Source organism: Chanos chanos, chromosome 6 (assembly GCF_902362185.1).
Source record: "Chanos chanos chromosome 6, fChaCha1.1, whole genome shotgun sequence".
In the NCBI taxonomy this organism is placed as follows: domain Eukaryota; kingdom Metazoa; phylum Chordata; class Actinopteri; order Gonorynchiformes; family Chanidae; genus Chanos; species Chanos chanos.
Window position 1 is genome coordinate 4,586,518 of NC_044500.1, and position 57,257 is coordinate 4,643,774.

The following is a 57,257-nucleotide window of genomic DNA, read 5'->3' on the forward strand; positions in this document are numbered from 1 at the left end:
GGAGCGGTAGGCTATCAGTTCAGACTACAGGTTCAGCTGCAGTGTGTAGGCCAGTCCAGCAGGGGGCGTGAATGACAGTCTTAGAAAACCAGACTGACCAAAAAGACCAAAACTCATTGTAAAATAAAAATAACGACATGTGACAACTCCGTTTCAGGTGAAATTGAAAATTTATTTTGTTTCATTTATTTATCTATTTATTTATTTTTAAGGAGGAGTCTTCGATTAAGAAAAAAATTCCAAAAGGAAAAAATTGTCCAGTGCACATCACGTTTTCCTACAATTTTTCTTTGACGTTTTAGACTGAAACTGGTGCTGTGAATCTAGAAAATCTCAAAACAGCTCACAATGCAAAGTTTTACTCATACAGAAAACATTTTTTAAAAAGATAATTCCCATGGAAAATGCTGCCAAAAAGACTAATCTTTAATGAATAACATACTGTAGATCTGATGTGTAACATTTACTGTGACGATGATGTTAATTCTCCCATGTCCGGTGTTTTATTGTAATTTTAAAGTATTCTAATGTGGTCTTTTGTGTTTCTTTAGTGTAATTTTAATTTGTGTTTTCCTGTGTTCTTCAATATAGTTTGGTCCATATTTGTCATTTAATAAATGTGTGTGATACAAGTTGGCATGAAGATGAATTGGAATAACCGACATGTAAGGAAACATACACACACAGACACAGACACAGACACACACATGCACACATGCACATACACACACACACACACACACACACACACACAGAGGAGAGGTCCAGCTCACCAATACGCACAGATCAATATAAAGATGAAAACAGTAAAGTCAAACTGGCCTGAGATGTGAAGCTTCAGTCTTCATTTAACTCTCTGTAGAACCACAGTAAGAATGGAAGGTAATCTGAAGGAATTTCAAATTGCCTGATTCTGGACCTCTTCTCTTCTTTTGAAGAGATTTGTGTTTTTCTGAACTTTTTCTAGGGAGCAGTATAGACTCATGGTATCACTCTGATACGATATAAGTTGTTTAAAAACAGATGGTAAATAGGAAATTTAGAGGTAAGAGAAAAATAATGTTTTCAGATGTTTTCAAAGATGTTTTCTTATCAAATAAAACTTAACAAATGAATGAAAAAAGAAAAGTAAAATATTCTTTTTTTTCTGTGACAAGTTTTATTTACTTATTTATTTCTTTAACTGTTTGTTTGTTTGTTGGTTTGTTATCTCTTTTTTTTTAATATAGAATTACATATTATGGAGTACAATACAGCAATGCATCACAGTAACAGAAAGGTACATCATTCTTTGGATATAGTATATAGTACATGTTTACATATAAAGGATATAGATATTCAATAGGATATTTAATAAAATATGACATAATAGTAATATCATAATATAATATTCAAAGAGTGAGTGTCATAATCTAAAAAAACATCCTTATCTGAATTTTCTCTTCAAACAGTTAAGCAAAAATGACACATGAAATGACGTTTATCTGACAGCAGTGATGACCAGTGGAGCTGAGTTTTTACCTGTTTTATGAAGAAAAGGGCTGAAGAATGGATAGAGTTTCTCAGTGAAAGACTGACCAGTGAAAGAGTAGATATGAGAACTGGCCTCCACATCATAAAAGGAGACCAGACCCTTCTCATAATCCACAAACACCCCCACCTTCTGGGGCTTCTGTCTCAGAGAGAGGAGGACGGAGGAAGATTCACAAGCCTTACACTCATTCCCATTCCTCAGCCAGATAGTCCAGTATCCATCTTCAGGGTTCAGTCTAATCAGTCCCTTCCTGTTAATGGACTCTCTGACCACTCCTAAATCCCAGTCAGTCTTCCCCCTGACCTCCACCTCATAGTAAAATCTCCCTGAGGAGAACCCCTCCTTTCCCAGTACATTCACACAATAATCAAACCTCTCTGGTTTGTCAGGGAGATTCTGTTTTGTGCCTCCAGTTTTCACTTGTCTTCCATCATCAGACAGGATGAGATAGGGATTTGCTGTATCAGGATCCAGAGTCACATCCACTGCAGACAATGTAGAGAATTCTTATTTAAGCATGTGTGTGTGTGTGTGTATGTGTGTGTGTGTGTGTGTGTGTGTGTGTGTGTGTGTGTGTGTGTGAGAGAATCAGACACTGTGTGTCCAGGAGAAACATGAATGTCTGTTATTCTCTTCAGTAAAACACTGCAGCTCTGATGACTCTGAGTGAACTGTACAGAGCTGTTGGTGACTCCATGTCTCACACACACATTTACACTCCACATCTCTCATGAGCAGATCAGTAAAAACATGACAGTGTGATCAAAAGTGATCCAGTGATCCTCAGTACTGGATACTGTATACTCACCTGCATGTAGTCTCCTTCTGCTCTCAATCTCTGTAAAAAACACAGACAAGACTTAGAGAAAGATACAGCATTTCATGACTTTGATCATTAATTTTGCTGTTGCTCTAATGAACCTCACTGAACATTGTTGGACAGTTATCAAAAAAAAAAAAAAACGAAATAAAAATCTTCTTTAGACAAAGAGCAAATAGCCTGATAGAGACAGGAAGCAAGTTTGAACGACTTCAGTGAACTTCTATATACTTGAATAATATTGCTGTTGGACAAAGAGAATTTGTTGTTGAATGAAATGTTAAATGTAATTAAATGCATTTAACTTAAATTGAATTACATTCTTTTAAATTTCAATCAATATTTACATACCATTTGGACAAAGAGCAGAGCTTTTGTTTGATGAATTTAAATGGGAATTAAAACGGGTTGTGCAGTGATGATCATAATTGTGCACTGTACTAAGCATCAGCACTGTTTAACCTGGTGTCAGTACACTGGCTTCAACTTGGTCATAGCATTGAATACTCCCATTTCTGGTTTAATCTGAATAAGGCAATGAAAACATTCCATGATTGCTTGTATTATTCAAGGACATGATAGTTCATTTAAAAAAATTTTGAGATGGAGGTAAAAAACAGACATATGTCTTTCATTTCCTCATCTGAAGTAGTCTGAATGACAGTGGATTAATAGCATTACCAATAAGGTTATACTGGATATACTGGTATGAGCATGGATTCAGAATCCAGAGCAGTGCAACAGTGTAAAAGAACATACACAAACACAAAAAAGATAAAAATATTATCCTTTTACTTCTTAATTTTTTGCAAGCATTTAAACTATTTTTTATGTCTAGCATTAGCTCACTGTCTTTAATCTTGTGCCTGTTAGCAATTTCCATCCCTGGCATGTATTCTCTTAATCTACTTCTAATTAATTAATTGATGATTGGAGTGTGTGGTGTGAAATGACCCTGTTCTAATCCTGTTATACCATCTAAGAGATCTATGGGACTTTTTCTTTTTCATTAGCTGAGTATCACACCACTCTCCATATGCAGATTAATATAATACAGCATAATGTTTATATCTCACACACATTAAAGATCACAAGATGATTATAGACCATAAAGCACTGACCCTTCTCACACGCTCTCCCGACTTCCTCACGGAATTTCTTCTCCAGCTGTTCCAGAGTTTTCCTCAGAGTGTCCACACACAGATGAGGGTCAATACTGATGTCAGTGGAGTGTGTGGTGTGTGGAGGGCTGCACAGTGTTGGGTAAACCTACAGTCCAGCAGGAGAGAGGAGAAATCTCTCAGCATGGGGACTCTTGTCCTGTCATGTGCAGAATCATTGTCATTGAACAGAGAGAGGGACACTGACCTGTAGGAGGTGGAGGTGATCTTCAAAGTTGGAGAGCTGCTTCAGCTCAGTGTCTCTCCTCTTCAGCTCAGTGATCTCCTGCTCCAGCTCTTTAATGAGACCTTCAGCCTGCTTCTCTGCTGCTTTCTGTTTCTCCTTCATCAGCCCAATCAGCTCAGCCCGACTTCTCTCAATACAGCCAATCAGAGAACTGAACACCTCCACACTGTCTGCTATCTGTCGCTCTGTGTTTGTCTAACAGGACAGAACAATATACATTCACAATATTCAGATAAACAGCAATATAATTCACTGAATGAATATAGTGAGTAAAGTATGTCACACATACAAAAAAAGACTTTTGTGCACTTATAGCAAACTGTTCAGAACTGACCCTGCTGAGCTGTACTGAGTGTCTGATCTCTTTAATCTTCTTCAGTTTGTCCCGGATCATCTGCGGTACCTCTGCCTGGACAGGGAGAGAAAAACACTCACACATTTCACCAGTTTATTTGGATGTGTACTGTTCACATTGATCTGAAATATTACGCATGTTAAAGTAAGCAGTGTCTCTTACACTAAATAAAACAGGTATTTAAAACAGCTATAGAATGTTTTTAGTGTACAATGTAACATCGTCTAACAATCTAAAAATTCTAATCCTTCCAATTGCAGTGTTCAGTGTAAGGTCTCTCACCTTCCTCTTTTCACTCTCCTCCTCTAGAGGAACAGTGTTGTGAGTCTTGTGGTCTGTTTCAGTACAGAACTGACACACACATGTCTGGTCATCTCTACAGAACAGCTCCAGGGGTCTGTCATGTTTCTGGCATATATAGTCCTCCAGGTTCTCCACAGGATTTATCAGTTTGTGTTTTTTGAGTTTTGCTTTAATTTTATGAGGCTCCAGGTGAGTTTCACAGTAACTCAACCCACAGTCCAGACAGGACTTCACAGCCTTCAGTTTCTGACCAGTACAGACATCACAGGGCACTTCTCCAGGTTTGACAAGATCTCTCCTCCTTTTAATATGATCTACGACTTCTCTAAGTACTATATTAATTTTGAGCCTGGGCCTCATATTAAAATATTTATTACAGAGTGGACACAGGCAGTGTTCACTGCTGTCCCAGTGTTTATTGAGACAGATCATACAGAAGTTGTGACCACATGGGGTAGAGACAGGGTCAGTGAACACATCCAGACAGACAGAACACAGGAACTGATCTTCAGACAGGAGACTGCTGGAGGAAGTCATGTCTGTTTAAAATAATGCAGGGACATCATAAAAAGTTTTTATGATATCAGATGGCCTTTGGACTTCAGGAAAGCAGCTTTATGAAGACCATGTACACGAAACATTTTAGCAATGCTCTCAGACCAACAGGAGCAAAAAAAACATATAAACGAAATAGATTAATTCCACACTCATCTCACACTCATGCTCGCTCTCTTTTTTTTGGTTCTTGCCTTTTCTCTGTCCTCTCTCTCTCTCTCGCATCTCACACACTCACACACACACACACACGCACACACACACACACACACACACACACACACACACACAGACAAAACTTACTCTCTTTTAATAAAAAAAAAGTTCTTGAATCTTGAATCGGTTTGAAAAATAGGAGGAAAAAACATCTTTTTGTTTTTCAAACAGTGTCTCTTGGGCCCTGTTGGATTTTAAAGCTAAAGTACCCATTCACTTGGACAGTAACATAAGGAGAACAGCTGTAAACACCATACTGAGACCATTTATTGCTCACTGGCCTTGATTTAAAAGCATGAAAGTGGAGCACAATGTCTTATGTAACATGTAGCTGCCTACTGTAAAGGGCATTGCCTAGGTGTTGCTATTGTTGATTATAACTGTTGATTACAACTGATTATAATTATGGTCAATTATGTGGTTATTTGATTTGTAATTGTAATTATGGATAATTATGGCCAAATTTCCTCAATAGTACTGTAAGTGAAAGAGTTAAGATCTAAGGGAATGAGTAAAATTAGTAAAGCTTGATTGTGACCAAGAAAAATAAGCAGACAGATATAAAATATAATGAAGTTTCACGATAATGATGTTGAAACACATTGAGACTGTGAACACACACAAATATATACGTGGTAATACTTGCGAGAAACACATATCATAGATGTTAACAAAAGTTACAAATGGATGGGATGGCATGAGCTGTAGTAATTCTCAAAAGCACAAGACGGTTGAGTTTACTGCAAGATATGATTCAGTAATGAGACAATGAGAAGGGAAAGGAGTATTTTGTATCTTTGGTGAAGCAGGTCTCTCAGTTATAACTGTCCAGTGGATCTACTTGAATTACTACTTGAAAGTGATCTTTAGAGAAGCTAACTGAAATACCCTACCAAAAGAGAAATATAGGTAAAGAGCTGTAGTTATGTATCCTTGTATCTCAGTGACCTGGTCAACACATTGAGGAGGGATCTGATTGGCTGCTGCTGGTTGGAAGGTTATTCAGATGAGAGCAGAGGGAAGAAGATTCCCCTGTATGAGATTTGTCAGCAGCATATCCACTGAAGCTGACTGTTAAACATTATGCAGACACTTATTTCTCTTAGTATTAAACCTCCTAATAGAAGAGCCCTGTGGCTTTGTTTTGCTGTGAGAATGAAGCCGGAGGGCTCTTCTATTAGGTTTACTACTTTCTCTGAGGTAATTAACTCAGAGTTTTCACTAAACCAGCTTTCTGAAACACCCCTCTGGACGACCTAAAATATCTGAAGTGACTTGATCCTGAGACCATCTCCTATTGTTCTTTTATCTTTACTTAATATAACTTTAGTGTGTGTTGTTCTTTGTTCTTTTGTGTGCGTTTATCGTAACTTTAAGGTGTTGTCTCCCGCATACATTTCTGTTAGTTTATTGTAACTTTAATGTGTGTTTGGCAGTGAATTTTGATCCAAAGAAGAAGAAGAAGAAGAAGAAGAAGAAGAAGATTAGTCACAGAATGAGTTTAGTGAAACAGAAACTGAATTTTTCATAAGAGATGTCTTTCTTCTTCAGATAACAGAAAAAAAGTAACAATGAAGAAAAACATGTATTATGTATATTGGTAAATTGGCATCAGTCATAACTATCTTAAGAGGCATTTTCACATAATCCATATGTCATATATACGCCAGCTGTACACACTAAACAATGTTCTGAATTTTCTCATACAATACTCCAGAAACAATGACACATGAAAATACATTTAACTGACTGTAGTGATGACCAATGGGGCAGAGTTTTTACCTCCATCGTTAAGACCAGGGCCGAAGAATAAATAGAGTTTCTCAGTGAAAGACTTAATAGTGAAAGAGTAGATATGAGAACTGACCTCCACATCATAAAAGGAGACCAGACCCTCCTCATAATCCACAAACACCCCCACCTTCTGGGGCTTCTGTCTCAGAGAGAGGAGGACAGAAGAAGATTCACAAGCCTTATACTCATCCCCATTTCTCAGATATATAGTCCAGTATCCATCCTCAGGGCTCGCTGTAATCTTTCCCTTCCTGTTAATGGACTCTCTGACCACTCCTAAATCCCAGTCAGTTTTCCCCCTGACCTCCACCTCATAGTAAAATCTCCCTGAGGAGAACCCCTCCTTTCCCAGGACATTCCCACATCTATTAAACCTCTCTGGGTTGTCAGGGAGATTCTGTCGTGTGTCTCCACATGTCACTTGTTTTCCTTCATCAGACAGGATGAGACTGGCGTGTGTGTGTGTGTTTGTGTGTGTAGCAGGCTTTGGTTCATGATAACTGAGGTCGCTGGTTCATATTCTGCGTGAATCATAGGCATCCCAGGCATGTGTTTTCTTAATTGGTTTTTAGTTAATTAATTAATCAACAGAGTGTATGGTGTGAAATGATTCTGTTTTACTCATATTACACCACCTAAGAAATCTATCTAACTTTCTCTTTTTCATTTTCTAAGCATCAAACCACTCTCCTCATACACATTAAAATTATGATGGGAGAAAAGATTAACAGGAAATCTAATCAATATTTCTTTCAAGTACGTTTGCTGTCTGTGCTGGGATGCTTTCAACATTATCTGAATTACTGCACAACCACTGATTCAAAATTGCTTCAATATACAATAAAAAAACACCTTCAACATTATATCAAAGATTACTTAACAATGGGTAAGTGTGGTAAGTGCTGAAACACTGATTCATCTGCCTTTAATTTAAGAAACATGAAGCTGTCAAAGTTCAATTGTTTTCAGTCAAGAGCATTTTAAATATGATCAGCTCCTCATACCAGGGCCTTCAATGGCTGCATGGCTGCTGAAGATCTATGCAGTAACCAAAAAAAAAAAAAAAAACCCACAAGAGGGCACCAACATATTACAAGGATGGAGGAAACCCACACAGACACAGGGATAACTCCACACAGAAAGGACCCTGGCCGCCCAGCTGGATATTGAACCCGAGAGCTTTTTACTGTGAAGCGACAGCACTACCCACTGTGATGCTGTGCCACCCCAGACCAAACCTGTATTACCTAAATACCTGAAGTGACTTGATCCTGAGACCATCTCCTCTGTTGCTCCTTATTTTTGTTATATATAATTTTACATATATATAATTTTAATGTGTGTTCTCCTGTGTTTATTTATGCTTGATGTATTATAACCTCAATGTGTGAATTCTGATCCATATCTGTTGCTGAATGAATGAGTGTGATACAGGTTTGCATAAACATGTTCTAGAGTAAGAAACGTGTAACAATGTGTAACAGCACAGTAAATAGAGAAAGAGCAAACAAACAACAAAACCCTGTCAACTAGATTACTACTGCATGAAACATCCAAGTGTATCAATGATTCAAGAATAGAACTGTGAGAGAAAGAGTTTTGTTTATCTTAAACGTTTGTCTAGACTCACCGTACTAAATTTTACAACATTTAAAAAAAAAAGATGAAAGACATTATTTATATTGGTAAATTTGCATCGGTTATAACTTAACAATAAGAGACATCAGTATATAATATATACATCAGCTGCGTACATTAATTAATGTTCTGAATTTTCTTCAACTCCAAAAATGCTACAATAGAGAAAAACAACACAACAACAAAGAAAAAAATGACACATGAAAAGACATTTATCTGACAGGAGTGATGACCAGTGGAGCTGAGTTTTCACCTCCATCAGTAAGCCAAGGGCAGAAAATTGGATAGAGTTTGTCAGTGAAAGACTGACCAGTGAAAGAGTAGATATGAGAACTGGCCTTCATTTCATAAAAGGAGACCAGACCCTCCTCATAATCCACAAACACCCCCACCCTCTGGGGCTTCTGTCTCAGAGGGAGGAGGACACGGGAAGAGTCTAGAGCCTTATACTCATCCCCATTCCTCAGACATATACACCAGTGTCCATTCTCAGGGCCCCCTTTAATCTGTCCCTTCCTCTTAATGGACTCTCTGACCACTCCTAAAGTCCACTTAGTCTTCCCCCTGACCTCCACCTCATAGTAAAATCTCCCTGAGGAGAACCCCTCCTTTCCCAGGACATTCACAGAATAATCAAACCTCTCTGGGTTGTCAGGGAGATTCTGTTCCTGATCTCCACATGTCACTTGTTTTCCATCATCAGACAGGATGAGACAGGGATGGGCTGTATCAGGATCCAGAGTCACATCCACTGTAGACAATAAGAATTCTCTTTTTAAGCATATGTGTGTCTGTGCATGTGTGTGTGTGTGTGTGTGTGTGCATGTGTGTGTGTGTGTGTGTGTGTGTGTGTGTGTGTATGATAACTGAGGTCACTGGTTCATATTCTGTGTGAATCAGACACTGTGTGTCCAGGAGAAACATTAATGTCTGTTATTGTCTTCAGTAAAACACTACAGCTCTGATGACTCTGAGTGAACTGTACAGAGCTGTTGGTGACTCCATGTCTGACTCACACACACATTTACACTCCACATCTCTCATGAGCAGATCAGTAAAAACATGACAGTGTGATCAGAAGTGATCCAGTGATCCTCAGTACTGGATACTGTACACTCACCTGCATGTAGTCTCCTTCTGCTCTCAATCTCTGAAAACACACAGACAAGATTTAGAGTAAAGATACAGAATTTTATAACTTGGGTTAATATTTTTGTGTTAATAATTTTGTTGTTGGTTCTCACTCTCCCCCTCTATTGACTGCTTTGAGTCAGATTTCCTTTGTTTTGTTACTTCCTTGTTTTCCTGGTTCATTCAGTTAATTATTCAGTTGTTGCACACACACTTGTTTTTGTTAATCTAGCCTGGTGTTCTCTGGGACTGAATATCACTGGTTTTCCATGGCCTTTGTCTTGTCTAATCTGACTTTACTGTGATGGATATAAATAAGTCAAAGAGTTACACTGAATTCTGTGTGAAACCTCACTTGTTCTTGTTCTTCTTCATGTTCTTGTTCCCGAGCCTCTGTTCTCTGGCCTGGGGGCTACTCCAGAAAGAGGGTTTAGTGAAACTCAGAGTAAGTAGTAAACCTCTGTCTCCAAGCAAAACAAAGCCATAAGGCTCTTCTATTAGGAGGTCTATTACTTGTTCTGAGTTAACAAACTAAACCCGCTTTCTGGAACAGACCCACAGTCTTTGTTAAATAAATGCTGATTCTCCACACGCATCCAGTCGCTCATCCAATTTGTGACAGTTAAAATGGCTTGAATAGAATTAAACACATTTGACCAATATTGTCGTGAATTTCAATCAGACCTGGTGGACAATTTGACCATAATTTCATCACACAAAAAACTCCATTGTTCGACAAAACAAAACAACAATAACAACAACAACAAAAAAAAACAGATTGACGTTACATGAATTTAGGTAAAACTGAACTAGGTAGTACACTGATGGTCATGACTGTGTCCAGTACAGTCATACTGTCACTCAGGAGAAAAATACTAGTTTCACCAGTTTCTAGGAATCAGCACCGTTTAACCTGATGTCAGTACATTGGCTTTGACTCAGTCAGTAGGGTGATACCATTGAATACTTCTGTTTCTGGTTTCATAGGAATAAGGTGATGAAAACATTCCATTATTTCTAACTTTATTCAAGGACATGACATTTCATTTCTAAAGATCTGAGATGGTAATAAAAAAAACCAGACACATCTGTCTTTATTTTCTCATCTGGGCTTTTCGGAATGACAGAGAATTAATAGTATTACAAACAAGGTTGTATTCAGTATACATCCAGAATCCCAAACAATGGATAAGATAACATGTAAACGATTAAGAAATAAATACATAATATTTTTATCCATTGTGTTTGTGAGTATATAAAGAACTTTTTTTAGGTCTAGCATAACTCCACTGGCTTAAAATATGTTGCTATGGCTAACAGAAACCTGTTAGTAGTTCTATTCCAGACATGTGTTTTCTTCCTCTTTTTCTAAATAATAAATTGACTAATTAGTGAAATGTGTGGTGTGTAAATCATCTTGTTTTACTCCCCTCATACAGAATAAGACAGCGTAATATTTATATCTCTTACACATTAAAATAAGACATTGTGATGATTATGGACTATAAAGCACTGACCTTTCTCACACTCTCTCCCGACTTCCTCATGGAATTTTTTCTCCAGCTGTTCCAGAGTTTTCCTCAGAGTGTCCACACACAGATGAGGGTTAATGCTGATGTCAGTGGAGTGTGTGGTGTGTGGACGGCTGCACAGTGTTGGGTAAATCTACAGTCCAGCAGGAGAGAGGAGAAATCTCTCAGCATGGGGAGTCTTGTCATGTGCTGCATTGTCATTGAAAAGAGAGAGGGACACTGACCTGTAGGAGGTGGAGGTGATCTTCAGAGTGGGAGAGCTGCTCCAGCTCAGTGTCTCTCCTCTTCAACTCAGTGATCTCCTGCTCCAGCTCTTTAATGAGACCTTCAGCCTGCCTCTCTGCTGCTTTCTGTTTCTCCTCCATCAGCTCAATCAGCTCAGCCCGACTTCTCTCAATACAGCCAATCAGAGAACTGAACACCTCCACACTGTCTGCTAGCTGTTGCTCTGTGTTTGTCTAATAGAACACAACAATATACAATCATAACTATCATTACATTTATACTCTGATGTTAAAATGAACAACAAAATAACTCACTAAATTAACATCCTGGGTAAAGTATGTCACTAAAAAAAAAAAAAACCTTTGACTTTTTACACTTAAATAAGTTGTTCTGAACCAACTTTGCTGATCTGTACTGAGTGTCTGATGTCTTTAATCTTCTTCAGTTTGTCCTGGATCATCTGCTGCACTTCTGTCTGTGTTTTCCCCACCTGAGACTGTGGACAGAGAGAGAAACACTCAAAAAGTTCACAGATTAATATAGATGTGTATTATTCACATTGATCTGAAATATCACACATATTAAAGCAAACACTGTCTCCTAAATAAAACAGACATTTAAAATAGCTGTACATGTGTCAAAATGTTTATAGTGTAATTCAATATCTAACAATTGAAAAATCCATTCCTCCAAATCTCAACGTTAGTAATGTTTCTCACCTTCCTCTGCTCAGTCTCCTCCTCTAGAGGAACAGTGTTGTGAGTCTTGTGGTCTCCCTCAATACAGAACTGACACACACATGTCTGGTCATCTCTACAGAACAGCTCCAGGGGTCTGTCATGTTTCTGGCATATATAGTCCTCCAGGTTCTTCACAGGATTTATCAGTTTGTGTTTTTTCAGTTTTGCTTCAGTTTTATGAGGCTCCATGTGAGTTTCACAGTAACTCAACCCACAGTCCAGACAGGACTTTACAACTTTCAGTTTCTGACCAGTACAGACATCACAGGACATTTCTCCAGGTTTGATAGCAAGTTCTTCTTTAGCGCCACTAACTTTCAGCTGAACTGTTTTCCTGAACTTAGCCGCCAGTCCAGATATGAAAGTGTTAACACGAAGCTCAGGTCTTATATTAAACTGCTCCTTACAGAGTGGACACAGGCAGTGTTCACTGCTGTCCCAGTGTTTATTGAGACAGGTTATGCAGAAGTTGTGACCACATGGAGTGGAGACAGGGTCAGTGAACACATCCAGACAGACAGAACACAGGAACTGATCTTCAGACAGGAGACTGCTGGAGGAAGCCATGTCTGTCTAAGCAATAAAAATGTCATCATTAAAACTGTTCCTGATATCAGGTGATCCATGTTCACTCTGTACTCACAATAACCATCTAAGCAAAACTGTTTTTTTAAAGGCTTTTGATAAATATTTACAAACTATCAAATAAAATGTATATTTGATTTATGTAACTATTTTATCTCCAAAACAAAAGCCCCCCCCCCCCCCTCTCTCTCTCTCTCTCTCTCTCTCGCGCGCTCTCTCTCTCTCTCTCTCTTTCTCTCTCTCATGTACACACACACACACAGGTGCATATTTACTCACTCTTTTTTTCCCACTGTAACTGAATTCTCTCTCTCTCCTGAACAAATCAGTGGTAATAATCCACGTTTATCACAGTGAGGCAGAAGATTCTTCTGGAGTTAATGCTGAGTAGGAAGTTCCTGATCTCCAGTTTAACTTTCACTTCAGCAGAATGATAAGCTAAGCTTTAAGCTCCTCCCTCCTCACTCCTGCAGCTTACATAAGTCTGTGGTGATGAGGGGTTTCTGATTGGTTGGTTTATGGCGTCACTCAACTGTAATTCCGTACTCACACTCAGGGTGTCCCTCTTTACTCACACACAGTGTCAGTAATCATTAGCGAGTAAACATTAAGAGTCTCTATTGATAACATAATTTTTACTCACTCATGTTCAATCATACAAGAAAGACATTCTAGGTAGCAAGGTGGTATTGATTTGACTTTGATGTATGGTCAAAAGCGCTGATTTATGGTCATTGTTGAAAAGCAAACACTGGAGCAAGAATGATAATTGCTTAGCTTTTCTATATGGAAAATGTGATGTTGATTAATATTTATTCTAAAATGATATTTGGTGAGTTTTTCCACATTGAGAAGGTAATATTGGGTCTACATTGAGGTCTGGTAAAGGTTTCAGCATTGAAAAGATACATGTTCAAAGACCACTTATCAGTATTAATGTAAAGGGAGGTTTTCTACGTTGAAAGGATGAATCATTATCCATTTTAATAAAGGTTTGATGCTCTACCTTAGTGATGGCTAAATCTAGTTGGAACAACACTGATTAAACATCAGGCAAAACCATTGAATCATTATTTATATTTCATCAATGTCCAGTGTGGATCTAGCATTGATCTCACTCCCTGTATTTACCATCTATTCAGCATGATAGAATAAACCATGTTCAACACTGATGTCAGCTCTGATTCAACACTTAAATACTGCACTCACCCAGAGCTGAATAATCATTGTTCTAATGCTGAGATTTGTTTTGCATTGTACATTAAAACAACGTTGATTCAGTGATAGCGCCATAACTGATATAAGGTTGCCAACACTGACAGCACGATGTAGCTGAAACACTATTGAGTGGATTTCCCTTTCATCCTCTGTTCACATTGTTTACTGGTGTCCAGTTGTCTGGTACGGGTGGGAAGATGGCTGTCTTGCCGTTGCAGCAGCAGGTCTCGTGAATTCGTGCAGGAACAGTAGAGGCTCAACAGGGAACAAAAGCACGAGGGAACTGGGCCCCACTGAAGGGAGTGAACAGAAGATCAAAGTCAAATCTAATCAGTGTTGTCTGTGCTGGATTGCTTTCAAATGATATCAGTTAGGGCACAACTACTGATTCAAAATTATTTCAGCAGCCGTGGGTGACCATGGTACTTAAGTGTTGAAAAAACATGGATTCAGTATTGGACGTTGTTTGGTTTTCAATGTTAAATAAATAAATCTCCAATGCAACAAGCAAGATCAATGCTAAATGAGCATTCAGGATCCATCAGACATTGATGCAACACTTTTGCCTGATAACTAATCAACATTGTTTCCAAAACACTTTGCTGTCTGAGAAGCAAGAGGAACTGCAAACAACAACGAGAATGCAAACAATTCAATAACAACATCTGTCTTTAATTTAAGAAACACAAATATGTCACAGTTTAACTATTTCTGTCAAAAACATTTGAAATATTATCAGCGTTTTCTACCAGGGCCTTAAATGCTAAAGAGGTATGCAGTACTCCCAAGCCACCACAAGAGGGCACCAACATATTTGAAGTGTCTTGATCCAGACTGAACCTGTATAACCTTTATAACCTGTAATCCTGAGACCAGACCTGTAGAAACGTGACTTCCACTGCCTTAGCTCACAGCAATAATGATAAACACGTCTGGATATCTTGTGTTTTACAAGGAAATGAAAACGTATGGAAGTATCAGCTGTGTATAAGAGAAGAGAGACAGTCCAGACTGTGGGTGTGTCTGTTATGTTTAAGAGAAGGGAGACAGTCCAGACTGTGGGTGTGTCTGTGTATAAGAGAAGAGAGACAGTCCAGACTGTGGGTGTGTCTGTTGTGTTTAAGAGAAGGGAGACAGTCCAGACTGTGGGTGTGTCTGTGTATAAGAGAAGAGAGACAGTCCAGACTGTGGGTGTGTCTGTGTATAAGAGAAGAGAGACAGTCCAGACTGTGGGTGTGTCTGTTGTGTATAAGAGAAGGGAGACAGTCCAGACTGTAGGTGTGTCTGTGTATAAGAGAAGAGAGACAGTCCAGACTGTGGGTGTGTCTGTGTATAAGAGAAGGGAGACAGTCCAGACTGTGGGTGTGTCTGTTGTGTATAAGAGAAGGGAGACAGTCCAGACTGTGGGTGTGTCTGCTGTGTATAAGAGAAGGGAGACAGTCCAGACTGTGGGTGTGTCTGTGTATAAGAGAAGAGAGACAGTCCAGACTGTGGGTGTGTCTGTTGTGTATAAGAGAAGGGAGACAGTCCAGACTGTGGGTGTGTCTGTTGTGTATAAGAGAAGAGAGACAGTCCAGACTGTGGGTGTGTCTGTGTATAAGAAAAGGGAGACAGTCCAGACTGTGGGTGTGTCTGTGTATAAGAGAAGGGAGACAGTCCAGACTGTGGGTGTGTCTGTTGTGTATAAGAGAAGGGAGACAGTCCAGACTGTGGGTGTGTCCGTTGTGTTTAAGAAAAGGGAGACAGTCCAGACTGTGGGTGTGTCCGTTGTGTTTAAGAGAAGGGAGACAGTCCAGACTGTGGGTGTGTCTGCTGCATATATCCACTGTCAGGACTCTTGAGGAACAGGGCCTGGTATGAACCAATCATTGTAATGATACATATTTAAAACAGAGTTTATAATTCTCAATGTATGATGTCATGTATATCTAGTGTATAATGCTTAATGTGACTTTAATTTCCCTATTTGTCCTCTTGTTTTCGTCAGTATTTAATTTACCACGGAATGAACGTGTGTGATGCAGGTTCGCTTGAACATGTTCTGATGTTAGACATGTAAGGAAATACACACACACACACACACACACACACACACACACACACACACACGCGTGCGCACACACACACAGACACACACACACACACACACACACACACACACACACACACACACACACACACACACACACACACATAAAGAAAGAAATATTAAGTTCACCAATATTCAGCACAGTAAACACAGATTAGAAGAAACAAATCATGCAAGACATTTTCACGTGATTAGTCACTAACATATAGATCAGCTTTGCACATCAATTAATGTTCTGAATTTTCTCACACAATATCTCAGAAAAAAAAATGACACATGAAAAGACATCTATCTGACAGCAGTGACGACCAGTGGAGCTGAGTTTTTACCTTTATGATTAAGACCAGGCTGAATTCAATTTTAAAAAGGCAAATGATATAAAAAAAAACCCCAAAAAATACATGCATTGAAGTATATCTGTTACAAAGGATCAAGAGATATTTTAATTAATGTAATATTTGGGAACAGACATATTTGATGACCGAAATGTCGCCGGTTCGATTCCCAGGGCCGGCAGGAAACGTCCATGACTGAGGTGCCCTTGAGTGAGTCACTGAACCCCCCAGGCCCCACAGACGCTGCAGCCCACTGCTCCAGGTGTGTGTGTGTGTGTGTGTGTGTGTGTGTGTGTGTGTGTGTGTGTGTGCTCGCTGCTCAGATGGGTTAAATGCAGAGTCTGAATTTCTCCTCAGGGATTAATACAGTGTCTCATAAAATACCTAAAGAGACTTGATCCTGACACCATCTCCTGTGTTCCTTTATTTTTGGTGAACTTTCGTATGTTATATTTTGTGTATTATTTGTATATTATAATTTTAATGTGTGTTCTCCTGTGTTTTCCCCATGTTTGCATAGGTTTCCTCCCACAGTCCAATGAAAGGCAGGTTAGGCAAAATTAGAAAGACTGAGTTGCCCGTAGGTATGAGTGTGTCTGCCCCGTGATGGACTTGTGACCTGTCAAGGGTGTTTTCCTGCCTTTCGCCCAGTGAATGCTGGGATAGGCTCCAGCACCCCCCACAACTCTAGGACAAGTGGCTTTGAAAATGAGTGATTGTGTTCTCCTGTGTTCATTTATGTTTATTATAACTTTAATGTGTGAATTTTGATCCATATTGGTTGCAGAATTATGTGTGTGAGACAGGTTTGCATTAACATGTTCTGGAGTAGGAAACGTGTAACACTCACACACATACACATACATGTGTAGACACACACACACACACACACACACACAGTTGAATTTCCAATTCACCAATATACAGCACAGTAAATAGAGAAAAGAGTAAACAAACAAACAAAATGTCAACTATATTACAACTAGACTAAACATCCAAGTGTATCTATGATTCAAGAATAAGGAAAGATTTTTGTTTATCGAAAACTTTTGTCTAGACTCACTGTACCATTCTGCTGTAATATTGAAATTTAGAAAAAAGTGAAAATAAGTCACAATTTAAGGGTAACGGAGACTGTTTTTTCATTTTTTCTATGTTATCTGACACAGATGTAGAAAAATAAGAATGAAGAAAAACATTACATTACCTTATTTATATTCATAAAAATGATCATCAGTTATAACTTAATCATAATAGACATCAGCATGTAATATACACATCGGCTGTACACAGTTATTAATGTTCTGAATGTTCTTGTCCAATACTCCAAAAATACTACAATAGAGAAAAACAACACAACAATACAGAAAAAAATGACACATGAAAAGACATTTATCTGACAAGAGTGATGATCAGTGGAGATGAGTTTTTACCTTCATCATTAAAACAGGGATTAAAAAGTGGATAGAGTTTGTCAGTGAAAGACTGACCAGTGAAAGAGTAGATATGAGAACTGGCCTCCACATCATAAAAGGAGACCAGACCCTCCTCATAATCTACAAACACCCCCACCTTCTGGGGTTTCTGTCTCAGAGAGAGGAGGACAGAGGGAGAGTCTAAAGCCTTATACTCATCCCCATTCCTCAGACTTATAGTCCAGTATCCATCCTCTGGGCTCACTGTTATATCTCCCTTCCTGTTAATGGATTCTCTGACCACTCCTAAAGTCCACTTAGTCTTCCCCCTGACCTCCACCTCATAGTAAAATCTCCCTGAGGAGAACCCCTCCTTTCCCAGTACAAAGACAAATAGATCAAACCTCTCTGGGTTGTCAGGGAGATTCTGTCGTGTGTCTCCACATGTCACTTGTTTTCCATCATCAGACAGGATGAGATAGGGATTTGCTGTATCAGGATCCAGAGTCACATCCACTGTCGATAATTTAGAGAATTCTCATTTAGTTTTGTGTGTTTTTGAGTCTGTGTGTGTGTGTGTGTGTGTGTGTCTATGATAGCTGAGGTCACTGCTTCATATTCTGTGTGAATCATACACTGTGTGTCCAGGAGAAACATTAATGTCTGTTATTGTCTTCACTAAAACACTACAGCTCTGATGACTCTGAGTGAACTGTACAGAGCTGTTGGTGACTCCATGTCTGACTCACACACACATTTACACTCCACACCTCTCATGAGCAGATCAGTAAAAACATGACAGTGTGATCAAAAGTGATCCAGTGATCCTCAGTACTGGATACTGTACACTCACCTGCATGTAGTCTCTTTCTGCTCTCAATCTCTGAAAACACACAGACAAGATTTAGAGTAAAGATACAGAATTTTATAACTTGGGTTAATATTTTTGTGTTAATAATTTTGTTGTTGGTTCTCACTCTCCCCCTCTATTGACTGCTTTGAGTCAGATTTCCTTTGTTTTGTTACTTCCTTGTTTTCCTGGTTCATTCAGTTAATTATTCAGTTGTTGCACACACACTTGTTTTTGTTAATCTAGCCTGGTGTTCTTTGGGCATGAATATCACTGGTTTTCCATGGTCTTTGTCTTGTCTAATCTGACCTTAACCTGATGGATATAAATAACTCAAAGAGTTACACTGAATTCTGTGTGAAACCTCCATTGTTCTTGTTCTTCTTCATGTTCTTGTTCCTGAGCCTCTGTTCTCTGGTCTCGGGGCTATTCCAGAAAGAGGGTTTAGTGAAACTCAGAGTTAGTAAACTCAGAGTAAGTAGTAAACCTCCTAATAGAAGAGCCCTATGGCTACATTCTCCAAGCAAAACAAAGCCATAAGGCTCTTCTATTAGGAGGTCTATTACTTGTTCTGAGTTAACAAACTAAACCCGCTTTCTGGAACAGACCCACAGTCTTTGTTAAATAAATGCTGATTCTCCACATGCATCCAGTCGCTCATCCAATTTGTGACAGTTAAAATGGCTTGAGTAGAATTAAACACATTTGACCAATATTGTCGTGAATTTCAATCAGACCTGGTGGACAATTTGACCATAATTTCATCACACAAAAAACTCCATTGTTCGACAAAACAAAACAACAATAACAACAACAATAACAACAACAAAAAAAAAAAACAGATTGACGTTACATGAATTTAGGTAAAACTGAACTAGGTAGTACACTGATGGTCATGACTGTGTCCAGTACAGTCATACTGTCACTCAGGAGAAAAATACTAGTTTCACCAGTGTCTAGGAATCAGCACCGTTTAACCTGATGTCAGTTCACTGGTTTTGACTCAGTCAAAAGGGTGATACCATTGAATACTTCTGTTTCTGGTTTCATAGGAATAAGGTGATGAAAACATTCCACTATTTCTAACTTTATTCAAGGACGTGACATTTCGTTTCTAAAAATCTGAGAAAGTAATAATAACAACAGACATATATCTCTTTATTTTCTCATCTGGGCTTTTCGGAATGACAGAAAATTAATACTATTACAAACAAGATTGTATTCAGTACACATCCAGAATCCCAAACAATGGATAAGATAACATGTAAACGATTAAGAAATAAATACATAATATTTTTATCCTTTGTGTTTGTGAGTATATAAAGAATTTCTTTAGGCCTAGCATAACTCCACTGGCTTTAAATATGTTGCTTTGGCTAACAGAAACCTGTTAGTAGTTCTATTCCAGACATGTGTTTTCTTCCTCTTTTTCTAAATAATGAATTGACTAATTAGTGAAATGTGTGGTGTGTAAATCATCCTGTTTTGCTCCCCTCATACAGAATAAGACAGCGTAATATTTATATCTCTTACACATTAAAATAAGACATTGTGATGATTATGGACTATAAAGCACTGACCTTTCTCACACTCTCTCCCGACTTCCTCATGGAACTTTTTCTCCAGCTGTTCCAGAGTTTTCCTCAGAGTGTCCACACACAGATGAGGGTCAATACTGATGTCAGTGGAGTGTGTGGTGTGTGGAGGGCTGCACAGTGTTGGGTAAACCTACAGTCCAGCAGGAGAGAGGAGAAATCTCTCAGCATGGGGAGTCTTGTCCTGTCATGTACTGCATTGTCACTGAACAGAGAGAGGGACACTGACCTGTAGGAGGTGGAGGTGATCTTCAGAGTGGGAGAGCTGCTCCAGCTCAGTGTCTCTCCTCTTCAGCTCAGTGACCTCCTGCTCCAGCTCTTTAATGAGACCTTCAGCCTGCCTCTCTGCTGCTTTCTGTTTCTCCTTCATCAGCTCAATCAGCTCAGCCTGGCTTCTCTCAATACAGCCAATCAGAGAGCTGAACACCTCCACACTGTCTGCTATCTGTCTCTCTGTGTTTGTCTAATCGAACACAACAATATACATTCATAAGTATCATTACATGTATACTCTGATGTTAAAATGAACAACAAAATAACTCACTGAATTAACATATTGAGTAAAGCATATCTCTTAAGAAAATACATTTAACTTTTGTACACTTATAGTAAACTGTTCAGAACTGACTTTGCTAAGCTCTACTGAGTGTCTGATCTCTTTAATCTTCTTCAGTTTGTCCTGGATCATGTGCTGCACTTCTGTCTGTGTTTTCCCCAGCTGAGACTGTGGACAAAGAGAAACACTTACGAATTTCACAAATGTTTACTGTTCATATTGACAGAAATATTACATGTTTAAAACAAACACTGTCTGCTCCACTGAGTAAAATAGGCATTTAAAATAGCTGCACAGGTGTCTAAACGTGTATGCTGTGTGATGTAATATTATCTAACAACCTAAAAATCTAATCATTCAAATCTCTATGTTTGTAATATTTGTCACCTTCCTCTCCTCACTCTCCTCCTTTAGAGGAACAGTGTTGTGAGTCTTGTGGTCTGTTTCTGTACAGAACTGACACACACATGTCTGGTCATCTCTACAGAACAGCTCCAGGGGTCTGTCATGTTTCTGACATATGTAGTCCTCCAGGTTCTCCACAGGATCCATCAGTTTGTGTTTTTTGAGTTTGGCTGCAGTTTTATGGGGCTCCAGGTGAGTTTCACAGTAACTCAACCCACAGTCCAGACAGGACTTCACAGCCTTCAGTTTCTGACCAGTACAGACATCACAGGACACTTCTCCAGGCTTGTCGGCTAATCGCTCTTTAGGGCCACTAACTTTCAGCTGGACTGTTTTCTTGAACTCAGACACCAGGCCAGAAATAAAAGTATTAACATAAAGTTCAGGTCTTTCCGGAAACTGCCTCTTACAGAGTGCACACAGGCAGTGTTCACTGCTGTCCCAGAATTCTTTGAGACAGGTCATACAGAAGTTGTGACCACATGGGGTAGAGACAGGGTCAGTGAACACATCCAGACAGACAGAACACAGGAACTGATCTTCAGACAGGAGACTGCTGGAGGAAGCCATGTTTGTCTAAAGAAACACAAAGACATCATAAAAAGTGTTTATGATACCAGGTGATCTGTGGACATAAGGAAATCAGCTCTGTATTTACAAAGACCATGTACATAAAACAATTTAGTAACATTCTCAGACCAAGAGGAACATGTTGTATAAAATAAATTAATTCCACACTCATCTCACACTCCTGCTCTCTTGTTCTCTTTCTTTCTTTCTCTCTCTCTCTCTCTCTCCGTCTCTCTCTCTCCACTCACTCACTCACTCACTCAATCAATCACTCACACACACACACACACACACACACACATCTCACACATCTCACACACTCGAACACATACAGGCAAACTTACTCTCTTTTTCTGTTTTCCTCTGTGTTGTCTCTCTCCTGAATGAGTAAATGGTTGTCCACGTTGATCACGGTAAAGGAGATGACTCTTCTACATAAAGTCTTTGGGAAGAAATGGGAAAAGGTTTCTGATAAACACTTTTACTTTCTCTTCGGGAGGGTGTTATCAGTAAGCCCCTCCCTCCTCAATATTGTAAGTTAAATAGGATTTATGTCACCACTGACCTGTAATTCAATCTTTGTGCACAAGATGTCACTGTAGGTCCTGAGACAGACTCACAGAGTATTACAGAATCAAGAGTTTAATATTTCAGGTCTAACTGTCAAAGGCTGCATAATTGAAGCATAAACTTGAGTCTGCTAAAAGAAGCCACAAACAACATAAAGACCAGATTAGTTTAGTGGTAATGAGAGAGATTAACTCTTCACACACACACACACACACACACACACACACACACACACACACACACACACACAGACAAACTAACTCTCTTTTTCTGTGTTCCTCTGTGTTCTCTCTCTCCTGAATGAGTAAATGGTCGTCCACGTTGATCACAGTAAAGGAGAAAACTCTTCTAAATGAAGTCTCTGGGAAGAAATGGGAAAAAGTTTCTGTTCTACCGTTTTGCTTTCACTTCTGCAGAGGAATATCCATAAACCCCTCCCTATCTCATACTGTAAGTTAAATAGGATTTATGTCACCGCTCACCTGTAATTCAATCTTTGTGCACAAGATGTCACTGTAAGCCCTAAGACAGACTCACAGGTCATTAAAGAGTCAAAAAAAGAGTTTCATTTTGTAGGTCTAACTGTCAAAGGCTACATGACTGAGGGCACAGCCTTGACAATCTTGCTAAAACAACCCACGGACAACATGAAGATCAGATTAATTTAGCAATAACGAGAGAGATTAACTGATATAAATCAGACATCAGGATTGACTGTTGAATATCTTAAATGGCTTTAAGACATGTCACTGTGACCTTCTTGTTTCTGTAGAAGAGAGTTACTGTTTACACTACTGGCACCATCATACCTTCTGCAAAAATGAAATGAAAGCATATTGTATTAGTCATAGCCACCAAAACATTCTGTTGAAAGTGTGTTAACTGTCAGTTGGACCTTAGAGGCTAAAAAATTAACATTGATTTTCACATATATCACAAACTGGAGAAGACACCAGGTACATTTGCAAAGATTAATAGCATATAACACAGCATATAACTATGAAACACAAGAATCCAGGATGAAACAGGCACAGGCTTAACAATATACCTCTCAAAACTTACTGACTCAGGGATAACCAACACAGACATCAGATACTGACGGTTCCTCACAAACCAACAAAGCAAAATCAAAAGTTGTTTATTTATTTATTTATTTATTTATTTATTTATTTATCTATTTTACAAACTAGGAACAAGACTAGATTCACTGAAACAAGTACAGCTAATTATAGATTAACCACGTGAAACAAGAGGAATTAGGAAGTGACCAAAAACATAGCACACAAATGACCAGCGGAGGAGCAGAGAACCATGGCATGACAGTATGTTTAAAAAGCAGACAGAAAGTCATTAGGATTATCAGATCAATTTCCATGATTTTCTGGGAGTAGACAAAATCATTTTTATATTCCATGACTGATTTACTCACTGTTACTCCCCTTTACTCTCACATGCAGAGACTCATAAGAAGCTGCTGATGTTTGACATGGACTCTGAGAATGTGTCAGAAACCCTGAAATCCCAAAAGGTTTCAGAAACGTATAATTACTCTCACATTAAAATTGTATCTGAAATGATTAATTTACAGTAAGTAAGGCCTACCTACAAACACAAACAAACCACATATTTATGTATGTTATATTGCCATTCACAAAAGAAACAGTGATGGTGGGGAGAGACACCATTTGGGGCTTCACCAATATAACATTTTTAATTGGTCATTGCATAAATATGTCATTGTCTCAGGAGATATACACAGATTTACATTAATTTATGTACATAGATTTACACACACGCACACACACACACACACACACACACACACACACACACACACACACACACACAGACACACACAAATAGTTACTTAAACACACCAGAAATTTAAGTTCAAATTCAAAATGGTTATTTTGATAAATATTGCTGCATTGTATTTATACTATTATAACCTGCAGTAGAGGAATGAGGAACAGTGGAGTAATGTCTTCTCTTGAGATATATCTCTTTCAGCTCAGGAACTGCATTTTTGGATCACCATCATTTATTACAACAGACAACAAAAATAAAACCATCAGACTGAACATGTGGGAGACATTTCACTTTCATCAGTCAAGAATCATGAGCAGATATCTGTTAGTGTCATTATTAATTATGGGTTGTCTTAGTGTGTGTGGAGATCAGGGTTTGACTGGGTGGGACAAAGACAGAGGCTAGAATTTCACAACTTTTCTCTGTCAGTACACAGTCAGTCAGCCTGGAAACTAAATAGTACATCTAAATATTAAACTTAAATCTCTTCAGTTAAAGACAAACAAAGACCCACACACATGCACACATGCACACACACACACATTTACCATAGAGAGACTGAGGGAGAGAAGACCATCATACAGGTATCTATGCAAACTCTTCAGTTCCAGGCATACCACAAACACAGACATGTACACATGGACACAAAGAAAGAATATCCACAGAGAAAGAAAGATAAACCCAAAGATACACTCAGGAAGAGAGGAAATTATAGAATCTCAAGATCATACATACAAACTCACACATAATAAGAAATAGCGAAAAAATATGTAGCCTCAACCTGTCCTCTCTCTCTCTCTCTCTCTCTCTCTCCCTCTCTCTCTTTGTCTCACACACACACACACACACACACACACACACACACACACACACACACACACACACACACACACACACACACACACACACACACACACACACTCACCTATACCTCTTCCTTTTTAATTTCAGTGCTCACTGCACATTCCTTTTGTTTACACTGTAAATATTTTTATCTCTTTTGAAGTCTTCAGTCAATTTGTGAGCTCAGGAAATTCCATAGAACCTTGTTATTGATCTCGTTATTTTGAGGAGACTCAGCATTCTTTTAACACATTCTTAAAACCTTCAAATATTGTATTAAATCATTTTTGTTATTTATTTTTGTTATTGACGTAGTAACACTTGCATTTCATCAGTTATTTTACCTTCCTGATATGTAATCAATAGTTCACCTAATAAACTTAAGATACAAGTAATTTTATGGGAGTGATTGGCTGAGTGAGACCATTCATGACACTACAAAAAGGAAGCAAATGACTCTGCACTTAGAACACTGTCCAAAATAAAAGTTCTCTAACAGAATACAATACATTTCATTACTACTGATGAAAATAATTGTATTCTGTAGTTACAAATGTTGTTTTGGGACAGTTTCAGAAGTCAAAAAGCTAGTCATGCTACTGGATAAACATTACTTTTGATCTCACAACTGGTAGGAGTTGAACAAATACCTACCAGAGGCAAGCACCATTATGTAGATGATGATGGGACAGTGAGTGGAGTCATCAGTATTTGTGTACACGAGTTCAGTAAGAGCTGTTTACATTTCAGCCATTCTGAATAGTGATCTTTTCTGCTCCGTTCGTAACCTCATCAAGGATAAAGCCAATGAAGGATTTATGCTGGGTAGAGAGAAGTCCCTGTTCTTTAACTTTCACTTCAGCAGAGTGGAATCACTGTACCCCTCATCCTTCAGCGGTGCTGGTTATGACTTTTGACCTGTAATTCCATCCTTATACACAAGAGGTCGCTGTGAGTACAAACACAGCATTAGAATTCCTAAAAAAATCCACTTTGATGTTTTAATATGGCTACACAGCTTCACTCACGGACTTGATTCAAATAAATCAGCCAATTATCAACAGCCCACATTCAAGTCAAATTAAGTTTTGTTCAATGAGAAAAAAATATCTGAGATAACCCAGACATCAGTACTGGATGATCATTGCAAATCTTAACAGAGATGCAATTTTTATAGTGCAACTGGGTAATAATTTAACATGTCTCTAATATCTAATATTATAACAGATTTTATAATACCCAATGTATAATTTCTTGTATATCTAGTATATAATGCTTAATGTAGTTTTAATTTTCCTATATGTCCTCATATTCTTCAGTGTTTGTTCAATATAACTTTAATGTGTGTTCTTCTGTTTTCCTTTGTGTTTGTTTATTGTGACTATGTGACTAAGATGTGTTCTCCTGTTTTCTTTTTTGTTTTTTTATTGTAACTTGTGTGTTCTGTGTTCTTTTGTGTATGTTTAATATAAGTTCAATGTGTGTTCTCCTGTTTTCTTTTGGATTTCTTTAATGTAGATTTAGTGTGTGTTCTTCTTGTTCTTTAGTGAATTTCGATCAATAATTTGTCACTGAATAAATGTGTGTGATGCAGGGTTGCGTGAAGATGTTTTGATGTTAGACATGCAAGGAAACACACACACACACACAAACACACTGTCACGCTGGTGGTGTGGTGCAGGACCCAAGTGCAAAGACATGATGATGAAGGTGACAAAACGGAGGACTTTACTTAAACTGAAGGCAAAAATACAGGTGCAAAAAGGAACAAAACCAATAACAAAAAGGTGCAGCATAAAAGTGTGCAAACTAACACAAACAACGATAGACAAGAGACAGGGGAAACACTAGGACTTAAATACAGAGGGAGGACTAAACAGGGCAAAACAGGATTGGTCCAAATTAACAAGGTTAATAAACGGGACAAACAGGAACAGGTGAGGGGCGGAGACAAACACAGAACAGGAGCACAAGAGACACATTAAAACTAAAAGTCCAAAAGATGGTGCAGGCTGTGACACACACACACACGCATAGACACACACACAAAGAAAGAAATGTTAAGTCCACCAATATACCTCACAATAAACACAGAAAAGAGGAAACAAATCATACAAGACATTTTCACGTGATTAGTCACGAACATATAGATCAGCTTTGCACATCAATTAATGTTAAGAATTTTCTCACACAATATTTCAGAAAAAATGACACATGAAAAGACATTTAACTTACAGCAGTGACGGCCAGTGGAGCTGAGTTTTCACCTTTATGATTAAGACCAGGCTGAATTCAAGTTTAAAAAGGCAAATTATGTTTAAAAAAAAAAAAAAAATGACATGCATTGAAGTATACCTGTTACAAAGGATCAAGAGATATTTTCATTAACGTAATATTTGGGAACAGACGAAGACGAGGGCTTGTGACTGAAATGTCGCCGGTTCGATTCCCAGGGCCGGCAGGAAACATCCATGACTGAGGTGCCCTTGAGTGAGTCACTGAACCCCCCCAGGCCCCACAGACGCTGCAGCCCACTGCTCCAGGTGTGTGTGTGTGTGTGTGTGTGTGTGTGCTCGCTGCTCAGATGGGTTAAATGCAGTCTGAATTTCCCCTCAGGGATTAATACAGTGTCTCATAAAATACCTAAAGTGACTTGATCCTGACACCATCTCCTGTGTTCCTTTATTTCTGGTGAACTTTCATATATTATATTTTTTGTGTTATTTGTTTATTATAACTTTATTGTGTGCTCTCCTATGTGCCCCTCATGTTTGCATAGGTTTCCTCCCACAGTCCAAAGAAAGGCAGGTTAGAAAAACTGGAAACACTGAGTTGCCCCTGGGTATGAGTGTGTCTGCCCCGTGATGGACTTGTGACCTGTCAAGGGTGTTTTCCTGCCTTTTGCCCAATGAATGCTGGGATAGGTTCCAGCACCCCTCACAACCCTAGGACAAGTGGCTTTGAAAATGAGTGATTGAGTGTGTTCTCCTGTGTTCATTTATGTTTATTATAACTTTAATGTGTGAATTTTGATCCATATTTGTTGCAGAATTATGTGTGTGATATAGGTTTGCATGAACATATTCTGGAGTAGAAAAAGTGTAACACACATACAGTTGAATTTCCAATTCACCAATATACATCACAGTAAATAGAGGAAAGAGTAAACAAACAAACAAAATGTCAGCTAGATTATTGCCAGATTAAACATCCAAGTGTATCAACGATTCAAGAATAAAACTGTGAAAGAAAGAGTTTTGTTTATCTAAAACTGTTGTCTAGACTCATTGTACCATTCTGCTGTAATATTGAAATTTAAAAAAAATATGAACATAAGTCACAATTTAAGGGAAACAGAGACAGTTTTTTAATTTTTTCTATGTTATCTAACACAGACGTAGAAAAATAAGAAAGGGGAAAAACATTACATTACCTTATTGATATTCATAAAAATTGTCATCAGTTATAACTTAATCATAAGAGACATCAGTATGTAATATATACATCAGGTGAACACAGTCATTAATGTTCTGAATGTTCTTGTACAATACTCCAAAAATACTACAACAGAGAAAAACAACACAATACAGAAAAAAATGACACATGAAAAGACATTCATCTGACAGGAGTGATGACCAGTGGAGCAGAGTTTTCACCTCCATCATTCATACAAGGGCAGAAAACTGGATAGAGTTTCTCAGTGAAAGACTGACCAGTGAAAGAGTAGATATGAGAACTGGCCTCCACATCATAAAAGGAGACCAGACCCTCCTCATAATCCACAAACACCCCCACCTTCTGGGGCTTCTGTCTCAGAGAGAGGAGGACAGAGGGAGAGTCTAGAGCCTTATACTCATCCCCATTTCTCAGACGTATAGACCAGTATCCAGCATCAGGGCCCCCTTTAATCTGTCCCTTCCTGTTAATGGACTCTCTGGCCACTCCTAAAGTCCACTTAGTCTTCCCCCTGACCTCCACCTCATAGTAAAATCTCCCTGAGGAGAACCCCTCCTTTCCCAGGACATTCCCACATCTATCAAACCTCTCTGGGTTGTCAGGGAGATTCTGTTCCTCATCTCCACATGTCACTTGTTTTCCATCATCAGACAGGACGAGACAGGGATGGGCTGTATCAGGATCCAGAGTCACATCCACTGTAGACAATGTAGAGATTTCTCATTTAGTTTTGTGTGTTTTTGAGTGTGTGTGTGTGTGTGTGTGTGTGTGTGTGTGTGTGTGTGTGTGTGAATCATACACTGTGTGTCCAGGAGAAACATTAATGTCTGTTATTGTCTTCAGTAAAACACTACAGCTCTGATGACTCTGAGTGAACCGTACAGAGCTGTTGGTGACTCCATGTCTGTCTCACACACACATTTACACTCCACATCTCTCATGAGCAGATCAGTAAAAACATGACAGTGTGATCAAAAGTGATCCAGTGATCCTCAGTACTGGATACTGTACTCTCACCTGCATGTAGTCTCCTTCTGCTCTCAATCTCTGAAAACACACAGACAAGATTTAGAGAAAAGATAGAGCATTTTATAACTTGGGTTAATATTTTAGTGTTAATAATTTTGTTGTTGGTTCTCACTCTCCTCCTCTATTGACTGTTTTGAGTCAGATTTCCTTTGTTTTGTTACTTCCTTGTTTTCCTGGTTCATTCAGTTAATTACTCAATTGTTGCACACACACTTGTTTTTGTTAATCTAGCCTGGTGTTCTGTGGGCATGAATATCACTGGTTTTCCATAGTCTTTGTCTTGTCTAATCTGACCTTACCGTGATGGATCTAAATAAGTCTAAGAATTATATTGAATTCTGTGTGAATCCTCCCTTTTTCTTGTTCTTCTTCATGTTCTTGTTCCTGAGCCTCTGTTCTCTGGTCTGGGAGCTATCCCAGAAAGAGGGTTTAGTGAAAACTCAGGGTTAGTAAACTCAAAGTAAGTAGTAAACCTCTGTCTCCAAGCAATACAAAGCCAAAGAGCTCTTCCATTAGGAGTTCTATTACTTGTTCTGAGTTAACAAACTAAACCCGCTTTCTGCAATAGACCCACAGTCTTTGTTACATAAATGCTGATTCTTCACATGCATCCAGTCGCTTATCCAATTTGTGACAGTTAAAATGGCTTGAGTAGAATTATATACATTTGACCAATATTGTCGTGAATTTCAGTCAGACCTGGTGGACAATTTGACCATCATTTCACCACACAAAAACCTCCATTGTTAGACAAAAAAAACCCAAAACAAAACAAAACAAAACAAAACAAAGCAAAACAAAACAACAACTACAACAATAACAACAAAAAAACAGATTGACGTTACATGAATTTAGGTAAAACTGAACTAGGTAATACACTGATGATCATGACTGTGTCCAGTACAGTCACACTGCCACTCAGGAGAAAAATACCAGTTTCACCAGTTTCTAAGAATCAGCACCGTTTAACCTGATGTCAGTTCATTGGCTTTGACTCAGTCAAAAGGGTGATACCATTGAATATTTCTGTTTCTGGTTTTATGTGAATAAGGTGCTGAAAACATTCCATTATTTCTAACTTTATTCAAGGACATGACATTTCATTTCTAAAAATCTGAGATAGAAATAAAAAAACCAGACATATCTGTCTTTATTTTCTCATCTGGGCTTTTCGGAATGACAGAGAGTTAATAGTATTACAAACAAGGTTGTATTCAGTAAACATCCAGAATCCCAAACAATGGATGAGATAACATGTAAACGATAAAGAAATAAATACATAATATTTTTATCCTTTGCGTTTGTGAGTATATAAAGAATTTTTTTTAGGTCTAGCACAACTCCACTGGCTTTAAATATGTTGCTTTGGCTAACAGAAACCTGTTAGTAGTTTTATTCCAGACATGTGTTTTCTTCCTCTTTTTCTAAATAATAAATTGACTAATTAGTGAAATGTGTGGTGTGTAAATCATCCTGTTTTACTCCTTTTACTCCGCTCATACAGAATAAGACGGCGTAATATTTATATCTCTTAAACATTAAAATAAGAAGTTGGATTATGGTGATGATTATGGACTATAAAGCACTGACCTTTCTCACACTCTCTTCCGACTTCCTCACAGAAATTTTTCTCCAGCTGTTCTAGAGTTTTCCTCAGAGTGTCCACACACAGATGAGGGTCAATACTGATGTCAGTGGAGTGTGTGGTGTGTGGAGGGCTGCACAGTGTTGGGTAAACCTACAGTCCAGCAGGAGAGAGGAGAAATCTCTCAGCATAGGGACTCTTGTCCTGTCATGTGCTGCGTTGTCATTGAGCAGAGAGAGGGACACTGACCTGTAGGAGGTGGAGGTGATCTTCAGAGTGGGAGAGCTGCTCCAGTTCAGTGTCTCTCCTCTTCAGCTCAGTGATCTCCTGCTCCAGCTCTTTAATGAAACCTTCAGCCTGCCTCTCTGCTGCTTTCTGTTTCTCCTTCATCAGCTCAATCAGCTCAGCCCGACTTCTCTCAATACAGCCAATCAGAGAACTGAACACCTCCACACTGTCTGCCATCTTTTGCTCTGTGTTTGTCTAATAGAACACAACAATATACATTCATAACTATCATTGTATTTATACTTACACATTCAAATGGACAACAAAATAACTCATTAAATTAACATCCTGGGTAAAGTACATCACTAAAAAAAAAAAAAAAAACCTTTTTACACTTAAATACATTGTTCTGAACCAACTTTGCTGAGCTGTACTGAATGTCTGATCTCTTTAATCTTCTTCAGTTTGTCCTGGATCATCTGCTGTACTTCTGTATGTGTTTTCCCCAGCTGAGACTGTGGACAGAGAGAAAAACACTCATACAGTTCACAGATTAATATAGATGTGTATTATTCACATTGATCTGAAATATTACATGTGTTAAAGAAAACACTATCTCCTCTGCTAAATAAAACAGACATTTAAAATAGCTTTATATGTGTCAAAATGTTTATAGTGTAATGCAATATCTAACAACCGAAAAATCCATTCCTCCAAATCTCAACGTTTGTAATGTCTCTCACCTTCCTCTTCTCAGTCTCCTCCTCTAGAGGAACAGTGTTGTGAGTCTTATGGTCTGTTTCAGTACAGAACTGACACACACATGTCTGGTCATCTCTACAGAACAGCTCCAGGGGTCTCTCATGTTTCTGACATATATAGTCCTCCAGGTTCTCCACAGGATCCATCAGTTTGTGTTTTTTCAGTTTTGCTTCAATTTTATGAGGCTCCAGGTGAGTCTGACAATAACTCAACCCACAGTCCAGACAGGACTTCACAGCCTTCAGTTTCTCACCAGTGCAGACATGACAGGACACAGTTTTGACAGCAAGTTCTTCTTTAGGGCCACTAACTTTCAGCTGAACTGTTTTCCTGAACTCAGCCGCCAGTCCAGATATGAAAGTGTTAACGCGAAGCTCAGGTCTTATATTAAACTGCTCCTTACAGAGTGGACACGGGCAGTGTGGAGTGCTGTCCCAGTGTTTATTGAGACAGGTCATGCAGAAGTTGTGACCACATGGAGTAGAGACAGGGTCAGTGAACACATCCAGACAGACAGAACACCGGAACTCATCTTCAGACAGGAGACTGCTGGAGGAAGCCATGTCTGTCTAAGCAATAAAAATGTCATCATTAAAACTGTTCCTGATATCAGGTGATCCATGTTCACTCTGTACTCACAATAACCATCTAAGCAAAACTGTTTTTTTAAAGGCTTTTGATAAATATTTACAAACTATCAAATAAAATATGTATTTGATTTATGTAACTATTTTATCTCTAAAACAAAAGCCTCTCTCTCTCTCTCTCTCTCTCTCTCTCTCTCTTTCACTCTTTCTCTCACGTACACACACACACACACAGGTGCATATTTACTCACTCTTTTTTTCCCCCTGTAACTGAATTCTCTCTCTCTCCTGAACAAATCAGTGGTAATAATCCACGTTTATCACAGTGAGGCAGAAGATTCTTCTGGAGTTAATGCTGAGTAGGAACAAGTTCCTGATCTCCAGTTTAACTTTCACTTCAGAAGAATGAGAAGCTAAGCTTTAAGCTCCTCCCTCCTCACTACTGCAGCTTACATAAATCTGTGGCCATGAGAACTTTCTGATTGGTTGGTTTATGACGTCACTCAACTGTAATTCCGTACTCACACTCAGGGTGTCCCTCTTGACTCACACACAGTGTCAGTAATCATTAGCGAGTAAACATTAAGAGTATCTACTGATAACATCATTTTTACTCACTCATGTTCAATCATACAAGAAAGACATTCTAGGTAGCAGGGTGGTATTGATTCGACTTTGATGTATGGTCAAAAGCGCTGATTTATGGTCATTGTTGAAAAGCAAACACTGGAGCCAGAATGATAATTGCTTAGCTTTTCTATATGGAAAATGTGATGTCGATTAATATTTATTCTAAAATGATATTTGGTGAGTTTTTCCTCATTGAGAAGGCAATATTGGGTCTACATTGATGTCTGGTAAAGGGTTCAGCATTGAAAAGGTACATGTTTAAAGACCACTTATCAATATTGATGTAAAGGGAGGTTCAACATTGAAAGGATGAATCAGTATCTATATTAAAGAAGCTTTTAGGCTCTGTCTTACTGATGGCTAAATCTAGTTGAAACAACACTGATTAAACATCAGGCAAAACCATTGAATCATTATTTATATTTGATCGTTGTCCAATGTGGATCTAGCACTGATCTCACTCCCTGTATTTACCATCTATTCAACATGATAGAATAAACCATGTCCAACACTGATGTCAGCTCTGATTCAACACTTAAATACTGCACTCACCCAGGGCTGAATAATCATTGTTCTAATGCTGAGATTTGTTTTGTACTGTATATTAAAACAACGTTGATTCAGTGATATAAGGTTGCCAACACTGACAGCACGATGTACCTGAAACAATATTGACTGGATTTTCCTTTCATCCCCTGTTCACATCGTTTACTGGTGTCCAGTTGTCTGGTACAGGGGGGAAGATGGCTGTCTTGCCGTTGCAGCAGCAGGTCTCGTGAATTCGTGCAGGAACAGTAGAGGCACAACAGGGGAACACAAGCATGAGGGAACTGGGCACCACTAAATGGAGTGAACAGAAGATCAAAGTCAGATCTAATCAGTGTTGTCTTCTACATTTGCTGTCTGTGCTGGATTGCTTTCAAATGATATCAATGATGGCACAACTGTTGATTCACAAAGATCAATGCATTCGGGATCCATCAGACATTGATACAACACTTTTGCCTGATAACTAATCAACATTGTTTCAAAAACACTTTGCTGTCTGAGAAGCAAGAGAAGGTGCAAATAAAAATGAAAATGCAAACAATTCAATAACAATATCTGTCTTTAATTTAAAAAACATGAACATGTCAAAGTTTAACTGTTTCTGTTGAAAAGATTTGAAATATTATCAGCATTTTCTACCAGTGCCTTAAATGCTAAAGAGGTTTGCAGTACTCCCAAACCACCACAAGAGGGTACCAACATATTTGAAGTGTCTTGATCCAGACTGAACCTGTATAACCTTTATAACTTGTAATCCTGAGACCTGACCTGTAGAAACTTGACTTCCACTGCTTTAGCTCACAGGAATAATGATGAATATGACTCATTATGTTGTGTTTTACAAGGAAATGAAAACGTATGGAAGTATCAGCTGTGTATAAGAGAAGAGAGACAGTCCAGACTGTGGGTGTGTCTGTTGTGTATAAGAGAAGAGAGACAGTCCAGACTGTGGGTGTGTCTGCTGTGTATAAGAGAAGGAAGACAGTCCAGACTGTGGGTGTGTCTGTGTATAAGAGAAGAGAGACAGTCCAGACTGTGGGTGTGTCTGTTGCACATATCCACTGTCAGGACTCTTATAAGTGAGGAACAGGGCCTGGTATGAACCAGCAAAACATAATGATACATATTTAAAACAGAGTTTATAATACCCCATGTATAATGTCATGTATATCTAGTGTATAATGCTTAATGTGACTTTAATTTCCCTATTTGTCCTCTTGTTATTAATGTGTGTTCTCCTGTTTTAATTTGTGTTTGTTTATTGTGACTAACGTGTTCTCCTGTTGTCTTTTATGTTTGTTTACTGTAACTTGTGTGTTTACTTGTTTACTGTAACAGTAAAGTTCTTCTTGTTCTTTAGTGAATTTCGATCAATAATTTGTCACTGAATAAATGTGTGTGATGCAGGTTCTCATGAACATGTTTTGATGTTAGACATGTAAGGAAACACACACACAGACACACAGGCAAAGATAGAAATGTTAAGTTCTAAATCTCCCCTCAGGGATTAATACAGTGTCTCATAAAATACCTAAAGTGACTTGATCCTGACACCATCTCCTGTGTTCCTTTATTTCTGGTGAACTTTCGTATATGATATTTTGTGTATTATTTGTATATTATAACTTTATTGTGTGCTCTCCTATGTGCCCCTCATGTTTGCATAGGTTTCCTCCCACAGTCCAAAGAAAGGCAGGTTAGGAAACCTGGAAACACTGAGTTGCCCCTAGGTATGAGTGTGTCTGCCCTGTGATGGACTTGTGACCTGTCAAGGGTGTTTTCCTGCCTTTCGCCCAGTGAATGCTGGGATAGGCTCCAGCACCCCCCACAACCCTAGGATAAGGGGCTTTGAAAATGAGTGATTGAGTGTGTTCTCATGTATTCATTTATGTTTATTATAATGTTAATGTGTGAATTTTGATCTATATTTGTTGCAGAATTATATGTGTGATACAGGTTTGCATGAACATGTTCTGGAGTAGGAAATGTGTAACACACACACATACATGTGTACACATGCACACACACAGTTGAATTTCCAATTCACCAATATACAGCACAGTAAATAGAGAAAAGAGTAAACAACTACTAGATTAAACATCCAAGTGTATCAATGATTCAAGAATAAAACTGTAACAGAAAGAGTTTTGTTTATCTTACACTTTTGTCTAGACTCATTATACCATTCTGCTGTAATATTGAAATTTAAAAAAAGATGAACATAAGTCACAATTTAAGGGAAACAGAGACAGATTTTTTCATTTTTTCTATGTTATCTGACACAGACGTAGAAAAATAAGAATGAAGAAAAACATTACATTACCTCATTTATATTCGTAAAAATGATCATCAGTTATAACTTAATCATAAGAGACATGAGTATGTATTATATACATCAGCTGAACACAGTCGTTAATGTTCTGAATGTTCTTGTACAATACTCCAAAAATATTTCAATAAAGAAAAACAAAACTACAATACAGAAAAAATGACTCATGAAAAGACATTTATCTGACAGGAGTGATGACCAGTGGAGATGAGTTTTTACCTCCATCATTAAGACAAGGGCTGAAGTATGGATAGAGTTTGTCAGTGAAAGACTGACCAGTGAAAGAGTAGATATGAGAACTGGCCTCCACATCATAAAAGGAGACCAGACCCTCCTCATAATCCACAAACACCCCCACCTTCTGGGGCTTCTGTCTCAGAGAGAGGGAGACACGGGGAGAGTCTAGAGCCTTATACTCATTCCCATTCCTCAGCCAGATAGTCCAGTATCCATCCTCAGGACCCAGTGTTATATCTCCCTTCCTGTTAATGGACTCTCTGACCACTCTTAAATCCCACTTAGTCTTCCCCCTGACCTCCACCTCATGGTAAAATCTCCCTGAGGAGAACCTCTCCTTTCCCAGGACACTCACACATCTATCAAACCTCTCTGGGTTGTCAGGGAGATTCTGTCGTGTGTCTCCACATGTCACTTGTTTTCCATCATCAGACAGGATGAGATAGGGATTTGCTGTATCAGGATCCAGAGTCACATCCACTGTGGATAATTTAGAGAATTCTCATTAAAGTTTGTGTGTGTGTGTGTGTGTGTGTGTGTGTGTATGTGTGTGTGTCATACACTGTGTGTCCAGGAGAAACATTAATGTCTGTTATTCTCTTCAGTAAAACACTACAGCTCTGATGACTCTGAGTGAACTGTACAGAGCTGTTGGTGACTCCATGTCTGACTCACACACACATTTACACTCCACATCTCTCATGAGCAGATCAGTAAAAACATGACAGTGTGATCAAAAGTGATCCAGTGATCCTCAGTACTGGATACTGTACACTCACCTGTATGTAGTCTCCTTCTGCCCTCAATCTCTGTTTAAAACACGGACAAGATTTAGAGTAAAGACAGAGAGCAGATGGCCTGACAAAGAATGTTAATATGGTTTCAGTAGAACTATATGCATCTGAGTGATATTGTTCTTGTTGCAAATGCTATTGAACATTGATAGACGGTCTGGTAAGAATTTCACGACAGGACCATCCACTGTTAGACCTTGAGAAGAGTGATGTTAAATGAGCTTCAGCGTAATGACCTTGTCTCCTCCTCCCTCTGGTTCCACCAATCAGCTTTCAGCATCGTCTGTCTGTTGATCACTGGGCTGATCTTCCTGTCATTTAATTATTGTTTGCATCTGTTTCTTTGCTGTTTCTTTTAGTTTGCCCTGCCTTTTACTAATTTACTCTGGTCTTTTTGGTTGTATAAATGCCACTGTTATTTAATTGTGTCTCAGCCAAAGACCAAGCTCGACATCCCCAAATTCATGTAACTAGTTGTAAGTCTGTGTGTCTGTACCGGTCAGTTTGTCTAAATATTTTGAATCTAATCCTTTGTCTCTGTCTGGTTGTCAGTGCTCCATGTATCCTGCGTTATCCATGATTTCAGTAAACTACTTGAATTGCACATGCATCCAGTCTCTTCTGCAGCCCCTGACATGAGGTTAAATTGAATTAGTTGGTGCAGTGATTATCACCATAGTGCACTGTACAGTCACTGTTATTCAAGGAAAAAAATCACAGCTTCACCACAAACTAACACCTTCTGATCTGTTGTCCATTCTGTAACGTCAACTTAATAAGCCTACTGGTCAACAGATTTCAGCATTAACAACACAAGATCCCTTCTCTCATTGTATTTGAGTAAGAGGATTAAAACATTCAAATTCTGCTCACATCATTAAAGGACATGTCGTTACTCAGATAAAATGAGAGACATAAAAACTTGACACTTCTCTTTTTATCTCTGTCTCTTTCCTCTGATTATTGGTAAATAAACGGCTGATTCCCAGTATTCCCTACAGGGTAGAATCAGTTCAGGGCAGCACTGTAGAGCACTGAGACATGTCTACTTGTCTCTTAATTATTAGTCACTTGCTTGTTTCTTGGTTCATTCAATTAATTATTCAATCGTTGTGCAAACCTGTTTTTGTTAATCTCGCCTGGTTTATTTTTGGTATAAACGTCATTGCTTTTCCATGGTCTTTGTCTTGTCTAACCTGACCTTTCCCTGATGGATCTGAATAAGTCTAAGAGTTGAATTCTGTGTGAATCCTCCATTGTTTTTGTTTGTCTTTGTGTTCCTCAGCCTCTGTTCTCTGGCCTGACCTTTAATAAATAAACACTGGTTCTACACACACATCCAGTCTCTTATCCAATGCATGACACTTAAAATGACTTGAGTTGAATTATATACATTGGAGTAACAATGTAATTTCAGACAGTATTAATAAATATCTTGATTAAAATTTCATGACACAAAAAACTCCATTGTTAGACAAAACAAAACAAAACAAAACAACAATAACAACAACTACAACTATAACAACAAAAAAACAGATTGACGTTACATGAATTTAGGTGAAACTGAAATAGGTAGTACACTGATGGTCATGACTGTGTCCAGTACAGTCATACTGTCACTCAGGAGAAAAATACCAGTTTCACCAGTTTCTAGGAATCAGCACCGTTTAACCTGATGTCAGTACATTGGCTTTGACTCAGTCAATAGGGTGCTACCATTGAATACTTCGGTTTCTAGTTTTATATGAATAAGGTGATGAAAACATTCCATTATTTCTAATTTTATTCAAGGACGTGGCATTTAGTTTCTAAAAATCTGAGCTAGTAATTGTCGTGCCAATGGTATGAGGAAAATCTGGTTAATGGTTCACTGTGAATATTAGACTTAATACTAATATCATTTTTCTGTAACCATAACCTTATTTTGGAACCTGAACCTAGTGAAATTACAGATATTCTGGAAAACTCTATTTATAGCTCAGCGCTCTGAACACTGAACCTAGAAATTATTCTGAACACCTCTTCATTAGCCGTACATATAATAAATAACAGCATTAAAGCAGCAGGTACAATAATACTCTTCGAATTCAATATTTCTAGCTAACTGAGTTCCTGGATCACCACATTCAGCAACTAGGAAATAATTTATCACGCAGTCAAAGAGTAGGACTACAGACGTACACGTTTATTACAACGATATAATCCAAACGGTACAGAATGAATGTAATGTTGAATGAATTAGAAATCCGGTGGAATTAAGGCACATCCGCTATACACACACATACAACAGCATCTAAACTACTAACAAGAAGACGAACAACTAACGGTAGAAAATAAAAATATCCTCGTTACCTAAAGTATGTATGAATGAACAACTACGCGAGCATGAGGCATTACTCACGAGAAGGCACGCTTAACCAAAAGAACTACCTGAGTGATGTTCTAGTGGAGTTACTTGCACGCAAAAAGGGGTTGTGAGGAAGGGAGAGAAAAGGGATGAGGAAGAAGAAGAGCAGGCCCAGCCACGTTCAGGTATGAGAGACCGGAGTTACCGAGGTTGGCAGAAGGAGACCGTGAGCGAGACTTCGTGTCGGTGCCGGGAAAGTCTTTTAGCGTCGCGGATCTTCCGTAGCGGTGAGCCTGGGCCGATTCTTCGTGGAGACGAGCAGGACAGAACGTACGGACTTACATTACGGCTGATACAACCGGAGCTCAACTGGAGCTGAACCTTGGCGCAGCTGAACTGAACTGTAGGATAGCAGAGAGTCTGGCATTTTATTTGATTTGCAGACGGGGGGTGCTGCTATCCTTTTGGGGGTGTCTCTGCCTGAAAGGAGGAGACACTCCTTGGAATTTGGGAAGTATTACTTTGAGCTCGGTTAAAATAATTTGACATAACTTTTTCCCATTAAAGAATAGTAAAGAATACTCGAATCTACCGCATTTTATGCTCCCGAAAAAGACCAAATATGGTTTCTTTACCATTAAAAACAGCACAGTTACACCGATGGTCATACAGTTAGCTGCTCATTACTTGGCTCCTGGCTACTTTTAAGTTTTACCGCGCATTTATGACTATACGAACAGTTATGACTCGATATGCATATTTAACTGATAATATCGTATGGTTAGTTTCATTTTTCTTTTGTTCTACATAGTTGGTTCCCGAGTGGAGCAATGCAGATGGGGCCTGTGACATGGTCTGAATTCCATTCTCACAGGGAAACCAACCTCCCGAGGTGATCTAGTCTCCCTCGCAATTAAACGTCATCAGCATTTGACCAAATGGTCTGGGGGTTGCTGCGCTAAAACATCGAGCCTGGTGTCTGTTAGGTGTTACAGCGAGTGGTCTCTGCTTTGATATGCATTGGTCCTGCATGCAGGGAGGCCTGGGCCATGATGAGAGAACTGGGATCAAAGGGGGTAGGGATAGAGAGGCAGAGTGAGGGTAATAGAAATAGATAGGGAAGGGTGAAAAAGAGGGAGAGAGTTTACACAACTGCAACTTTAATTACCAAGGAACACTTAAGGTAACAAATGTCCTTTTCTTTCTGAAAGCTGCACAGTGTCTGCCCGACAATAATAATAATAAAAGCACCAGACATCTCTCTTTATTTTCTCATCTGGGCTTTTCAGAATGATAGAAAATAAATAGTATTACAAACAAGGTTGTATTCAATAAACATCCAAAGAATTAATAGTATGTCTGGGAAAACAGGGGACTCAGTTGCAGACTCGTGGATGAATGAATAAGATGTTTATTGTGCCAGGCAGAAGTCTTTCAATACACTTGGCAGAAAACGGAATCCAAAAAACAAGCAGAGGTTGTACCACAGAGCAGTCAGAGGGAGGCAAACAATCCAAAACGGCAGACAAAGGCAAAATCCAGAGACAGACAAAAGGTTCAAAAACAGGTACAGGGCAAGGCAGGCAGGCAGAAGAGGCAAAATCCAACAGGCAAAAAAAGTCAAAAAACAGGCAGAGGTCAAACACAGAAGGCAATCAGAATAACAGAAGGCTAGTACGACACACTGGGGAAAGCGGTACGAACTGACAAACAAAGGGTAGAACAGGCAGGGTTTAAATAGACAGACTAATTACAACTTCAACGAGAGACAGGTGAGCCCAATGGCACAATAAGTGAGGGGTGGGGCCAGAGCACATGGAAAACCAAAATAAACAAAAGCACATAACAAAACCAAAAACAAATGACAGCTAACACCAGACCTGACCAGCAGGGGCACAACAGAGAGCAGTTCACGCAGGAACCCTGACAGTACCACCCCTCCTACGGGTGCCTCCTGGCGTCCCAACTGGTGGTGTGGGATGGAGACGGTGGAATTCCTGGATGAGTGTGGGGTCAGGGATATCCCGAGCTGGCACCCAACACCTCTCTTCAGGACCATAACCCTCCCAGTCCACGAGGTATTGAAGTCCATGACCCCGGCGCCGCACATCCAATAGACGGCGCACTGTGAAGGCCTCAGAGCCATCAATGAGGCGGGGGGAGGAGGGGGCTTCGGGGCAGGGCAGAGAGGGCTGCGGACAAAGGGCTTAATTTGTGAGACATGAAATGTGGGGTGGATACGACGGAGAGTGGAGGGCAGTCTCAGTCTCACAGCAACAGGGCTGATCACCTTGGCGATGGGGAAGGGGCCAATGAAACGAGGAGCCAACTTGCAGGAATCCACCCTCAGGGGGATGTCGCGGGCGGAAAGCCACACTCGCTGACCTTGTCGATAGCGTGGAGCCGTGTGGCGATGACGATCAGCATGAAGTTTTATCCTGGCTGTGGAACGAAGCAGGGCCCTCCGAGCACGCCTCCAGGTCCGTAGACATCGGATGAATGCTTGTGCTGAAGGGACACCAACCTCCTCCTCCTGGGAAGGGAACAGGGGGGGCTGATAGCCAAGGCAACACTGAAAAGGGGACAGACCAGAGGAGGAAGAGGGTAGGGAGTTAATGGCATATTCAACCCAGGGAAGTTGTTGGCTCCAGGAAGAAGGTTCTTGGGAGGACAGGCAGCGGAGCATCATCTCCAGTTGTTGGTTGGCCCGTTCAGTCTGGCCATTTGTCTGCGGGTGAAAACCAGAGGAGAGATTAACCTTTGCTCCAAGCAACTTACAAAAGGCCTTCCAGAAGTGGGAAGTGAACTGTGGTCCTCTGTCTGACACTACTTCCGTGGGTAAACCATGAAGCCTGAAAACATGATGAATAAGAAGGGTGGTGGTCTCCTTGGCAGGGGGTAGCTTGGAGAGAGAAACCAGATGCACAGATTTAGAAAAACGGTCCACGATTGTTAATATGGTGTTGTTACCATCAGACTGAGGCAATCCAGTCACAAAGTCCAGTGCTATGTGGGACCAGGGTCTCTTGGGAACTGTCAGAGGCTGTAGGAGGCCAGAAGGGGGTCGGTTGGAGGACTTGTTTTGGGTGCAGACTGGACAGGCTGAGACAAAGCTATGAATACCCTCCCTCATGGAAGGCCACCAGAACCTCCGACTGAAGAAGGTAGCTGTACGTCGGATGCCAGGATGACAAGAGAGTCTTGAAGAGTGTCCCCACTGGAGAACCTGGGAGCGGACAGATTGAGGAACATACAGAAGGTTAGGAGGACAAGAGCTGGGTCCAGACTCACCCTGCTGTGTAGATCGGACCGCCGACTCAATATCCCACCGAGCTGCTGCGACCAGACATCGCTTGGGGAGAATAGTAGTGATCTCTGTGGTCTCCTCAGATGCCTGAAACTGACGTGAGAGGGCATCTGGTTTGCCGTTCTTGGAACCGGGGCGATAGGGCAGTGTAAATTTAAACCGGGCACAAAAGAGAGACCAGCAGGCCTGGCGGGAATTGAGACGTCTTGCAGACCTTATGTATTCAAGGTTCTTATGATCCGTTCAAACCAGGAAAGGAGTACTCGTCCCCTCGAGCCAATGCCTCCATTTTCCAGAGCAAGTTTGACAGCAAGTAACTCCCAGTCTCCGATGTCGTAATTGCTCTCTGTGCGAGTTAATCTGTGGGAGTAGAAGGCACAGGGGTGTAGTTTACCATCCTCGGGGGAAAACTGGGACTGAACGGCACCCACTCCCACGTCAGATGCGTCAGTCTCCACAATGAATTGGCAGGCAGGATCAGGCTGGATGAGGATGGGGGCCGAGGTGAACCGCCTCTTCAACTCAGAGAATGCCCTCTCGGCAGCCGGGTTCCAACAAAATCTCAGTTTGGTCGAAGTCAGGGAGGTGAGGGGAGCTGCCAGGGTACTGAAGCTGCGAATGAAGCGGCGATAAAAATTGGCAAACCCTAAAAACCGTTGCACATCACGACGGGATGTGGGCTGGGGCCAATTCTCTACCGCCTTGATCTTTTGCTGATCCATCTGAACCCCTCCTGCTGTGATCACATAGCCCAGGAACGAGATGGTACTCTTGTGGAAGTCACACTTCTCTGCCTTCACAAATAACTGATTCTCCAAGAGCCGCTGGAGCACCCGTCGGACATGTTGGATGTGTTCCGGGAGCGATCTGGAAAATATAAAGATGTCATCCAGGTAGACAAAGACAAACAGATTTAACATATCCCTAAGGATATCATTAACAAAAGATTGGAAGACAGCAGGGGCGTTAGTGAGACCAAATGGCATAACCAAATACTCATAGTGGCCTGATGGTGTATTAAAGGCAGTCTTCCACTCATCTCCCTCCTTTATGTGGACTAAATGGTAGGCATTACAGAGATCAAGCTTGGAGAAGACTGTGGCACCTTGCAACAGCTCAAGAGCAGATGACATCAGGGGTAGCGGGTAGCGGTTCTTCACAGTGATATCATTGAGGCCTCTGTAATCAATGCAGGGACGGAGAGACCCATCCTTCTTGCCGACAAAGAAGAACCCGGCCCCTGCTGGGGAAGAAGAAGGGCAAATTATGCCAGCTGCTAGGGAGTCCTGTATGTACCTGTTCATGGCTTCCGTCTCTGGTGGCGACAGGGAGTACAAGCGGCCTCTGGGTGGTGAAGTCCCTGGAAGGAGCTCTATGACGCAATCATATGGACAGTGAGGCGGCAGAGAAGTGGCTCGTGCCTTGCTAAACACCATGCTGAGGTCCCGATATTCAGGGGGAACTGAGGACAGGTCAGGGTGCTCCTCTGGAGACGAGGGAACCGGGGTTGAAGGAGCCTGAGCAGCACGGAGGCAGTGATTCGAACAGAAGGGGCTCCATTCTAAAACCTTATTGTGGGACCAGTCAATGTGGGGATTGTGCTGAGCAAGCCAGGGATGGCCTAAAACAACAGATGCCTGGGGTGAATCAATCAAATGAAATACAATGTTCTCCTAGTGATTGCCAGAAATGAGAAGCCTCACTGGAGCTGTTGTGTGAGTGATCCGAGCAAGCCTTACTCCTGTTAGTAATTGGCCTCCACTGGGAACTGCAGCGGAGTGGAAGGGATGCCAAGTCGAGCGGCCAGACCTGCATTCATAAAGTTCTCCTCTGCCCCAGAGTCGATGAGTACTGAAATAATGTGTCTATGGCCGTCAGTGACAAGGTAAGCTGGTAAGAGAGTATGTGTGGTAGAGGGCCGAGAAAGCGGAGTATTGCTCACCTGTAATCCCGTGTTCAAAGGTGAGCTTTTTGCTTTTACTGGACAGGTGGACACAAAGCGGCCGGGCAGGCCACAGTACAAGCAGGAATTGGTGCTGATCCTCCTTTGTCTCTCTGAGATGGACAGACGGGCGTGGTCGACCTGCATGGGTTCTGGAGTGACAGTCGATGGTGACCGATGACTTGGCGAAGACGACCCTGATTCAGGCTGGCGAGTGAACACATGACACCTGGAGGGACCCCGTGCTCCGTCAGTAATCCACTCCTGACGATGTTGCTTCACGCGGTTGTCGATTCGTATGGCCAAATCTATCAGATCCTGAAAGCCAGTTGGTAGCTCACGGGTGGCTAGCTCATCCTTAATGGCCTCGGACAAACCGTTCAGAAAGGCATCATATTGGGCCTCTGTATTCCAGTTGGTTGTGGTGGCAAGAGTGCGGAACTGGATAGCATAATCTGAAACTGAGCGGACTCCCTGCCGGATTCTCAGCAATTCTCTGGCGGCCTCTCTCCCATGCTGGGAGCGATCAAAGACCCTCCTCATCTCATCACAAAATGCCTGGCAGCTGTCACAGAATGGAGCCCGAGTCTCCCACACTGCCGTTCCCCACTTTCTTGCTCGACCAAGTGATGACATATGCAATCCGGGCTCGATCAGTGGGAAAGGTGGTGGGCTGGAGCTCGAAAACCAGAGAGCACTGAGAGAGGAAGGACCTGCAGGATCCTGGTTCGCCGTTGTATGACTCAGGTGGTGGCAGACGGGGCTCTCGGGCCGGCTGAGCTGGAGGGGTTTGCTGGGTGGTTTGCTGGGGGGCGGATGACGTTACTGGTGGTGAATGGCTAGACTTCAGTGCCAGCGGTGTCTGCTGAGTCCATTATGGTCAGTCCGTGTTGTCAGGGAAAACAGGGGACTCAGTTGCAGACTCGTGGATGAATGAATAAGATGTTTATTGTGCCAGGCAGAAGTCTTTCAATACACTTGGCAGAAAACGGAATCCAAAAAACAAGCAGAGGTCGTACCACAGAGCAGTCAGAGGGAGGCAAACAATCCAAAACGGCAGACAAAGGCAAAATCAAGAGACAGACAAAAGGTTCAAAAACAGGTACAGGGCAAGGCAGGCAGGCAGAAGAGGCAAAATCCAACAGGCAAAAAAAGTCAAAAACCAGGCAGAGGTCAAACACAGAAGGCAATCAGAATATGAAAAGGCTGGTACAACACACTGGGGAAAGCGGTACGAACTGACAAACAAAGGGTAGAACAGGCAGGGTTTAAATAGACAGACTAATTACAACTTCAACGAGAGACAGGTGAGCCCAATGACACAATAAGTGAGGGGCGGGGCCAGAGCACATGGAAAACCAAATTAAACAAAAGCACATAACAAAACCAAAAACAAATGACAGCTAACACCAGACCTGACCAGCAGGGGCACAACAGAGAGCAGTTCACGCAGGAACCCTGACATAGTATTACAAACAAGGTTGTATTCAGTAAACATCCAGAGAATTAATAGTATTACAAACAAGGTTGTATTCAGTATACATCCAGAATCCCAAACAATGGATGAGAACATGTAAAAATTAAGAAATAAACACATAATATTTTTATCCTTTGTGTTTGTGAGTATATAAAGAATTTTTTTTAGGTCTAGCATAACTCCACTGGCTTTAAATATGTTGCTATGGCTAACAGAAACCTGTTAGTAGTTCTATTCCAGGCATGTGTTTTCTTCCATCCATCCATCCATCCATCCATTTTCTCCCGCTTATCCGGGACCGGGTCGCGGTGGCAGCAGGCTGAGGAGGGTCGCCCAGACATCCCTTTCCCCGGCTACATCCACCAGCTCCTCCTGGGGGATCCCAAGGCGTTCCCAGGCCAGCCGAGATATATATTTCTCCCAACGTGTCCTGGGTCTTCCCCGGGGTCTCCTCCCAGTTGGTCGCGCCCGGAACACCTCCATAGGGAGGCGCCCAGGAGGCATCCTGACGAGATGCCCGAACCACCTCAACTGACTCCTTTCAATGCGGAGGAGCAGCGGCTCTACTCCAAGCTCCTCCCGGGTGTCCGAGCTCCTCACCCTATCCCTAAGGGTGCGCCCAGCCACCCTGCGGAGGAAGCTCATTTCCGCCGCTTGTATCCGCGATCTCATTCTTTCGGTCACTACCCAGAGTTCGTGACCATAGGTGAGGGTTGGAACAAAGATCGACTGGTAAATTGAGAGCCTTGCCTTCTGACTCAGCTCCTTCTTCACCACGACGGTCCGGTACAACGACCGCATGACTGCCGCCGCCGCCCCGATCCGTCTGTCGATCTCCCGCTCCATTTTACCCTCACTCGTGAACAAGACCCCAAGATACTTGAACTCCTCCACCTGAGGCAGGAACTCAGTCCCAACTCGGAGGGGGCAAGCCACCTTTTTCCGGCATAGGACCATGGCCTCGGACTTGGAGGTGCTGATCCTCATCCCGACCGCTTCACACTCGGCTGCAAACCGCCCCAATGTGTGCTGGAGGTCACAGTTTGATGAGGCCAACAGAACCACATCATCTGCAAAAAGCAGAGATGCAATCCTAAGGCCACCGTACTGGACACCCTCCTCACCCCGACTGCGCCTTGAGATCCTGTCCATGAAAATTAAGAACAAGATCGGAGACAAGGTACAGCCCTGGCGGAGTCCAACACTCACCGGGAATGAGCTTGACTTTGTGCCGAGAATACGGACACAGCTCTCACTGCGGCTGTACAGGGACCGAATGGCTCGCAGCAGCGAACCCGGCACCCCATACTCCCGCAGTACCCCCCACAGGACACCCCGGGGGACACGATCGTAAGCCTTCTCCAGGTCCACAAAACACATGTAGACTGGATTGGCAAATTCCCATGATCCCTCCAGTATCCGTGCGAGGGTGAACAGCTGGTCCGTTGTTCCACGGCCAGGACGGAATCCACATTGTTCCTCCTGTATCCGAGGTTCGACAATCGGCCGCAGTCTCCTTTCCAATACCCTAGAGTAGGCTTTCCCAGGGAGGCTGAGTAGTGTGATACCCCGATAGTTGGAGCACACTCTCCGGTCCCCTTTTTTAAAAATGGGGACCCCCGTCTGCCACTCCACAGGCACTGTCCCTGACTCCCACGCGACGTTGAAGAGGCGTGTCAGCCATGACAGCCCAACAACATCCAAAGCCTTCAGCATTTCAGGGCGGATCTCATCCACCCCTGGCGCCTTGCCACTGTGGAGTTTTCTAACTGCCTCAGTGACCTCTGCCAGAGAGATGGGTGACGACCCTCCTGATTCTTCTGGCCCTGCCTCCTCTATGGAGGGCGTGTCAGTCGGATTTAGGAGCTCCTCAAAGTGTTCCTTCCACCGTCCGACCACATCCTCAGTTGAGGTCAGGACCTCCCCGTCCCTGCTGAGAACAGCCTGGACGAGGCCCTGCCTGCCCTTCCTGAGTCGCCTGACGGTTTGCCAGAACCTCTTTGAGGCCAACCGAAAGTCCTTTTCCATGGCCTCCCCAAACTCCTCCCATACCCGAGTTTTTGCTTCCATGACAGCCGTTGCTGCTGCCCTTTTGGCATGCCGGTACCCCTCAGCCAATTCCGGAGTCCCCCGTGCTAGCCAAGCCCGGAAGGCCTCCTTCTTCAGCCCGACGGCTTCCCTCACCGGTGGCGTCCACCACCGGGTCCTTGGGTTGCCGCCACGACAGGCACCAACGACCGTCTGGCCACAGCTCAATGCTGCCGCTTCAACAATGGAGGCTCTGAACAGGGTCCATTCAGACTCCATGTCCCCAGCCTCCCTCGGGATCAGGGAGAAGCTCCGCCGGAGGTGTGAGTTGAAGATCTTCCGCACAGGGTCCTCAGCCAGCCGTTCCCAGTTCACCCTCACTATGCGCTTGGGTTTACCAGGTCTGTCTGGCAGCCTCCCCCGCCATCTGATCCAACTCACCACCAGGTGGTGATCAGTTGACAGCTCTGCCCCTCTCTTCACCCGAGTGTCCAGCACATACGGCCGCAGGTCTGATGAGACAACTACAAAGTCGATCATCGACCGTTGGCCTAAGGAGCTCTGGTACCAGGTACACTTATGAGCTACCTTATGCTCGAACATGGTGTTTGTTATGGACAATCCATGACTCGCACAGAAGTCCAATAACAAAGCACCACTCGGGTTCAGATCAGGTAGGCCGTTCCTCCCAATCACTCCCCTCCAAGTCTCTCCATCATTGCCAACGTGAGCATTGAAGTCTCCCAGTAGAACTACAGAGTCCCCAGATGGTGTCTTCACTAGGACACTTTCCAGTGTATCTAGGAAGGCTGGGTACTCTGAGCTGCCGTTCGGCGCGTACGCCGTCACGACAGTCAGAGATTTCCCCCCTGCAACCCGAAGGCGCAGTGAGGCAACCCTTTCGTTCACCGGGACAAACTCCACCACGGCGGCGCTCAGTCGGGGGCTAACAAGTAACCCCACACCTGCCCGCCGCCTCTCGCCCCAGGCAACTCCAGAGAAGGACAGAGTCCAGCCCCCATCCAGGAGTTTGGTTCCAGAGCCAAGACTGTGCGTAGAAGTGAGCCCAACTATATCTAGTTGGTATCGCTCCACCTCCCGCACAAGTTCCGGCTCCTTCCCCCCCAGAGAGGTGACATTCCACGTACCAAAAGCCAGTTTCTGCACCGTAAGTCCAGTCCGCTGGGGCCCTCGCCCCATCCTGCCACCCGTGTGGCATCGCACCCGGCCCCTATTTCTCCCCTCGCAGGTGGTGGGCCCACGAGAGGGCAGCCCCACGTTGCTCGTTCGGGCTGAGCCCGGCCGGACCCCGTGGCAGGTCCAGCCACCAGGCGCTCGCCGACGAGCTCCCCTCCCAGGCCTGGCTCCAGGAGGTGGCCCCGGTCTCCCTATTCCGGGCGAGGTGCCTGTTTCTTCGTGTGTGCTGTTCATAAGGGCTCTTCTGAATCGCTTTTTGTCTGGCCCCTCACCTGGGACCTCTCTGCCTTGGGTGACCCTACCAGGAGCTTAATGCTCCAGGCAGCACAGCTCCCAGGATCACAGGGACTCACAAACCCCTCCACCACGATAAGGTTGCGATTCCAGGAGGGGTGTTTTCTTCCTCTTTTTCTAAATAATAAACTGACTAATTAGTGAAATGTGTGGTGTGTAAATCACCCTGTTTTACTTCTATTACACCACTCCCCTCATACAGAATAAGACAGCGTAATATTTATATCTCTTACACATTAAAATAAGACATTGTGATGATTATGGACTATAAAGCACTGACCTTTCTCACACTCTCTCCCGACTTCCTCATGGAATTTTTTCTCCAGCTGTTCCAGAGTTTTCCTCAGAGTGTCCACACACAGATGAGGGTTAATGCTGATGTCAGTGGAGTGTGTGGTGTGTGGACGGCTGCACAGTGTTGGGTAAATCTACAGTCCAGCAGGAGAGAGGAGAAATCTCTCAGCATGGGGAGTCTTGTCATGTGCTGCATTGTCATTGAAAAGAGAGAGGGACACTGACCTGTAGGAGGTGGAGGTGATCTTCAGAGTGGGAGAGCTGCTCCAGTTCAGTGTCTCTCCTCTTCAGCTCAGTGATCTCCTGCTCCAGCTCTTTAATGAGACCTTCAGCCTGCCTCTCTGCTGCTTTCTGTTTCTCCTCCATCAGCTCAATCAGCACAGCCTGACTTCTCTCAATACAGCCAATCAGAGAACTGAACACCTCCACACTGCCTGATATCTGCCTCTTTGTGTTTGTCTAATGGAACAGAAAAATACACATTCATAAATATCCTTTTATTTATACTTACATATTCAAGTAATCAACAAAATAACTCACTGAATTAACATATTGAGTAAAGTATGTAACTAGAAAAAGTATTTGACTTTTGTACACTTATAGTAAACTATTCAGAATTGACCTTGCTGAGCTGTACTGAATGTCTTATCTCTTTAATTTTCTTCAGTTTGTCCTGGATCATCTGCTGCACTTCTGTCTGTGTTTTCCCCAGCTGAAACTGTGGACAAAGAGAGAAACGCTCACACAATTAAAAAATTGATATAGGTGTGTACTGTTCACACTCATCAGAAATACAATGGAAATCGCTTACAGTGATCACATCTGTCCGGGTGAAACTATAAGCGGATGATCAACTGATTTCTTCATTTCTCGTGCAGATGACCATTTAATTGACATTTGTATATTTATTACATGAATATAAAGTAATGAAATGGACAGCATCGCTATTTACAGAATTTTATGGACTGATACAGTAGGCCCACAGTTGTTTCAAATGCTTTTCAAGTTACAGTACTGTACAAATTTAATTACTGAACTGTCTATAATTCAAATACACTATAATACAATGCAGTATTGTATATGAAATACTGTACAGTTTACTGTAGATCAAATTATTATCAGGCTATAGGCTATTGCCTAAAACGTAAAAGCATTGTGCGGTTTACAGAAAACCCTCTCGTGGGCCCGCAACCTGCAAGGGGAGAAATAGAGGCCAGCTGCGATGCCACACGGGTAGCAGGTTGGGGCGAGAGCCCCAGCGGACTGGACTTACGGTACAGAAACTGGCTTTTGGTACGTGGAATGTCACCACTCTGGGGGGGAAGGAGTCGGAACTTGTGCGGGAGATGGAGCGATACCAACTAGATATAGTTGGGCTCACTTCTTTGCACAGGCTTGGTTCTGGAACCAAACTCCTGGATGGGGGATGGATTCTGTCCTTCTCTGGAGTTGCCCAGGATGAGAGGCGACAGGCAGGTGTGGGGTTACTTGTTAGCCCCCGACTGAGCACCGCTGTGTTGGAGCTTGTCCCAGTGAATGAAATGGTCACCTCACTGTGACTTCGGGTTGCAGGGGGAAATCTCTGACTGTTGTGATGGAGTACGCGTCAAACGGCAGCTTGGAGTACCCAGCCTTCCAAGAGACATTGGAAAGTGTCCTAGTGAAGGCACCATCTGGGGACTCTGTGGTTCTACTGGGAGACCTCAATGCTCACATTGGTAATGATGGAGAAACTTGAGGATTCCATGAGGATTAAGTCAGGGGGTGCCGTCCTGTTTTGATTTTGACTGTTGTGTCCTGTAAAGCCCTTAGAGACTGTAAACAGTGGTATTGGGCTCTAAATAAACTTGAAACTTGAAACTTGAATCTTGGAGGGGAGTGATTGGGAGGAATGGCCTACCCGATCATAACCCGAGTTGTGCTTTGTTGTTGGACTTCTGTGTGAGTCATGGATTGTCCATAACAAACATCATGTTTGAGCATAAGGAGGCTCACACCTGTACATGGTACAAGAGCTCCTTAGGCCAACAGTCGATGATCGACTTTGTGTCGTCTCATCAGACCTGCGGCCGTATGTGCTGGACACTCGGGTGAAGAGGGGGCAGAGCTGTCAACTGATCATCACCTGATCGTCATCAACTGATCATCAACTGATCAGATGGTGGGGGAGGCTGCCAGACAGACCTGGTAAACCCAAGCGCATAGTGAGGGTGAACTGGGAACATCTGGCTGAGGACCCTGTCTGGAAGGTCTTCAACTCACACCTCTGGAGGAGCTTCTCCCTGATCCTGAGGGAGGTTTGGGAGTGGAGTCCGAATGGACCCTGCTCAAAGCCTCCATTGTTGAAGCGACAGCTTTGAGCTGGGGCCAGACGGTTTTCAGTGCCTGTCGTGGTGGTAACCCAAGGACCCGGTCGTGGACGCCATTGGTAAGGGAAGTTGTCAGGCTGAAGAAGGAGGCCCTCCGTGCTTGGCCAGCTTGCGGGACTGCAGAATTGGCTGAGAGGTATCGGCACGCCAAAAGGGCTGCAGCAATGGCGGTCATGGAAGCAAAAGCTCGGGTATGGGAGGAGTTTGGGGAGGCCATGGAAAAGGACTTTCGGTTGGCTTCAAAGAGGATGCTGGCAAACCGTCAGGTGACTCAAGAGGGGCAGGCAAGGCTTCATCCAGGTTATTCTTCGCAGGGATGGAGAGGTTCTGACCTCGACTGAGGATGTAGTCAGACGGTGGAAGGAACACTTTGAGGAGCTCCTAGACCCGGCTGACACACCCTGTGCAGAGGAGGCAGGGTCAGAAGATTTGGGGGGGATCGTCACCCATCTCCCTGGCAAAAATCACTGAGGCAGTTAGAAAACTCCACAGTGGTAAGGCGTCAGGAGTGGATGAGCTCCGGCCCTGAAATCCTGAGGGCTATTGATGTTGTTGGGCTGTCATGGCTGACACGCTTCTTCAATGTTGCATGGAGGTCAGGCATGGTGCCTGCGCAGTGGCGGACAGGGGTGGTGGTTCCCATTTCTAAAAAGGGGGACTGGAGTGTGTGCTACAATTAACAGGGTATAATACTGCTCAGCCTCCCTGGGAAAGCCTACTCCAGTTAACCTGCGCTCACACCAGCAGTGATTTTTTGTCGTCAAGTCGCTGTGTAGCTGTGTAGCTGTCGCTTGCAGCCAGCTTGTGGCCGTTGGTAACGTAGTTTTGAGGAAGCAGGCAACAAATGTATAGACAGGTGAAGCATCAAATTTCCTAAAAAAGTATATACGAATTAATGTTATAAATATATATTATAAGTTATATTTATTTACATGCTATATTTACGTCGTTTTTGCTATATTCATTGTGGAGTTTATTTTGTGAAAGACAGGCCTATAAATATGTTGCCCAATATATGCGTAAACAATTCAGGTGCAAGTTGCATTCACAATCGGCGCTATCCACAATTGGCGCGGAGACAATTTTGAGAATGTTGGAAATGCTAATAGAGGAACTAAAGATTACAAAAGATTTCACAGTGAGAGAATATAAGAGGAACACATCTGCTCTCCGACTGGTAGTCGCTCGACTCTGTCGCTGCCCATTTGCATAAAGTTGAATGTTGCTCAACTTTCTTTTGTCGCCACGTCGCGGTGATTTTGTCGCCAGGCGACAAGACACCCAGCGTCGCACAGCGACCATTGGAAATGAATGACCTCCTCTAGCTTTGTCGCTTGTTGTCACTGCCAGTGTGAGCGCAGGGCTAGACCTACTTGCCCTCAAGTGGATTACCACGATACAAAGTAGGCTGATCAAGGTAGAGTTTAAAAAAAAAAAAGGATCACCACATGTCACGCTGGTCTTGTGGTGCAGGACCCATGCGCATGACACGAAGATTGTAGTGACAAAAAGGAGGACTTACAAAGTGAAGATCAAAAACACAAGTGCAAACTGATAACAAAACCGATAACAAAAGAGGTGCAGCATAACAGTGTGCAAAAACACAAACAACGATAGACAAAGGACAAGGCAAACACTAGGGCTTAAATAGAGGGAGACTAAACAGGGCAAAACAGGATTGGTTCAAATTAATGAGGTTAATGAGACAAACAGGAACAGGTGAGGGGCGGAGATAAACAGAACAAGAGCACAAAGACCGAACAAAACAAAATGGAGGTGCAGGCTGTGACACCACAGTTTTAATTTTTATCCATATGTTGTCATGTATAAAAGACCCCAAATGAACACTGTAAGTGGACTAATTGATTACCATAAGCAAATTATGCAGTACTGTACTTGCATAGGAATGATTCTGTCCCAAGCTTTTTGTTCCATATAAGCGGCTAATCACTATAACCGTGAACACTTTAAACAGTGTACACTTTATTACACATTTTAAAACAAACACTGTCTCTTTCACTAAGTAAAACAGGTATTAAATATGGAATATTAACTGTATTATGTAATATTGTCTAACAATCCAAAAATCTTATCTTTCAAATCTCGGTGCTTATGTTTCTCACCTTTCTCTGCTCACTCTCCTCCTCTAGAGGAACAGTGTTGTGAGTCTTGTGGTCTGTTTCAGTACAGAACTGACACACACATGTCTGGTCATCTCTACAGAACAGCTCCAGGGGTCTGTCATGTTTCTGGCATATATAGTCCTCCAGGTTCTCCACAGGATTCATCAGTTTGTGTTTTTTCAGTTTTGCTTTAATTTTATGAGGCTCCAGGTGAATCTGATAGTAACTCATCCCACAGTCCAGACAGGACTTCACAGCCTTCAGTTTCCCACCAATACAGACATCACAGGACATTTCTCCAGGTTTGACAGGGTGTCCCCTCCTTTTAAAATGATCTACAACTTCTCTAAATGCTCTATTAATTTACAGTTCAGGTCTCATATTAAACTGCTCCTTACAGAGTGGACACTAGCAGTGCTGGGTGCTGTCCCAGTGTTTATTGATACAGTTCATGCAGAAGTTGTGACCACATGGAGTGGAAACAGGATCAGTGAACACATCCAGACAGACAGAACACAGGAACTGATCTTCAGACAGGAGACTGCTGGAGGAAGCCATGTCTGTGTACAGAATCACAAGGACATTACAAAAAGTTTTTATGATTTCAGGTCATCTATGCACTGAAGAAAATTAGCTCTGTAATTAAGGCTTTTTACATAAAACATTGACAGTATTCTCAGACCGATATGTTTCATAAAACAAATTAATTTTACAGTGCCCCCTGTAAAAATTAATTTAACATGACCTATCTTAAATCATAAATCATAAACAATCATGAAAAGTTTAAATACATGATCAGTATTTATTATATAGATCAGCCATATGCATTACTGTTCTGAATTTTCTCTTCCAATATTTCAGGAACAAAGCCACATGAAAAGACATTTATCTACAGTGGGCTAGAATTTTTACCTTTATGTTTAAGACCAGGGCTAAAGAATGGATAGAGTTTCTCAGTGAAAGACTGACCAGTGAAAGAGTAGATATGAGAACTGGCCTCCACATCATAGAAGGAGACCAGACCCTCTACATAATCCACAAACATCCCCACCTTCTGGGGCTTCTGTCTCAGAGAGAGGGGGACACGTGGAGAGTCACAAGCCTGGTACTCATCCCCATTTCTCAGAACCACAGTCCAGTATCCATTCTCAGGACCCAGTGTAATATCTCCCGTCCTGTTAATGGACTGTCTGACCACTCCTAAATCCCACTCTGTTTTCCCCCTGACCTCCACCTCGTAGTAAAATCTCCCTGTGGAGAACCCCTCCAATTAAATATCTTGAAAACCTCTCTGGGTTGTCAGGGAGATTCTGTCGTGTGTCTCCATATTTCACTTGTTTTCCTTCGTCAGACAGGATGATGTGTGTATGTGTGTGTGTGTGTGTGTGTGTGTGTAGCAGACTTTGGTTCATGATAACTGAGCTCGCTGGTTCATATTCTGTGTGAATCATAGGAAGCCCAGGTATGTGTTTTCTTATTTGGTTCTTAGTTAATTAATTAATCAACAGAGTGTATGGTGTGAAATGATCCTGTTTTACTCATATTACACCACCTAAGAAATCTATCTAACTTTCTCTTTTTCATTTTCTAAGCATCAAATCACTCTCCTCGTGCACATTAAAATTATGAAGGGTGAAAAGAAGATTAATCAATATTTTTTTCAAGTACATTTGCTTTCTGTGTTGGGATGCTTTCAACATTATCTGAATTACTGCACAACCACTGATTCAAAATTGCTTCAATATACAATAAAAAAACACCTTCAGCATTATATCAAAGATTACTTAACAATGGGTAAGTGTGGTGTTTAAGCGCTGAAACACTGATTCAGTATTAGACAAGCTTGACTTTTCCATGGTGAATAGACTGACAATACAATGAGCAAAATCAGTGTTAAATCAGCACCGACTAAACAAGAAATGAAAATGCAAACAATTCAATGGTAATATCTGCCTTTAATTTAAGCAAGATTAAGCTGTCAAAGTTCAGCTGTTTTCAGTCAAGATCATTTCAAATATTATCAGCTCTTCATACCAGGGCCTTCAATGGCTGCATGGCTGCTAAAGGTCTATGCAGTAACCAAAAAAAAAAAAAAACCCCACAAGAGGGCACCAACATATTACAAGGATGGAGGAAACCCACACAGCAACAGGGATAACTCCACACAGAAAGGACCCTGGCCGCCCAGCTGGGAAATGAACCCGAGACCTTCTTACTGTGAAGCAACAGCACTACCCACTGTGATACCATGCCGTCCCAAATTGAACCTGCATTACCTAAATATCCGAAGTGACTTGATCCTGAGACTATCTCCTCTGTTGCTCCTTATTTTGATGTGTGTTCTCCTGTGTTCATTTATGCTTGATGTATTATAACCTCAATGTGTGAATTCTGATCCATATCTGTTGCTGAATGAATGAGTGTGATACAGGTTTGCATTAACATGTTCTGGAGTAAGAAACGTGTAACAATGTGTAACAGCACAGTAAGTAAGGAAAAGAGCAAACAAACAACAAAACCCTGTCAACTAGATTACTACTGCATGAAACATCCAAGTGTATCAATGATTCAAGAATAAAACTGTGAGAGAAAGAGTTTTGTTT

At 41.6% G+C, this 57,257-nt stretch overlaps 4 protein-coding genes and 1 pseudogene across 4 annotated transcripts; all 5 read right to left on the minus strand.

The window, feature by feature from the left end:
• Positions 1-1,480: 1,480 nt before the first annotated feature.
• LOC115815818 (zinc-binding protein A33-like) lies at positions 1,481-4,956 on the minus strand. Its single transcript, XM_030778840.1, has 7 exons — positions 4,399-4,956; positions 4,096-4,191; positions 3,723-3,956; positions 3,498-3,623; positions 3,194-3,213; positions 2,343-2,362; positions 1,481-2,019 (listed from the first exon to the last, which is right to left on the minus strand). The coding sequence occupies exons 1-7, from the start codon at positions 4,954-4,956 to the stop codon at positions 1,481-1,483; spliced, it is 1,593 nt and encodes a 530-aa protein (XP_030634700.1).
• Positions 4,957-8,834: 3,878 nt separating this feature from the next.
• On the minus strand, positions 8,835-12,826 carry LOC115814057 (zinc finger protein RFP-like). Its single transcript, XM_030776779.1, has 6 exons — positions 12,230-12,826; positions 11,911-12,006; positions 11,510-11,743; positions 11,271-11,316; positions 9,743-9,772; positions 8,835-9,373 (listed from the first exon to the last, which is right to left on the minus strand). Exons 1-6 carry the CDS (start codon positions 12,815-12,817, stop codon positions 8,835-8,837), a joined length of 1,533 nt encoding a protein of 510 aa, XP_030632639.1. The 5' UTR covers positions 12,818-12,826.
• Positions 12,827-17,869: 5,043 nt separating this feature from the next.
• Positions 17,870-22,009, minus strand: LOC115814059 (E3 ubiquitin-protein ligase TRIM39-like). The gene is made up of 8 exons (XM_030776781.1): positions 21,998-22,009; positions 21,412-21,874; positions 21,281-21,333; positions 20,966-21,061; positions 20,567-20,800; positions 20,323-20,470; positions 18,746-18,775; positions 17,870-18,429 (listed from the first exon to the last, which is right to left on the minus strand). The coding sequence occupies exons 1-8, from the start codon at positions 22,007-22,009 to the stop codon at positions 17,870-17,872; spliced, it is 1,596 nt and encodes a 531-aa protein (XP_030632641.1).
• A 6,696-nt stretch (positions 22,010-28,705) lies between these two features.
• LOC115815820 (E3 ubiquitin-protein ligase TRIM39-like) lies at positions 28,706-32,722 on the minus strand. Its single transcript, XM_030778843.1, has 5 exons — positions 32,132-32,722; positions 31,808-31,903; positions 31,410-31,643; positions 31,166-31,313; positions 28,706-29,265 (listed from the first exon to the last, which is right to left on the minus strand). The coding sequence occupies exons 1-5, from the start codon at positions 32,711-32,713 to the stop codon at positions 28,706-28,708; spliced, it is 1,620 nt and encodes a 539-aa protein (XP_030634703.1). The 5' UTR covers positions 32,714-32,722.
• A 3,701-nt stretch (positions 32,723-36,423) lies between these two features.
• On the minus strand, positions 36,424-55,212 carry LOC115815817 (E3 ubiquitin-protein ligase TRIM39-like; annotated as a pseudogene).
• Positions 55,213-57,257: the final 2,045 nt, after the last annotated feature.

Excerpts from the sequence above, each read along its gene's own strand:
- LOC115815818 (XM_030778840.1), bottom strand. The coding sequence starts at position 4,956 with ATGACTTCCTCCAGCAGTCTCCTGTCTGAAGATCAGTTCCTGTGTTCT. Across the intron at positions 3,624-3,722 it reads ATCACCTCCACCTCCTACAG|GTTTACCCAACACTGTGCAG; the intron begins GTCAGTGTCCCT and ends GCTGGACTGTAG. Across the intron at positions 2,020-2,342 it reads CAGAAGGAGACTACATGCAG|TGGATGTGACTCTGGATCCT; the intron begins GTGAGTATACAG and ends CATTGTCTGCAG.
- LOC115814057 (XM_030776779.1), bottom strand. The coding sequence starts at position 12,817 with ATGGCTTCCTCCAGCAGTCTCCTGTCTGAAGATCAGTTCCTGTGTTCT. Across the intron at positions 11,744-11,910 it reads ACTCAGTACAGATCAGCAAA|ACAAACACAGAGCAACAGCT; the intron begins GTTGGTTCAGAA and ends GTGTTCTATTAG. Across the intron at positions 9,773-11,270 it reads CGGGAGAGAGTGTGAGAAAG|AGATTGAGAGCAGAAGGAGA; the intron begins GTCAGTGCTTTA and ends GTGTGTTTTCAG.
- LOC115814059 (XM_030776781.1), bottom strand. Across the intron at positions 21,062-21,280 it reads AGGAGAGTGAGGAGAGGAAG|TCTCAGCTGGGGAAAACACA; the intron begins GTGACAAATATT and ends CTTTGTCCACAG. Across the intron at positions 18,776-20,322 it reads CGGGAGAGAGTGTGAGAAAG|AGATTGAGAGCAGAAAGAGA; the intron begins GTCAGTGCTTTA and ends GTGTGTTTTCAG.
- LOC115815820 (XM_030778843.1), bottom strand. The coding sequence starts at position 32,713 with ATGGCTTCCTCCAGCAGTCTCCTGTCTGAAGATGAGTTCCGGTGTTCT. Across the intron at positions 31,904-32,131 it reads AGGAGACTGAGAAGAGGAAG|TCTCAGCTGGGGAAAACACA; the intron begins GTGAGAGACATT and ends CTCTGTCCACAG. Across the intron at positions 29,266-31,165 it reads CGGAAGAGAGTGTGAGAAAG|AAATCTCTACATTGTCTACA; the intron begins GTCAGTGCTTTA and ends AAACTAAATGAG.